At 37.1% G+C, this 72,089-nt stretch overlaps 2 protein-coding genes and 1 non-coding gene across 4 annotated transcripts; all 3 read left to right on the forward strand.

Annotated features, from left to right (window-relative positions):
- Positions 1-17,526: 17,526 nt before the first annotated feature.
- LOC127090226 (small nucleolar RNA R71) lies at positions 17,527-17,633 on the forward strand. The gene has a single exon (XR_007791752.1). It is a non-coding gene; the product is annotated as a small nucleolar RNA R71 (small nucleolar RNA).
- An 11,774-nt stretch (positions 17,634-29,407) lies between these two features.
- Positions 29,408-31,481, forward strand: LOC127087784 (protein POLAR LOCALIZATION DURING ASYMMETRIC DIVISION AND REDISTRIBUTION). The gene is made up of 3 exons (XM_051028713.1): positions 29,408-29,877; positions 30,084-30,538; positions 30,928-31,481. The coding sequence occupies exons 1-3, from the start codon at positions 29,577-29,579 to the stop codon at positions 31,264-31,266; spliced, it is 1,095 nt and encodes a 364-aa protein (XP_050884670.1). The 5' UTR covers positions 29,408-29,576; the 3' UTR covers positions 31,267-31,481.
- A 980-nt stretch (positions 31,482-32,461) lies between these two features.
- LOC127087785 (chorismate mutase 2) lies at positions 32,462-43,361 on the forward strand. Of its 2 annotated transcripts, XM_051028714.1 has the most exons (5): positions 32,462-32,887; positions 36,349-36,432; positions 36,537-36,680; positions 36,856-36,948; positions 43,044-43,361. In XM_051028714.1, exons 1-5 carry the CDS (start codon positions 32,618-32,620, stop codon positions 43,269-43,271), a joined length of 819 nt encoding a protein of 272 aa, XP_050884671.1. In that variant the 5' UTR covers positions 32,462-32,617; the 3' UTR covers positions 43,272-43,361. The 2 variants fall into 2 exon arrangements, with proteins under 2 accessions (XP_050884671.1, XP_050884672.1); XM_051028715.1 differs by lacking the exon at positions 36,856-36,948.
- The last annotated feature ends 28,728 nt before the right edge of the window (positions 43,362-72,089 follow it).

Here is a 72,089-nt window from a genome sequence, read left to right on the forward strand (position 1 = left end):
GTTATACAACCAAGTCAACAGAATATTCGCATAAACAGAGTACAAAGAAAAGAATCCCATCCAACAGGCCTGGAGGTGATTCTCAACAACAAAAATTCAAAATAAACGGGGTACAAACAAATGAATCCCATCCAACAAGTCTGGAGGTGATTCTCAAAACAATCAAAGGTACAGACTAAGACAGATGGTCTTCCGGAATGAGGGTCTTCAGGTAATGGCACTGGTCTATCAACAGTGTGCATTCTGAACATTCTGGTAGAGGAGTGATCTTCTCTTTCAACTGCCTTCTAAGCTCTAAGACTTCTCCTCCAAGATAATCCTCTGATTTCTGTCTCAACTCCATCTCTTTCTTCAACTGAGTGTCTTTTCTTGGAGTTGCTTCTCCAAGTCTCTGATCTTCTTCTGATAGTTGACTTCCGCTCTCTGTAGTCTCAGACACTCCCTATGCTCTGCATCCAACATGGACTCTATCTCATCATATGATCTCTTCTTACCCCTTGCTCTGCTAGCATCCTCTCCTTGCACTTCCCTGAGTTGATGGGCCAGGTGCAACCTATCAGCTTTAGCTTTGTACAACTCCATCTGAGTGTCTTGCTCCTTCTCTCTCAGACGACGACTCTCCAACAAGGCTTGCTTATAGTGCTCAGCAGGCACACTATCAGCAAGAACCAAGGGTGGTTGCTCCTGCAACGGCTCCATCCTATCATAGGGTAGCAGCAAAGTTTCCACTCTCTTCTTTACCCAATCAGTGTAATCGGGCATTGCAATGGCAAACTTTTTCCCTAAGACGGATCCATCCTTCACTCCAACAGATTTCCAGGCTCTCCCTATCTGCTCCAACCTAACAGGGTCATCCTTCTTCTCAAAATACACACTCTCAGCTACTTCAGCTTCAAGCGGTCTTCTACTCATAACAAACCCTAATTGGCGAAGAGAAAGAACTGGATTATAATTGATACAGCCTTTGGTCCCCACAAGTGGCACGTTCCGGAATTCACCACAACTCATGATAACATTCTTCACGTCCATCCGGTACGACTGCCATCTGATATCGTAAGAAGTAAGTGACATGACCCTCTGAGTCCACTTAAGAGTGCTCTGGGTATCCACAAAGGGTCCACTGACGGGCAGGAGTGACATAAACCATCTGAACAGGAGAGGTAGACAGCACCTGATGGCCCCACCCTTACCATGCCTACTGTGGATGGCATAGTAAGTGTCAGCTAAAAGAGTGGGGATTGGATTCCCTCTGATGAATATAGTGATAGCAGCATGGTCAATGAAATTGGGCATGCTTGGGAATAAGACTATCCCATAGATCATGGCAGCAAGTTGTGCGTGAAAAACTTCCCAATTCCCCTTCTCTGCTTCATCTCTGGCTAACCTCAGAAGAAACTTCAATGGCAGACCCACTACTTCCCCACAGGGCTTCCAATTCTCACCAACTTCCTTGACACTCAACCGGAGAGCTCTGGCAATCAATCTGAAGTCAACCTCCTTTGGGACGTCCAAAAAAGGAATCTGATGCTGAATCAGGATATTCATCAGAATAGAGTACTCCTCGAGAGTAGGCGCCAACTGATAGTCTTGAAATGTAAAGCATCTGAGCTCTGGATCATAGAACTGAAGAAGTGTCTGCAGAGGCACCGGATCCACTACTGTCTTCAGCACTGTCAGAATATCTCCATACCGCCCAACGAAACTCTTCAGACGATCATCTGTCACAAAGCTACCCAACTCAATCAGTGAAGTCAACGGCTCACGATGAAAGCTGTAGGAACAGGTCTTCCGCTTCGGCTCGGGGGCTGTTGCCATCTCTATCAGTAGTTAAGCTCTGGAATGTACCTGAGAAGTGATATGCATGCAGAGATTTAGTTTTTTTTCTTTTTTTTTCTTTTCTTCTCTTTTTTTTTGATTTTTTTCAATTTTTTTTACTGCGTTTCTTTTGAAAAAATAAATATGCTATGATGCACATGATGCAGACTGGACTGGCTGGTTGTGCAATCTCCGATCACTAGGTCGAAGCTTCAGTCAAAATCAGAACCCAAATCCAACTTAAGGTCAACTGAAAACACTGTCTGAACCCAAAGTCACCAACAGAACCATAAGTCACCAACAGTACCTGTAATGATCAACCCTTCCCCACTCACGGGTGTAGTCTAGGCCAGGGTAAGGCTGAGAGAAACGCAACATAAATAACCTTTCGCAGAATACCATCATATACACACCCGAAGTATGTAACGACGATACCCCACCAGGGTCTGAACTGCTCGTGATATCAATGTTCCGCTAAGTGGCGCAATACCACCCGCTTCCCATGAATCACTTTATTCCTAATCATCCTAGATTTCACTCATGGTCTGGGTATTGGACCTTTTACCTCAACTGACTCCCCACCCCACAAAGGAAAACAGACAACCAGCCAGGCAGAATGAATTATGAATATAAATGCAAACATTAATGCACACAATCAATGCAATCAATAAATGAAATGAACAAATAATGAAAGCAATAAATACACACAGCACGAAGCAACCAAAACCCTAATCCTAGAGAGCGCTAGGAGAGACTCGCTCAGGGAAGATGGACCAGCATAGGTCAACTTCTCTAAATCCCCAGCAGAGTCGCCAGCTGTCGCATTACGCGAAAAAACCGGCGGGAAAACAAGAACAACAGAGCCGCCACCGTGCGTTATTTATCCCAAAAGAGGGAAAGGAAACGCTCGAAGTAAACCTAGGAAAGAACATGGTCTCGCGACCAAAGAGAATGAGTTCGGGAGTCGGTTATGCGAAGGGAAGGTATTAGCACCCCTACGCATCCGTAGTACTCTACGGGATCCACGCACAAAAGGAAAGAAAATTGGTTGCTAAACACTGCTCAAACTCACACACACTGGCTGAAAGAGACAAAAGAAACTGACTGAAACTGACTCGGCAGGATGTCGCATCCTGGGCCTACTTAGTCTATCAGGCATAGACATCAGAGTCGAAGTAGTTCGGACTGGGGAGACGACACATGCTCGCTAAGATATCGCATCCTATGCATATGTATCTTCTCGGACGAGAGAAGAATCAGAGCATTCGTAGCTCAGCTGACACGCACACAAACAAACCTAGGCAAAGGCAAACGTGGAGCCTGAATGCCAATCACTGGACTTACGTCAGCATCCGAACCAAAACACACCCACACTGGAACCCGAATGCCACTCGATGGACTTACATCAGCTTCCAAGCACACAACAACATAACAAGTTAATAGGGAGTCGGGGACTCGAGCCTATAACTGTCAAACACACACTCAAACAAACAGACAACAAATTGCTAAGGAGTCAGGCACTCGAGCCTAGCAATTGTCAAACAACCCACACAAAAGAGAAAAAAGGGCGCCCGAAGAGATCGGCTCAATCTCCTGCCTACATACTTCATCTGGTATGAAGATCAGGGCGATGTAGTTCCCCTACGCAGGGATAAAGAACTTAGCCTAACCAGATAATAGAGGGAGACACAACTAGGGAGACTACGACTCGAGCCTAGATGTTATCATGCAAGATTGTCCCTAAGTTAAGGTTTCTAGCTAACCGACACAGGAAAAAAAAAAGGGTCTCGATTGCAACTAGGGCAAGAGAAAGGGGAGATCTCAATCACAGCAAGGGTGAGAGAAAAGAATTAGTGTTAGTTGTTAGTCAAACTCGACAAGACATCGCATCTCGTGTCTACGTATCTCATCTAAACATGAGAATCAGAGTTGCCGTAGTTCGGCTAAACTATTACTGTTGGTTTGTGTTTTTTAAGTGGACAACGTCACTACACAATCTACCTGATGCTCGACCTTTGGAGACTTACTCACCTGTAGTAGAAGGAGTTAACGTATCCTTAAGAAGGGATGATGTTTGTTTGTGTTTTAGGAAAGCTCAAGCAAGAAAGGAAGTCCTATACGAAGGAACCGTGCTACCTTAATTGACATGCAAACAAGACTACGCGGAGTCTAACAATCCCCGGGGATACAATCACACCACACAAGCACATACAGCATAAAATAAACACACCAACAAGGGGGCTCAAACATCAAGGCTAGGTTTTAGTCGAGGGGTCATATCAACCTCAACAAACAAACCTCTGGAATTGGGTAGATGTTGCTCTTAACCTTGCCATTGAGGGGCTAAGGTGAAGCAGATGAAAGGAGATGAGGGGTGTGCCTCATTGCTCTTATCCCTGGTCAGGGAGAGCTCAAGACAAGAATGTGTGGGTTCAGAAAGTGGGAACCCTTCTACACATTTGATACTGACTCAACTGTACAATTGTACAAGATCTTGGGTTTGTATCTGCAATGCATCAACACAGTGGTGTGAGCAAAGCAGATGACACACAGAGTAGCAGGGGATAGGTTGCATATCCCTTGGGTTCTGCCAATTGCCTCTTCACTTAGGAGGTCTTTGACTATGTACAGGGACAAAATTTAAACATACACAAACATTGCCTCTTAAGGAGGACTTCAGACAGTTGCCTGGCCAAGTAACAGGCCAGGTCTTCCAGACTACATGAAGAAGAAGGGATTATACCTCAAAGCAAGTTGCTATTAAAGCAAATCAAAGCAAGTTCAAAGAACTAGGCAACTAATGGTACCTGAAATAGTCAAACAGATCAGTACACAATTCAAAAGCTAAAGCAAAGGAGGTAGGAATCAACAGTCAATACAATTAACAAATGTGCAAAGCACAATGCTCAAGGCATGTGAGCCAAGCCACCTACAAAACACACAAGTTAGTCAATGATATTTAAGCAAGCTCAATCAAAAAGAAATGGTCTCATTGGTCATTTGTTGGTCAACCTGAAAACATGAACTCAAAGGTGAGTAACAGGACCACTAGGGCAAGCCTAGGGTCAAAAATGAATGAGAAAGGCAAAACAGCAAGCAATGTCCAATCAAAATCAAATTCAAACATTTAGGAAGCAAACCCAATTGGTTTCATGTTCATATCATGCATCATCATCATTTCATAAGCACAAGAAGTCAAAGCATGGCAAATGAGAGCTCATAGGGGTCAACAGAAAGACTTAACTCAAAACCAAACATAATCAATTCCAAAAATCATCAAATAAATCATGATCAATCCTAACACATAGCATGGTAAGCATGTCAAATTTCATCTCATTTGGACAAGTGGAAGGCAGTCAATGAAAATCAGAAAGTCAAAGCAATTTTGGACATGCTCAAAGAAGTCAACCAAACATGCATCAACTTGAAAAATTCATAAATCAGAGATGGTGTATGATAAATGAATGGGACTAAAACCATGTTAAAGGTTAGGATGTCTAGTTATCTCATGTAAAATTTCATGTCCATCTAATAAAGTATGAGCATTTCACAAAACAAATGGGCACATGCATCACATAAGGTCAACATTTTGGTCAAACAGGGGAGAAAATCTCAAACAAATGGAAAATGGCACAAATAATTCCAAGAAAAATCATGTGCAAACTAGACATATCCAAGCTCAATCATACAAAAAATCAACCCATTTGGAGGTCAATAGGCATGGTATCAAAAATCATCAAGTTGCACATCAATGGTGTGACACAAATTGTCACACCCTACTTCAAAACCAGATAAGATAAATTCATGAACTCTACATCAAAATAAACATGAATGTGTCTAGTTTGTGCTCAAAAAGTTTCAAGTCCATAGGATAAGTCATGACCATTTCACAAAGGATTTGGCAAGATGTACAAAAATTGAGCACATGAGCAAGACCCTAGCACCATTTAAAATCTACTCATCCAAAAATTCTGGAAAAAATATGATAATAAACTAGAGATCCATATGAACACAATGCAACAAGTCCCATGAATTCTGGATTTAAAATGAAGATGTTATGATTTTTGCAAGTAAGCCATGCCAAATGAAATAAAAATAAGAAAATAAATGAATTAAATGGAATTTAAAAACCGGGAATGGCATATTTGTAATTCTGGGATTCACTAAACTAAACGCTGCCGTTTTGGGCCATGAAACGGAATGTTCCTATTGGTTCATGGAGAAACAGTGGCATGCAACACGTGAGAAATATTTTCTGGGCAAGGCAATTGAAAAACCTAGGGTTTATGCATGAACAGCAACATGACATTCATCCCCAAATTCGACTCAGCAAAATTTTTTCCAGAAATCTCAATTGGATACACAGAAATGATCAGCACAGCATGACAAACATGAATCCATCATCAATTTTCATTAAAACACAACATAACTCATGAATCGAGCAAGAATAAAAATCATCATCAAACTTTAGAACATCATATCTCCTAAACTACTCAACCAAATCATGTAATTCGAAGCTCAATGTGCTCAGGGACAAGAGATCTACACAGTACATATCATGGTTTTGAGAAATTAGAGATTCGTGTTCTTACTTGTTTTTGAAGAAAGTAGTGGAACAGTGGTTGTTTTGATGTTTGCTGGTGAAACAGATGCACTAACAGCTCCCCAAAGTTGAATGGTGAAGTTGGTTTGGCTTGGAACAACTTGAAACAGCTTCAATCAAACTTTGCCATTAATGGAACTTTGAAAAACAGTCGAGCAAAGGTTGGTTACAGTTGGTGAAACCATGTTGGAAAGAGCTCACAATGCTGTTTAGATGGTGAAGCAACAAAGGCAAGGTCCAGTTCTTTGAAGTTTTTTGGCAGAAATTGAAAATGGCAAGAAATGAGGTTTTTGAGAGAGTGAGTCGATTCTCTTCTTTCTGTGGCTGCTAGGGTTGTATACTGACCAGAAAATGAGTTTTTATTGTCTGTTTAAGGTTCCCTTAATGAAAGGCTAAGCACACTTAACTTAATGAAGCAAATTGCTAATTGGTCATTTTGGTGCACATGGTGAGGTGTGGTGGTAGGAGCACGAATTTTGGGCCTTCCACAAGTCACAAATAGCATTTTAAATCATTCCCAATTGGCCATTCTGATGGAAAGTGCTTAATTCAAAAATTCAATTTTGTACCACACTTGAAATTTAAACATGATAGTGAAAAAATGCCATTTTGATCCATAGGGTTTTGGTACATGAAAGTTAAATTTTTGGAAAGAGGAGGTTAAATATGACTTGTTGGAAAAAACCTCACCAAATTTGGCCAAATGGTTTGAGAGATATGGCCTTTTGAAGTTCAAGAATTTGTGAAAATGATTTGATCATATCTTGCCAACCATACATGGGAATTGAGAGTTCTTGGACTTTTTGGAAATGGGAGAACAAGATCTTCAACTTTCATGTTGGGCAAAAATTCATTTGAAGCTTGTATCATGATGTAAGTTTGGGATCAAGAAGTTTCCATTTTTGGCAGTTAAAATTACAGGTCCAGTTTCTATTTTTGGAAATTTCTGATTTTGCTTCAAATTCTTCAATGATGATGTTTGCCATGATATATGAGGCCTATTGGGACATGAATAAGCTCTCTCAAACCAAATCCATCCATCAAAACCATAAAATCAACCACAGTTGACCAAGTTTGACTTTTTAGGGTTTCTGACTGATTGTGCATGGACTGATGACCTCTGAGCCTCCAATCTTTGACCTAAACACTTCAAATGGATCCTCAAGTCATGTGAACATGTTGGACCAACCCTAGGGCCTTGGCTCAATGAAAAACACACTTGCTTGCTTGGTTGACTGATCTCCTGATCAGTTTGACCTAATTTCTTGACTGGCTTGCACTTGAGGCAAATGGGACAATGCAATGCTATGCAGTGGACCATGTTATGCTATGACCTAATATGAGAATGTATGTACAATGATAGGTGCAAATTTGAGGTGCTACACCCCCCCACACACACTTAAATGAAACATTGTCCCCAATGTTTCAAAGAAAACAAAAGAAATACAAAAAAGAAAAGGAAACTAAAGTCAATGTTGCCTTCCGCCTCTTGTTCTTGGACCTGGTGATCGTTGACGTACTTCTAAGTTGTCAAACCTGTTGAACAACTCAGTGAACCGCTGGTCGGTTATTGCATTCCTCGCTTCCTGTTGTTGTTGCATCTGGCGCATCATCTGCATCACTTTGAGATTCTGCGCTTGCATACCATCGATAGCATCCATGATGTCGTCGTTGGTTGCTGGCCTTCTTCGTCGACGACGTCGTGAGGATGGACCAGCTGCATTATCGGAAGGGTTGAGCGGGACTGATTGTTGGGCAGGAACCTGATCACCTTGCTCCATTTCTGCAAACTCGTCTGAAGGCGGGTTTGCTTGCGTAGGTTCGGTAGCTTCGGGAGCATTCAGATCATAGATGTGGCGGTTGGGATTGGTGACATCTGTTAGGGCAATGTTGGGTAAAACAACACTTGGGACTTCCTGGTTGTTCACCATAAGGTAATAACCTCCGCCTACCCTGTTTTTGATTAGGCGGCTGGACCGACAGTAGCTTATATCCATCAATAGGGGTGGGAGAGATTGTAAATTCTGAAGTCGATCCCCAAGATTTAAGCCAAGTGCTATGGTGGTGATTAATCCACCAATTACAAAAGGTTGACGGCCTCTAGCACATAGGGTGCGGATATGATGAAATAGGAAGGAGGCAGCGTTTACCTGTGTATCTGCTGCAAAGACGCAGTGGAGGAAAAATAATTCCTTGGCGTTGACTTTGCTGTTGTTCGGTCGACCAAAAATAGTGTTTTGCAGGATGCGGATGAAGTACCGGATGGTTAGGTTATGTATATGCAAAGCAAGTAATACATCCCAGTTGTTGGTTTCCACACCGGAAATTTTTCTAAAGAGGTCGAAGGCGTTTATATGCCACTGGGAGTTCGGGGGTATCCTAGGGTGGACTTGGCCTTCTACAGGAAATTGTAGCATGGTGCTCAATTGGTTTTGGGATAGGGAGTACTCGGTGTTGAACATGCGGAAGGTTGCGGTACCGGTTAAGTACTCGTCTTCACCGGTAGGAGTGTTGTACGAATAAGAACTTAAAAATTCTAAGGTGAGAGCGGGGTAGGTAGGTTGATTATGAGTGCAAAGAAAGGTTAAATCAGCAAGGCGGAGCATCCATTCTATACCTTGAAGTAATCCTAATTCTTGTAAACAATGTAAATCAGGATACCTGGTGGATTGGACGCCTCGCTGTTGGAAACGCTCAAACTGCTCCCTTTGATAATTTTCATCTTCGGATCGGAAAATGATATTTCCGAAATCTTGGTTTCCCGCCATACCGATAAGTGGTTTGAAAGAGGTAATAAGGGGAGAAGGGGAATGAAATTGATTTTATAGAATGGTTTGTGGTGTATGAAGAAAAGTATGGTGGGTATTTATAGGGAAAGATTTGGAAGTTGGAAAGGGAGTGGTTGAAAAGTAAATAAATATGGGTAAATGTGAATAAATGGGGAAGGTAAAAAGTGGGTGGTGTAACGGTCGTGTCTCCAACGGTTAACAACGTTCACCTAGTCTGAAGGTGTTACGCTCGTGACAGGGGTGTGACGGGCGTAACAGGCACTTGGTGTGACGGCCGTAATGGATTGTGTGACGCTCGTCACACAGTCATTCTTGCAACGTACCTTGTTTTTATCATTATACTTTATTGTAGTTATTTTGTTATGCATATGTTTATTTTATTTTGCTATTGTGATATTTTTAATTTGCCTTGCATGCTACTCTACTTTCATACTATATATATATATATATATATATATATATATATATATATATATATATATCTTTAATAAGTTATGTAGGTAGCAACAGTAGAGAGCATTATTGATAGATAATTGCATACGTCATAATAAAGTAAAATAAATCAATAGCTTCATAAAATAATCATAATGTAACATTGGAAGACAAAAGCAAACATGCGAAAGAAAAACAAATACTAAAATAATTTGAAACAAAATTAATGAATAACCTAAACTAAAACTAAGTAACTAAGAAAAACAACTTCTATCCATCTGCATGATCTCTGGCCGGAGGAGCAAAGGAGTTAACACGGTTTAGCAACTCGTGGAACTGATTTGTCATACTGTTCATGTATCCCAGAAATTCTTGTCCCATATTAACTAACTCTTCTCTGAGGGCGTCCTATTCTGACATCAAAGCCTGAATGGTGGTGTTATAATTTGCTCCGGGCATATGATGTCTAAGATCGGGTATTGCCGATTCCTCGGTCGGGATAGGTTGAGGAGGAGGGTCAATATCATAATAACCAGATGGTGTCTGAGGGTCAGACTCAGCATAAGGGATCTGGTCGTCACAAATCTCATAGTCCTGGATGGATTCAGTAGATCTAGCAGGAGAGGGTATTCCGTTTAGGTTGTAGAGCCAGTTATCGCGGTTATGAACACTAGTCCTCGGGCTAGGCAAGGTGAATAGGCAAAGAACTTGGTTGTTAATTATAAGCTCAAACTCTTCAGACCCTAGGTTTGCTATAAACATAGTGTTGAAGAGGAAAGGTATACTCATAGTCGCAATGCCACAAAAGGGGCTTAAGTCAAGCATAGGTTGACGTAATCCGATAGCATTACCAATCATGGTTATCAAGCCGCCTATTTGAATTGGTGCTCGTTCATCTTGGATAAGGCGGTCAAAATTTGCCAACATAAAAGTGGCACCGTTTACTGGACGGTTCTGGGAAGCACAAAATATGATGAAGAGTTCATCACGTGAAACTGAGGTACTGTTTGACTTCTTCCCAAATAAGGTGTGGGCCAGGATCTTATGGAAATAACGAAAGGTCGGGTTATGTATGTTTCCAAAAAGAAACTCATGTTCCTCGGGATCGTCATTTCCAGTCAAGCCTCCCCAAAAGTGTTCAAGTTCTCTATATTCAAAAAGTTCTTCTTGGCTTACTGTGAATGTATCAAAAGAGGTAGGGAAACCTAAAAGGTTGGTAAAGTCTTGAATGTTAAATTGATACTCCATGTTGAACATTCTGAACTGGATGAAACCTCTGCTTATTCCTTTTCCATGGCTGGGTAGATAGATCAGAGAACTAAGGAATTCTAGAGTCAGTCTCTGGTAAGTGACGAATTGTCTACGGATAGGAGTGGTTTCCCACCCTATTTGACTCAGCAAATACAAGACACTCTCTCTTAGTCCAAGGGCAGTCATTGCCCAATCGTCAGCATACAAACTAGGTAGCATCTCTCTCTCTGCTAGTTCCTCAAACTTTTGTTTCTGAGCTTTCCCTCTGAATTTGATACCCATACGATCAATTTGTCCCATCAGGTTAGTGTTAGCTAGAGAAAAGAAAAATAAGAGTTTTAGTCAGGATTTGGCCAAATGCCGAAAGAAGAAAAGAATAAAAATTTATAAGTTAAAATAAATTAAGAATGAATACTAAATAGAATTTAGAAGAATAATTAAAGAAGAAATAAAAATAAAGATAAAGAAAATTTGTGGGTTGTCTCCCACTAAGCGCTTTGTTTAATGTCGCAAGCTCGACATAAACACTATAAAATATAATCTATAAAATTTGGGGGCACTACGTCTAAGTGCAGGACTTGTGAATCTTCAATGTTCTCTGCATGATGATAATGTTTTAGACGCTGCCCGTTTACGATAAACGGTTCAATGGATTTTCCTTTAATTTCCACCGCTCCACTGGGAAAAACATTGGTGATTTGGAAAGGACCTGACCATCTAGATCGTAGTTTTCCCGGGAATAACTTTAGCCTAGAGTTGAATAACAGGACTGTATCGCCTTGTTTGAAGATTTTCCTTGATATGCGCTTGTCATGCCATTGTTTTGTTCTTTCTTTGTAGATTCTGGCATTCTCGTAAGCGTCTCGTCTGAGTTCCTCTAATTCGTTTATATCAAGGATTCGCTTTTCACCGGCGGCCTTATAGTTTAAATTTAGATTTTTAATAGCCCAGTAGGCCTTATGTTCTAATTCTACCGGGAGGTGGCAGGATTTTCCATAAATAAGCTTAAATGGGGTTGTCCCTATGGGAGTTTTGTAAGCGGTTCGATATGCCCATAAAGCTTCGGGTAATTTCAATGACCAGTCTTTCCTTGAGGTGGCGACTGTTTTTTCTAATATTCGTTTGATTTCTCTGTTAGACACTTCCACTTGCCCACTGGTTTGAGGGTGGTAAGGTGTCGCTACTCTATGCCTTACGCCATACTTAAACAGTAGTTTTTCGAGTACCTTGGATATGAAATGCGACCCACCATCACTGACTACTATTCTTGGGACACCAAATCTTGGAAATATTATATTCTTAAAGAGTCTAGTTACTACTCGCGTGTCGTTTGTTGGAGAAGCTATAGCTTCAATCCATTTTGATACGTAGTCAACCGCTACGAGTATGTACTTGTTACCGAAAGAAGGTGGAAAAGGTCCCATGAAATCTATCCCCCACACGTCGAAAATCTCTACTTCCAAAATGCCCTTTTATGGCATTTCGTCACGTCTAGATATGTTTCCTGTGCGTTGACATCTATCACATTTCTTGATAGCCGCATGCACATCCTTCCATATGTTTGGCCAATAAAGACCGGCTTGTAGGATTTTGGAGCAGATCTTGGATGTACTTGCATGTCCACCATAAGGAGCAGAGTGACAGTGTTGGATTATATTTTCTACCTCTTCTTCAGGTATACACCGACGGAAAATACCATCGGGGCCTCTTTTGAAAAGTAAAGGGTCATCCCAATAATAGTGTTTTATGTCATGGAAGAATCGTTTCTTTTGCTGGTAGGATAAAGTAGGTGGAACTATTCCGGCAGCTAAATAATTGACGAGATCAGCGTACCATGGTGTAGCACATATAGCTAAGGTGGTTTCTACCTGTTTATCAGCTTTATTTTCTTCCAAAGTAGCTATAAGTTTATCGTACGAGAAATCATCATTGATCGATGTTGTTTCCGGTTCAAGGTTTTCAAGTCTAGAGAGGTGATCTGCTACTACGTTTTCAGTTCCTTTTTTATCTTTGATTTCCAGATCGAACTCTTGTAGCAACAGGATCCACCTTAGGAGACTAGGTTTAGCATCCTTTTTTGTTAAGAGGTACTTGATAGCAGTGTGGTCGGTGTAAACGATTATTTTAGCTCCGACCAAGTAAGAACGAAACTTATCTAGTGCAAACACTACTGCTAAGAGTTCTTTCTCGGTTGTGGCGTAATTCATTTGTGCTTCATCTAGAGTTCTACTTGCGTAGTATATGACGTGAAGCTTTTTATCCTTTCGTTGTCCTAAAACAGCGCCCACGGCGTAATCAGTGGCATCACACATTATTTCGAATGGTTCATTCCAATCTGGTGTCTGCATTATGGGTGCGGAGATCAATGCTTGTTTAAGCGTTTGGAATGCTTCTAAACATTTATTGTCGAAGACGAATTCAGCATCCTTCATCAATAGTCCGGTCAAAGGTTTAGTTATTTTAGAGAAGTCTTTAATGAATCGTCGGTAAAAACTGGCATGTCCTAAGAAGCTTCGTACTTCTCTCACAGTTTTCGGAGGTTGAAGGTTTTCGATTACCTCTATTTTGGCTTTGTCTACTTCAATTCCTCTATTTGAGATGATGTGTCCTAAAACAATTCCTTCTTGTACCATAAAGTGACATTTTTCCCAATTATGTACTAGGTTTACTTTTACACATCGTTCTAGAACTCTTTCTAGGTTTTCAAGACACTCTTCAAAGCTTTGTCCGCATACGGAAAAATCGTCCATAAATACTTCCATGATATTTTCGAGAAAATCGGCAAATATCGCCATCATGCACCTTTGGAAGGTTGCAGGAGCATTGCACAAACCAAACGACATTCGTCTATAAGCGAAGGTGCCAAAAGGACACGTGAATGTTGTCTTTTCTTGGTCATCAGGATGAATTGGTATTTGAAAGAAGCCTGAGTAACCGTCTAGATAGCAGAAATGAGACTGTTTTGCTAATCGTTCTAACATCTGGTCAATGAATGGTAAAGGGAAATGATCTTTTCGGGTTGCTTTGTTTAGTTTCCTATAGTCAATGCACATTCTCCATCCCGATTCGATTCGTTTGGTTATAGTTTCTCCTTTTTCATTTTTGATAACTGTTATACCTCCTTTCTTTGGTACTACGTGTACAGGACTAACCCATTTGCTATCAGATATAGGATATATGATACCTGCCTCTAATAACTTGGTTACTTCCTTCTTCACTACCTCACTCAGGATCGGGTTTAGTCTCCTCTGATGTTCCCTAGAAGTTTTAAAGTCTTCTTCTAGCATGATGCGATGCATACAAATAGAAGGACTTATTCCTTTAAGATCGGTGATGTTGTACCCTAGTGCGGTTGGATATTTTCTTAAGATATGTAGGAGTTTTTCGGTTTCGAGCTTTCCTAGGTCTGCATTAACTATCACTGGTCGTTCAAGTTCTAAGTCTAGGAATTCATATCTCAGATTTTTGGGAAGTGTTTTCAGGTCTAGGGTTGGTTTCTTAAGGCATTGCGTAGGGTCCGGTGTTATTGCTAAACATTGGTTGAGTTTGTCTTCTACAAGATAGTCAGACGATTTGTCATTTTCTAGCTCTGTTTCTTTTATGCATTCATCGATGATATATATGAAGTAACATGTATCTTCTATTGCAGGTGCTTTCAAAAATTGGGAAAGAATGAACTCGATTTTCTCTTCTCCTACTTCGAAAGTGAGTCGTCCTCGTTTTACGTCTATGATTGCACCGGCGGTTGCTAAGAATGGTCTTCCCAATATAATGGGTGTAACTTCATCTTCTCTAATGTCCATAATTATAAAATCGGTTGGAATGTAAAATTGACCTATGCGTACGGGAACGTTTTCAAGAATCCCTACAGGATATCTAACAGAACAATCTGCTAGTTGCACAGACATTTTAGTTGGTCTTAATTCTCCCATTTCAAGTCTCTTGCATATGGATAAAGGCATAACACTAATACCGGCTCCTAAATCGCATAAGGCTTTATCTATGACAAATTTTCCTATGTGACAGGGTATAGAGAAACTACCTGGATCTTTAAGTTTAGGAGGCATATTCTGGATTATAGCGCTACATTCAGCAGTGAGTGTAACAGTTTCGCTATCTTCAAGTTTCCTTTTATTAGAAAGAATTTCTTTTAAGAACTTAGCATATGAGGGCATCTGCGTAATAGCTTCTGTAAACGGAATTGTGACGTTTAATTGTTTTAGTAGGTCAACAAATTTTTTAAATTGGCCCGCATCTTTGGTTTTAATAAGCCTTTGAGGGTAAGGGATAGGTGGTTTATAAGGTGGTGGAGGTACATAAGGTTCTTTCTTTTCTACGGTTTCCTTATTACTCTCTTCCTTTTCCTTAGGTGTACTTTCTTCCTCAGTTGACTTTTTAGAGTTTTGGTTTTCAGTTCTTGGATCTACTGGTCCTTCCACTTCCGTTCCACTTTTTAGTATGATTGCATGAGCGTGGCTTTTCGGGTTAGGTTGGGGCTGTCCAGGAAATGTACCAGTTGGGGCAGCAGTAGGCGTTTGTTGTTGAGCTACTTGTGATATTTGTGTTTCCAGCATTTTGTTATGGGTAGCCAAGGCATCTACTTTACTTACTAGTTGTTTGATTTGTTCGCTAGTGTGTATATTCTGGTTTAAGAAATCTTTATTGGTTTGCTGTTGAGAAGCTATGAAGTTCTCCATCATTATTTCCAAGTTGGATTTCCTAGGAACATTATTGTTAGGTGTATATGGGGTCAGCTTTTGATATCCAGGAGGTATAGCTGGGGCTTGATTTGGAGCTTGTCTTGGTGCGTATAGAGCATTATTATTCTTATATGAAAAATTAGGATGATTCTTCCAGTTTGAGTTATAGGTGTGCGAGTAGGGATTTCCTTGAGCATAATTCACTTGCTCTGCTTGGATTCCTGTTAGGAGTTGACAATCTGCAGGAGTGTGACCTTGGATTCCACAGACTTCGCAATTCTGAATTGCGGCAACTACGGTGGTTGGAGGTGATACATTCAAACTTTCAATTTTCTGGTGTCGCACCCCAAAATTTGACTTTGGCTTTGTTGACCACATCTTGATTAATCTCGTTGTCTCGTATTCATCTCAATTTCTTAAACTTCGCGTGACAACTGGTTTGATTAGGTTTTGTGTGTTTTCGTTGCTTACCGTGTTGTATTTCGTTGTTTTAGCAAAACCTGGCCGATATCGTTGCCTCGTATTTATCTCGCTTATCTCTTTTGTGCGTGGCATCGCTTCGATTAGGTTTTGTGCATTTTTATCTATTTAATTGTTTGTTTGTCGGTATTTTGACTGTATTTCGAATATATTAGAGTTTTCGTATTGTCCGATTATTTGTGATTGTGTTTGTCAGCGTTTTCGTGATGTCGTGTTGATTTTATTATTGCCTAGGGTTGTTTATTTAATTACGTGTTGTGCCGTGTGATTTAATCGAGTCTGTTTGAGTCGTGTTGTTGATTTTACTGGTTTACCGGTTTACTGGTTTATTGGTTTTATCAATTTGTCTGTTTTGCTGTGCAAATTGTCATCGTTTTTATCGCGTTCGTGTCGCTCGATTTTATCGTATTTTAATCGTGTGCCGTTTAATATTATTTGTGCTTAATATTAATTGTGTTTAGTTGTTAATTAGTTTATTTAATTAGGATTAATATTATATTAGTTTATTATTATTATTATTATATAATATATAAATATATATTATTAATTTATGTTAGATATTTTTTAGGTTTCTTATTGTTTAAGTAATCTAAATATATATTATTAATTTATGTTAGATATTTTTTAGGTTTCTTATTGTTTAAGTAATCTAAATATATATTATTAATTTATGTTAGATATTTTTTAGGTTTCTTATTGTTTAAGTAATCTAAATATATATTATTAATTTATGTTAGATATTTTTTAGGTTTCTTATTGTTTAAGTAATCTAAATATATATATATATATATATATAGATGTGGTTAGTAAGAAAAAGAAGAAGAAGAAAGAGGGGATCAGTAAGGAAAAAACGTGTGGTGAGAGAAACAGAGAATTGAAAAGAAATATTTTTCCAAAAGCAATAAAAATCAAGTTCTTTTCTCATCTCCCCAATCAAACGATCAAAGCGAAAAAAGCAAAGCATTCACATAAACATAAGCAAAAAGGTTCCTGTGGAGTACCACAGATGTAGAGGGTGCTAATACCTTCCCTTTGCATAACCAACCCCCGAACCCGTAACTCTAAAGGGATTTATCGTTATTTTTCCCTTCCTCTTTTTGGATAAAATAAAAGACGGTGGCGACTCTTGCATTTAAAATATTTTTCAAACGGGTTAAGTTCAATCAATACTTAATCTCGTGAAAAATCCCGCCGCGACATCTGGGCAAGGGCTTCCACTTTTGCATTAACATGATCAAGGCTGCTTATCTCGTACATGCCACTTTTTGTTTGAGGTTTCTCTACCATTGCTCGGTCGCTTCCCCACTGATAATGGTTTTGGGCCATGCTTTCGATAAGTTGATAAGCATCGGCATAAGGTTTATCCATAAGTGCACCACCTGCTGCGGCGTCTATTGTTAACCTTGTGTTGTACAAGAGACCATTATAGAAGGTATGAATCATTAACCAGTCCTCTAAACCATGGTGTGGACAAAGTCTCATCATGTCTTTGTATCTTTCCCATGCTTCGAAAAGAGACTCGTTATCTTTCTGTTTAAATCCATTTATCTGGGTTCTCAACATAGCTGTTTTGCTTAGAGGAAAATATCGGGCAAGGAAGACTTTCTTCAACTCATTCCATGTTGTGACTGAGTTGGAAGGAAGAGACTGAAGCCATCTTCTAGCTTTATCTCTTAACGAGAAAGGAAAAAGACGAAGTCGAATTGCCTCTGAAGTGACACCATTAGCTTTAACAGTATCAACGTATTGGACAAATACGGATAAATGAAGGTTTGGATCCTCGGTAGAATTTCCAGAGAATTGATTCTGTTGCACTGCCTGTAGCAGCGAAGGTTTAAGTTCGAAGTTGTTTGCTTCGATTGCGGGTGGAGCAATACTCGAATGCGGCTCATCTTGCGATAGAGCGGCGTAATCTCGAAGAGCACGAGCTGGTTCTGCCATCTCGGGTATTGGTGAAGGAAAAAGATTTTTGAGATCAGGAATTTCGATAGGAGGGAGATTGTTTGCAGCACGATATTCCCGAATTCGTCGTAAGACTCGGAGATATAGTTCGATGTCGTTGATTCGTAAGTAAAACGGCTCGCCTTGTGAGCGAGTGTGTGGCATACAAATCAACGGAAAAAAAAGAAATAAAAATTGCCTTAGTCTCTACAGCGTAACAGAAGAGTTACGATATCGACTAAATAAAAGTCCCCGGCAACGGCGCCAAAAACTTGATCGCGACTTTATGAGTCGAATTGGGGTACAAACTGCAAGTGCACAGTTCTATCGCGTAGTTTTAAAAGATATCGATCCCACAGGGACTTATGAATCGATATACCGTTTTCTAAGGTTACTTCGTAAAGCTAAGGCGGATGATACTTTGATTGTTTGGGGAAAAGTTAAAACTAAAATGAGATCTAGGTTAAATATCAATTAAGCGGATATCGGTATGTAGTTTGTCGTAATTAGGGAATCAAATCTTCGTTGGTTTCTTGGTTTTAAAATAAATCTTTTCAGTGGACACCATTGATTAAAAGTCTTCTCTCAAACTCTCGCTCTGTTGAATAGACCATGACTTTAAATTAACGTAGCTGTCACTTATTAGTTAAGTCCAAAATCACTTTTTGAAAACAATAGAATCTATAGAAACTCTTTTTAAGAAAATACTAATCGTTTAAACACCCTCGTCTCAAACTCTCGCTCTGTTGACTTAGATTATATAATTAAATTCAAATGCTTAACTCTCGTTCTCACATTTAACTTTTAAAAATACTTTTTGAAAAAGGTTAGAATTTAATTAACTCTAAAAATTGCTTTCGCCCTGATCTAGAATTAATGTCCAATTTACACTGTCCAGTTAAAAACTCAAACTTTCGTTCTATTGATTTTAACTTCTTTAGTCTTTTACTTTCGTACAAAAACCTTGGTATTAAACCTGTAAATTGAGACCATAAAAAGAGTGATTTTATTTTTAAACGTAATTAAGCCAACTTAGTTTTGATTCCTTCATTCCGCTTACTTTACATACCGATACCTAAATAAATTAGTCGGACATGCTAAACAGATCTAAACAATCATCATGCTTAAATAAATCCATCTCAGGCAAACAATATAAATAAATAATAATGCAGGGCATATATAAATTCAAACAATAATTAAAGAACCTGAATAATTAATGGCAATCTTGAACACTCCACCATATACCGGTTGGATTTGTTCTTGAATTCTTCAATCGGACAGGAAAATAAAAGTGAAGGAATAAAAATCTAGAGTCTAACGTAAGGTTAGATCCAGTAAAAGATACACAATAGTTTCCGGTGTAGAAACTATTGTGTGAAAAATTAATTAAGTGCTAAAAGATTTGCTGGAAAAGGAAATAAAAATTGCAAATAAAGTAAAAACTGTAAAAAGGTAATGCTGTAAAGTATGCTTGCACGGCCGAAAGAGAAAAAGGGACGAAGAAGAGAGAGCTTTAGGGTTGGAAGGAAGTGACTATTTATACTAGTCTACTTGTAACGGTTTCCACAGCTTTCAAGTTCCAAGAGTCAAGCGTAAGAATAGGCTTCAACGTGCCTCTGTTGCGCTTCTGAAGCCAAAAATATAGGAGAATGGTGTGACGTCCGTCACACCATGTGTTACGCTCGTAACACAAGGCAGCAGGGCGTGACGCTCGTCACACCTTGCGTGGCGCTCGTCACAGGTCTAGCGCTCCTGGCTTGTGATTGTGGGCTGGGCTTTTGTGGATTTTGCTTTTCATTGTCTTTTTGCACCCCCCTTTTCTTCCTTTTTCACTTATGCTTCAAATAAATTACCTGAGACAAATAAAAGGAAAAATACCGAGTAATATCGAATAAAATGAAATAAATCGAAACAAATAATAATACAATTTAATTAAATCGAGTCCAAAAATGTGATATTATTTCATGTTATCAATGTGCCCCCTATCTTGAGAGTGGTGCTCATAGTCAGAAACCTTTGTAAATGCTTATTTGCATCTTCGTTGATTTTTTTCGAAAAATATTTCCTCTAAAGTTGATTAATAATGCTAGGATGCAGCTGAAAATTTGGCACATTCACCGGTTGGCTCACAATAGTTAGCCTACCGCCCGATGCATTTGTCATCCCATAGTTATCTAACAAACTTTCCGGTGGTGGTGGATTTTCACCTATCATTTCGGCCTCTCTTTCTAGCTCTTTTTATGGCTCTGAATCTAGATTTGAATGAACGATTGGTTGTTCTTTGTCTGATTTCAATTTTGCTAATCAACCTTGTCTGAGTCTTGTCCACAAAGTTCTTTCGATTTTTGCATTAAAAGGAAACTCAGCTGAGGTCTTACCTCGCAAAAAATATCAGGGACAAATTAATTGATAAAGGTCGAAATAAATTAAATGACAGCAATAAAATTTTAGTTGCAGAGCAACACAATTTTAATTGAACTAAATTTAAACTCTGTATTTTGGCAGCCCCCGGCAACAGCGCCAAAAACTTGATCGAAAAAAAAGCAAGTGTACTATTTTGCCTTTATAGTAGTAATGAGGAAAGTTCCATGAATGTCGATCTCAGGGACTGCTCGTAAGTATTGAGTTTTAATTTTTGTTCTATTAAACAAAAACTTGTGTTGGGGGGTTTAGATTCAAATGTATAAAGATAATTGCAAATAAAATAAATAATGTTGAAAAGGGTTTTCAAGATAGAGTAATATGCTAGGGAAGGTGTGTGATATGTCCCTGTAACAACTCTGAGGCACTATTGCATCAATAAATATCAATTAATTACTATCAACTCTCAATGGTGTTTTCTCCCAAGGCCTTAGTGAGAAAACCTTTTAATCATTCAGCCATAATTCCTATTCCCATTGAAAATTTCCTGTGAAATTAAGCCTTATTATATCGAGAACAATGTGATTCCTAGAGAGTATCCCTAGTCCTAGGTAATATCTATTGTAGAATAATCTCACGAAAGCATTATCAACAATTGTCCAACCTAATTGATAATCATATAACAATCTCAATTGTTCCAAAAGAGAAAGCATTAAGCACATCACCAAAATTAAAGTAATTATGAAAAATAATATTGTCATTGCAAAAATAAACTCAAAGTCATTACAGATTTAAATCAGGGACACCCCCTAGCATCGTTGGGTTTAGCTACTCATAATATTCAAGCAAATCAAAATATAAAACGGAGATATTACAAGTATTCAGATGAACTTTGATCTTCAATTGCTTCCTGTAAGACCCCAATTTTGACCCTAAGATCCCTCATGTTATCTCATCATATGCATTAGCATGGGGATCACACCTTGGCATCCTCCTTACCCCTATTTCATTGGGTTTGTTTGGGAGAGATCACCAAGCACCATTTGATTGTACCATACTTGTATATTATCATTTTACTAACCAAAATACCAAAAACATGTCTTTGTATTTGCCTAACTTTTTTGTAGGTAGGGCATGATCACCATTGATCTATCAAGTTCATATCTAGGGTTTAAGACCCTCATGGAAAAGAGCACAATCAAATATTGATCCACAATGTCTCAAAGCATCATATATGAGTCCCAATGATCTTTACATGTGATATTGATCAAGTATTGTTCAAGAGTTTGGAGGTGATTTGCCTTGGAAACCCTAGTTTGACTAGGTATCTTAAGTAACTTCTCCAACAAGCTATCTCACCAATTGATCAATTTTCTCAAGGGACACTTAAAGTTTCATCATCTTATGCATATATGATCTACCATGAGCCTATAAAGTCAAGAGAATTGAAGGTTAACAAGTTGGTTGATGGTGGTTGGCCAGATGAATTCATCTGATCAAAATTAGGTCCCCCTAGACCCTATCTCCTACAATTTTCACCATATGAAAATGATTACAAGATCAACTTTACTCTAAATGACATTCCAAACAACTTTCATGTTGATACCTAGAGCTATTTTTGCTTGGAAAATCATTTTATATGTCAAAACATTATAGGTCATTTTGTTTAAACCCTAATTTGAAAGTCAACTTCCCAAAGCCATAATTTGCTCAATTTTTATGAGATTAAATATTTCCAAGTTGTACAATCAAATTCAAGATGTCCACTTCAACTTTGATGTTTGGAGTAGGAGCTAAATCCACTTTTATGAGCATGTGACATGAGGATACATTATAGGTCATTCTTGACCTATACCATTGAACAAGTGATTTTCCTCAACTTCAAAAATGCATAACTTTATCATTATAAATCCAAATGACACGAAATTGGTGACCATTTTGAAGGTATTTGAAAGAGTTACAACTTTTATGAAGACACGTTTCTTATTTGAAGCTCACATAAAAAGTTAAGCAAGGTGGAATATTGGGATATATGGCTTGACACTTCAAAAAAATTTCAACATGTTAAAATTTCCAAACTTCTACCTCAAAATTCACCATGATCCAAGTTCCAAATTAAAAAGTGTCCAACATCAAAGTTGTTCCCCTTGATCTAAGCTTTCCAAATAACCCAATTTCATGCATTTTAGATGAGATTTTCTAGGGCTGCACATGGTCTTAACAGGGTTGCATCATTGGAGAAAATTAAATGCCAAAAACTCCACATATCATTGCCTTGCCACTCAAGCCTCATTTGAACTTCAGAACAGTTGGATATGGATCATAATGGATTTCTTCATGAGCTTGTACACGCCCATGCAAGCTTGTGCATCACCATGTCCAAATTTAGCAATTTTTCAAGTGTGCAAATATCACTCTTAAATGCTATAAATACAATGCCTTGGAGCTCATTTCAAACACCCCTTGCACGCCAGCTTTGCCCCCCAATCCAAACCCTCACCATTCAAAGGAAAACCTGAGAATTTTCAACTTGAAAATTGAGTTTGAATCTCACTGTTTAGAGATTCAAAAACTCCAGGATCCAAAGTTTTGTACCATTGCCAAACCACTTCTGCAAGCTTCTCAAGTGTGATCAAATCAAGTTTGAAGCAAGCAAGATCCATTTCTGCACAGCATTGAAGGTAATTTTCAGAAAACTTCTTCTCTTTGATTCTCACTCAATTCTCATCAATTCTCTTGGATCTTTGGTTGTCTGAAGTCCTACCGATGTAGGCAAGAAGATTGAGTTGCTTTGAGGTCAAATCGAAGCAACTCAGTTGACATACCTCAAAATTCAACTCCTCATATCTTCCTATATATTTGGAGTTAGTTGAAATTGAGGTCAGATTCGTGCTCTACGTCATTTTTTCTTTCAGGTCATGTCCTCTTTTTTCATTTTGGTGATGGTTGAGAGTGGACCAGTCCAGTGAGGTCCACCGGAGAAGAAGACCGGAGCTCTGGCTCCGGCGATGCGTTGTCATGTCTCCAAACCACGGGATCCTTTTATTTTGTTTTAATCTTGGGCATTAGTTGTGATTACCACGCGTGTGGCGCACTGACTAAGTTCCACCATGGAACGCGTGTTTCCATCCACTTGATCTGCCACCTCAATTAATGAGGGAGATCAAGTGGTCCACGTTTTTTTGATTTTTTGATTTTCCTTTTATTTCATTTGATTTTCATTACTTCATATTAATTTTAATATTGATCCAAAAAATATGAGAGTTTCACCAAAAAAATTTAAATAAATTCCTCTTCTATATTTTGAATTAAAATTATTTTTTGGATCATTACTAATATTTTTCATGATTTAATTGATTTTGTGAATGTTTTTAATTGTTTAAAAATACTTTTAAGTCTTTAAAATTTCTGAAATTTTTTCTCCAAGGTCCTTTGACCTTGTTTGATCTATGATAAATCTCATGGCCATTTCTTTGGTGTTTTGATGAGGTTTTAGGAATTTGATAAACCATATTTAATTTAATGCACTATTTTTAGTATTTTTAATTTGAATAAATGTCATATAATTGTGTTGAGCTATTTTGATGGTTTGTATAAGTTTGACTTGTGTTGTTGGGCCTTGGTCAAGGTTGATTTGACTTTGCTAGGTTAAGATCATTGGATTTAGGGGATTGATGGAATGTACATTCCATCTCCCAAAATGAATGAGTGATCTTAATTTGGTAAAAGTCCTCCTTTGACCAATTTGAGTTTTGATTCATTCCCCTCCCTCTTCATCTAATTCCCCTTCTTTATGCATCCATTTCATTTGGTCTATGATATCTCCAAATCCTAAGGCTAGTTTATTGCAAAATCAACATAAGTATGGATGAGATTAGGCCACCTCTTTTGCATATTCTTTTTGTGTGTGGTATGTTTCATGAGCATAGTCCATTATACTATGTCTCTAACATGCATTAACACCAAAATTCTATTGCCCGACCTCAAATAGTTGTGACTTCTACATAAGTCCAATTACGATTGCTTAACATAGCGCTAAATTTTTGACACAAAAGGCATAACATTCTAGTTGGTGAGATTGTAAGTCTCCCCTCTTTCATGGTATTGTGTGGAAACTTTGCCTTTTTTCCTTCCTTTGGAAGATGTCTTGGTTCAAGGATTCATGCTTGTGATAAGTGGGTTGAGTGTTCTCCAAAGAATGACTTAAAATGAAAAGCAAAAGCAAAAATAATACTAACTTCTAACTCATTAACAACTAACATTTAATTTCAATCCATTTACATTAATGCAATTTAATTTCAAGTCTTTATTCATTTGTCATTATTCATATCATTCTAATTGTTTATGTTAATGTCATTTTCACTTTGTCCACTTGGACCATATTGTGTGATATATCTTGCTTGTGTATATTTTGTTTGTTTGTGTGGCCTTTGACCATTAATATACATAACAAAAACAAAAATCCTAAAAAACTTTTGTGTGGACTGTTGGTTTGATCTTGGACAATTGGACTTAGAATTTAGGCAACTTTCCTATGCAAAAGGACTTGACCAATGCCAACTTTCATGAAACCAAGTGCTTGCAATTTGAAAATTCATCTGATACATCATTTAAGATCTCTTTGAGTTCATCTGCAACATGATCATTGTGAAGCTGTTATTTTGAACTTGTGACTTGTGGAATTCATCTGCTACATGGGTAAATTTGAAGAAGATCATGGAGTTTATAAGCTTGGATATGGCTATCTTTATTTGATGCCTTGCTTTTCAAGTTGATATTGTGTATTGTGTGTTGCTTGATTCTAATGTCCAAGGGAATTGGGGTTTCTATATGACATTCTTGTCTATTGGATTGCTACCCATTGGTCAGATCTTTTCAACTCTGAACTTTTAATTTTGTGCTTAGGATAAGTCTCTTCATATCCTTCCCACTTCTTTAATTTCAAAATCTCCCCCTCTCTTTTAAAAATCTTCTTTGCTTGTACTAGTGTTTTTCTAAACTTAGACCTTTGCAAAGTAGAAACTTTGGCCTTATGCCATTGCATTTTTAAACTCCTTTTCTTAATCAAACTTGTAAATAGATTTAATTATACTTGACTTAAACTTTCAAAATGCCAAAAAGAACTAACTCATTCAAACCATTTTAGGCCTTTGTGCCTTTCAAACTTAATTTTTGTTTAAAAAGCAATGCATCCACTTTGAAATTTATACCACAAACTACGAGGTTTTGATCCCTCATTTTTATGTTGGTACGTAGGCATAAGTCAGAAGGTCTTGTCAAACACAAAAATATAATTAATGAATTTTTTTCTCATCCCCCATTCTATTTGTTTGTATACATCAATTTGCACAAAATACATATGCACATAAAAAAGGGCTCCCTAGGAGTACCTAGGACACTTTGGGTGCTAACACATTCCCTCTGTGTAACCAACCCCCTTACCTGTAATCTCTGACATTTTATTAGTTTTGATTTGAAAACTTCTTACTTTTGGGTTTTGTTCGTACTTTTCCCTTTTCCTTGGAAACAATAAAAGCGCGGTGTCGACTCTTGTTATTTGATGTCTTGCTTATCCATAGCTTGACGATCATGAATTTACCGCTACACTTCCACTCATGAAAAATCTCGTTTCTCCCTAAACCTTGATTTCTCCAATTCTTAATTGTGTGAATTCTTGCTCTCCAAAAAGTTGTCCCTTTATCTTGTCTGAAGACTCCCCTTTTTATAGCAAAGTCTTCTCTCTCCTCAAATAGATCCACAAAAATTCATCATATCTGCCTCACAATTTACCAAAAATGCCCCTCAATTAGGAATGACAACAAAAAAGTCAAAATTGGACTTTTTACACGCATGCCTGCTCGACCCATAGCCGGTGCTACAGGTGGCCGTAGCAGGCCACTATTTTTATGGTCTTGTCCCAGGTCCCCTGCTACGGGTGGCCGTAACAGGCCATTATTTTGGTGAATGTTTGCTTTTGTGTCAGACTCCCCTACTACGGCTCGTAGCCGGTGCTATGGGTGGTCGTAATATGTCCATGTTTGGATTGTTTTCTTCTGTGCATTCAGGGCTTCCTGCTACGACATGTAGCAAGTGTTACGGGTGGTCATAGCAAGCCTACTAGATCATGAAAACCTCTTTCTGATTTTGTTTGCTTCTCCTTGGCTTCTACTTTTGATCGTGCTTGAGTACCTGTTTGAACCTGAAACGCAGAAAAGACACATACCCAAAGCGTAAAATGCGACAAAAAATATAAATGACACAAAAAATGATGAAACAATAAAATTAACTATTGGTGAAAGAAATAGACTCAACAGAACATTAATTAAGACAAAGTAATACAAGTTACTTGGATTTTCGCCGAATAAGTGACAAAACACATAGAAAAAATAATGATTGATCTGTAACATACGTATGATATCCAAAAATATTTGTACCACATGCATTTGAGTAGAGGAGATGAATACATTACATACATAACCATATTTATGATTGATTATTATTGTGGATGATTTATGTTATTGCCGAGTGATATTATGTATACCATCCCTTGTTGTTTTATGCACCATTAACATATATGAATGTATTTTCACCATGTTTGTCTGTATGTATTGTTCTTACGCCTATGGTGCAGATACTCAGGTAGATGAGCCTTAATTATTGTTGTATATTAGAGGATGACATAATAGCCTTCTTCGTCATTTATCGCTTTCGATTTTATTTTAGTTTCCATGTGTCGCTCTGATAGTATAACACTGAGACGAGTTACCTTTCTATCTTGTGTTCTGAGAGTTATTAATCTAATTATTTTATAATTTGAAGTTGATTTTTATTTACGAGACCATAAAGTTGAGTTATAATTATTTATTTCTGCTACTATAATATGATGCTTGAGAAATATATTTATGCTGAGAAAATGTGACACCCTATTTGTGAGTAAATTATCCGCATGTTTTTATAAATTAAGTGTTTGGGTTTAGGGTGTTACAAAAGTGAGCACCCATCATAAACCTAAACTCATATATCACCCTTTGCTCATTAACCCCCAAGTATTGTACAACTCTCATATGTGCGGTCTCCTGACTTATGATAGGAGTGGTGAAGAAACTACCTGCCAGCGAAATATGGAAAAGCGATGAGACATCATCCAATGTAATCATCATCTCACCAAATGGAAGATGGAAGGAAGATGTCTCCTTGTGCCATTGTTTAACCAAATGAAAGATGGAAGGAAGATGTCTCCTTAAGAGGATTACATTCCTATAACAAACAAAGTAAAAAGAATCAATTAATTTCAAAGTATTATTATTAAATAAAGTCACATCATCGACATATATACACACACACCTCCCTATCATAATTCAAATGCCATATGATCTGCATATCCTATGAGAATAGACCAGTCACTAGGCCCACCAAGGAACCATCCATCAGTGTTTACAGATGGGTCTACCGAATCAGGAGCAGTGACATATGTCTCATGAGGAGCAGTGACATTTATATCAATATGAGGAGTGACCTCCATATCATTAGTGTTTGACACCTCAGTAGTCATATGCAGAGTAGGCACCTCAATAGCTATCTGCGGAGTAACCCCTATGGTAGTTATTGCCTTTGTCTTAGAAGGATGGGGCACCTTTGTCATCTCAGAAGTATGAGGCACCTCTGACTCTGCCACCATCTATATGTCATCCTGAACCGGTGCCTGAACATCACATGGCTCATCCTCATCATCTCTCGTCCATCCAGAAGCAGATTTAGATCCTTTACGTCTGATATTACAGGGTGCATGAAATCGGCCAGCCGCCTCCTGTGAGAACTGGTTGGTACCACTCTTCCCGCCTAGAGATGTGAGTCATCAACATCACCTCCCCTCACTCAAGCCCTCGCAGCAGCAACTCTATCATGCTTTTGACCAACAATCTTACCATTTTGCGCCTTTGGTCTACATTGCAAAAAAGAAAGAAATAATTTTTTTAAAATTACCGGATTTTACAAAAAATCAGAACTTATGGAGTTACTGCATGTTTGGAAATATTTGGTAAAGATGTAGTTTTTTAGATTTTTTAAAATATGCGATTGGTTGAACGTATGAATTTTATTCAAATTTTTTTAAAATGCGCAAAAAACATTGTATTTTTACTGAATTTATTGAAAAATCAGAAAATATTTTTGCATTTTTGTCGTATTTAAAAAAAATAGAAAAATATATGCATTTTTATTAGATTTTAAAAAAATATGAAAAAAACATTGTATATTTATCTGATATTTTCAAACATTCGATAGCAATAAAAAAAATGCTAAAAATATTGTAAAAACATAAACTTATTTATTTGTCATCAAATGAAAATATCCACGGGTGTCTATGAAATGTAAAAATTGTACTGCTTTTCAAAAAATTCAAAATGTTTTATTTTTATTTTTTGTGAGTGAAGCTATATTTGTGCAAAACTAATACGATAAAAATAGATTTAAATAGTTTTTTGATTTCTTTAAATTTAACAAGTTTTTAATTTTGATCATTGTATTTTTTATTTTTTTTGAGTCAATATAATTTATTTTTATGTTGATTTTAATCTCTAAAGATAAAATCGACAGATAAATCAATAAAAAAATCTGGAAAAAAATCCAGATAAATCTAAGAATTTTTCTACACTAAAACTAACACAAAAAAAATAAGATATAAGAATTCAGATAAAAAATACAAATACCAAAATAAAAAACTTTTTAAGTCATAGGAACTAACGAATTATTTTTATCTATAAAAATATAAGAGATCCAGGTCTGAGACAAAAATAAATATATAGAAATCAAAAAGTCAAATCAAATTGTTATATGTTCGTGTTATACTGTGGGCGAGTACAAAATAAAATTATCAATCTCCATACTATTGTATTACTTAATTCTTTCACCGAAGTTTTTTATTAAAAAGAATCAAGTAACCCTTAAATCATGTTTACTGTGTGCTTTTAAGTCATAATCCTTTAATTTTAGTCAAACAAACAAAAAATAAGGAAAAATATATTTATCCAAGAAAGAGGAAAGAACCATAAAGTTCCCTCCAAAAACAAAAAGTTCCTCTCCTACACACAACCTTTTGAAGTTGAACCGAATCGATCACTTTCATCATAATCATCATCATAATCATAATTCAATAAGATTTAATACTCTCTGTTCCTTCAATCTTTCAATATTTCCGTACCATCTATGAATTGCCTCTTCTTTAAATCCCCCAATTCCAATCACGCTCACTTCCCTCCTTTACGCCTTGCGGACATTCTCGCCAACGACGACGCCGCCGCCGCCGCCGTTAACCCCATGGACGAAGTTCATAAAAAACCGCCATATTCTTTTCATCGTTCGACCAAATGCTTTTCGCCTCGGCGGCTTCTTGCTTCTTTTCTGGCGGCGCTGAGGCCAACTAAAGAACGACGGATTCTAAAAAGCCGGGAGAAGATGCCGTCCACGCCGATAACTATAGAATTAAAAGGCAGCGAAGCGGAGTCAAGTGAGAAATTTTGTCTATTTGAATTTTGATCGATTAATTTGATAATTTCAACTTTAATTTTTAATTTGATTCATTTGTGATTATTACTGATGCTATTAATTTGATAATCTTTAATTCAATTGATAGCGATGATTATTCATGTTGTTTTCCCAAATTTATTTCGAGATAATTTCCCTATGAATAAGTTATTTGTTTGTGTTCTACAGGTCATTTAGATTGGAATGATACATCTTTTAAGCTAGGAGTTGGTTGTGGGTTGTTATATGTGATTGCAGCAACTAAAAATGAGCTTAGCAAGATGGTTGAGCTGCGGAAAGAAATGGGAATAATCCTTCAAAACATGAAAGGCGAAGTTCAAAGTAAAGACGCACTTCTTAACCGATTGAAACAATGTGATGATGCTCTTGCAGAGGTTTCAGTCGCCGATTTTCAAGAAGTTTCCTGCTCTAATAGTCAACTTTCGGTTTGTTCACAAAAATCATATGGTCAGGCAGAATTGAAAAGCAACATGGGGTGTGATGGTTTTCTAGATTATGATATTCGTGAACAAGGTGAATGTGCCGAAGAAATTAATGAGCTACAAGCGGAATTTGAATATGAGTTACAACGGTTGCAGCTGTATTTGGATGGAGAAGATGCACAACAACAAGAAAGAGTTGAGGTAAATTGTTTGAAGTTTGATTCTCATGATTATATTCAGCTGTTTATAATTTTGTCAAATGCTATCAGTTACATAAACCTTTCAACTATTGATTCAGAAATAGTCTCTTGAATCGGTTGAAAGGCAATATCCAAATGGAGTTTGATGATAATGCCCTTTTGGTATCAAGAGGACGCTACTTCTAGAAAAGGGGCACTCTAGAATTTTGAGCTACTCAAGTTATGAAAATTGTATTATAAATTTGCTGCTATATGCTGTTTTTCTTTAGACTTTGGCTTTAAGATGTCCTTTTGTAAGTTGTTAGGAACTTAGCTGATTAAATTTTTGAATTTTATTTGAGTTGTTGGTTTTTGTTACATTCTAGAATGGCTAAAAGTATGAATTGGCAGGTTGTTGTTAAAGACTCTAGTTCAAAAGGCGAGAGTTCGAGTTTTGGTGAAGTAATAATGGAACATCAAGAAGCAAGTTGTGATATTTCAGTTGGAGTCTCTCCGGTTGAACTGGAGAGAAAGTTGCATGAACTGCTTGAAGCAAGACTTCAAGATCGGATAATAGAGCTGGAGTCTGCGTTAGAGTACGCCACACAAAAGCTCAATGAGAATGAGATTAGGAGTATTTGGTGGGAAGACACGGCAAGACATATGCCATACCTTATTCCTGAAACTTGTCAATTTACTTTTCCACTTGATCCTGAGGCTGCTTTGAAGTTTAATCAAGTTGTAGGATAGCATTTGAAAATGTGAATTTAACTAAGGAATCACAATATTGTTACTGCCTCTGCCTATGTGGTTTAATGACATTGCTTTATCATATAGATTCAAATTTCTGGTTAGTCTTTGGAGTAAATGGTTTGATTTGGGTTGGTTAGGATGAAGTTATTACTAGGCTACAGTGTGAAATTTCTCTGGATATAGCAATGAACACAAATTAAAGTTTTGATTCATTGCAAGACATAAATGTGGTGACGGTGACTGTTATATTTCAAATTTTCAATTCTAGTTATTAACCAAATGCTTGAAATTCACGTGAACCCTTCACCAAGAAAATTCATAACCATCATGGCCACATGTGGAGAGAGACTGATGGTTTGTTCCTTGAGTGTGGGGTCTACACGGTACACGCGCTGCGTTCGGCATTAAGCTTCTTTCTGTCCATTTTCATTTATTTTTGCCTTTTCAAATTTCTGGAGACACTAATTAGACTTAAGAACATTCAAATGGCCATAATTAAATTCTATTATTTCTCCAATCACAATTGTAACTAAAATTGTTTTCTTTAATTTATCGAAAAATTAATGTAACTAGTTTATATTTTTGACAGTTATATTTAAACTAGCTATACTTGTTTTCTAATAAATCAAGAAAATCAATTTTACTTATAATAATAATATAACCTCAATTTCAATTTGATATCGGTAAGTTTGAGAGATTTTTAATTTAGTTCCTCAATCTTTTTTTGGAATATTAACTTTTTTTATTTTAATCCTTAAAATTAAATATTTTTGCAGATTTTTCTTTAAAATTTTCTAAGGATTTAAAAACAAAATGACTATTTAAGTCATAAATTTATTATTTTCACTTTTTATTATTAAAATAATTATTATTTTATCAATTGTGTTTATTAATTACTTCTATATATCACTTCTAATACATTTATCGTCATACGGGTTTAATTCACCATAATTTGGTTGGGATTAATTACTATATATTGTCATATATTGTAAGTGTAAAAAAATTTATACTGTTGATTCATCACCATCATTCGTTTGTATTATTTTATAGGTTTTTAAAATAAAAGTCAAATTTATTTCAATATCCAACGGATAGGATTAACAGACGTTGGATAGGATTAACTGACGATGTAAAATCCCTTTTTTACGGTGTGTCAGATGTATATCAATTAAATTCAATTTGGTTTGAACATAATCTAAGTTTTGCATCTTCTTAAAAAAGCACACACGTGATTTATTTCCTTCGTACTCCAGACATTACTTTCCATCCATTTCAATATCAGCTGGCGAGCATTATAACCTGTTCTTTCCCATCCCTATGTTCCATTTGTGCTAACAGCAACACCACCATGTTTCGATTTCTAGTTGTTGTGGCTGTAATAATAATGTTGGTGAGTTTTGCGGATGCACACAGAATGGTGAAAGCAGATGAATACACACTTGAATCGGTGAGAGAGTCTTTAATCAGACAAGAAGATACGATAATATTTAGTTTGATCGAGAGAGCAAGGTTTCCTCTCAATTCTCCTACTTATGAACGAAATTACTCTTCCATTCCCAACTTTTCTGGTTCCTTGTTTGATTTCATTCTACACCAAACAGAGGACATTCAAGCCAAGGTATAATTGCTTCTCCCTATTGTGCTTATTTGTAAAAATTCACATCTGTGTTTGTGTGTTTAGATCCTTAACAATTTGATCCACATGTATCAGCTTACCTGTTTTTTTTCTGCATAATGTGTTTTTTGAGATGAGTTGAATTAGTAGTTTAATCCTTTTAAGTGAATTACAAAATTAGCAATATTTATAAATTGAACCAAAAAGACTTATATGAAAATATAAATTCCACAAATAGTCTTAGGATAAGAATAATGTTGGATTAGTTTTTCACTATTTTTCAAGAGCAAAAGAGACTCACCACATATTCATCTAAAATATTAAAGTGATAGGTGAATGAATTTTCTCATTTATAAATTCTAAAGTCTTCATATTTCCAACCAATGTGAGACTATTATCCACACTACTCACACTTGATATATTCTCAACAAATAATAGGTCACAATTGATTATAAATATAGAGATTTGAATATTTATAAATAGGAGAATCCACACACCTATCACCTTAATAGTTTAGGTGAATATGTGATGTCTCTCTCACTTGTATGTTGTCTTTGACCAAATGTTGATGCTATTTCTCGTGACCCAACAAATTGTATCATGAGTCTTTGATTCGAATAAAGAGTTTGACTTACATGTATCAAAATGTTTAGAAAATGTGTCTAGTTGAAATCGAAATACTCAGGAAGAAGTGTATCGAAATATTTAGGAAAATGTGTCAACGGTGGTACAAGGGTAGATGGACAAAACAATTTCTATTCGAGGGGAAGTCTTGTGTACTCACACTTGAGAGAGAATCTTAAGAATAAGAAGACAATAGTGACTTGGAGTCTCATATTGATTATAAATGTGAAAACTCGAACATTTATAAATTAGAGAACTCATACATTTATCACCTTAAGATTTTAAATTGATATGTGATGTTTTTCTCACTTGTGTGTTGTTCTTGACTCAATATTGATATTCTCTTAATAACGATCCAACAAAATTAAGACTTAATTGAATATTTAGACTAAAATTTTAGTTTAGGAATTGAATGTTGACTAGGATGAGATTACTTAAGCCGGTCTAAAGAATTTTATAATTTATTTAAGTTATGATCAAACCTAATCTATTTAATAAAAAAGTTAGGTTTTATTTTTTTAAATATCTATTTAATTAAATAGGTCAGATATATTTAAAAAATTCTATAAAATCTCATAAAGTGGCTTATACATTTATAATATTAAAAAATAAACTAAATAGGTCACTCCTATATATGTATGTATAGGCTGATTTATAAAATTTTATATATAAAATAAATAATTTAAAAGCTTTAATATGAAACAAATTTTTAAATGGTCTTTCATTTTCATATTAGTAGATCAAAAAATAAAATTTATAATAAGTTATAGGTCAAAACCATATTTATTGTAGGTTTTATAAGACCTGGTTTAACTTGTCATATTTCCACCACTAATGGTGTTTAATGTGGATGATTTTTTTTGACAATTGACTTGAATTATTTATTACATTTGAGATATTATTAAAATATAAAATAAATAATTGTTAAATAGTTTATTAATTGATATTTATCATTTAAAAGTAAATAAATTGGATCTTTTAAATTCACATTTTTATTTATAGATAGATAGATATTTACTGATTTAATAAGATTCATTTATATTTTATTTTAGAGAATAAATAAATAATATACGAAAACAATTATGGATAAAAACATAATACCAGCCAAAAGTATAATAAATCAAATAACTTTTTATTGAAATTAAATGAATAACCATTAATACGTATGCATGATCAACCTATTATAACACATATTTTAATGCGTAAATAAAATTGTCATACAAGCATAGTATGTAAAGTTAAGGAAGGACAAAATTGATATTTAGAAATAACTAGAATCTTCGTAAAAATATCTTTTAACTTTAATTATTAAAAATTAATGTTTAAAGACGGACAACATACACTCATTCTTTCTCAATCGATACTTTTAGTGTTTTTATGAATTGTTTCTGAACAGAAGAATGGATTATTTGTTTATGTACAATATTTGTGATCATAATCTATATATTGGAATTCTTATTATTTTAAAATAGATCATTCACTCATATTTTGAGTCAACATCCAACTAATTAATTAATTAATATATTTTAAACAGATTTAATTAAATTTTTTAATTTTATTTAATCATTCAATTAATTAAAAATACTAATTAAATAATTAATTAATATAAATAAATATATATTTATATAGTTAGTTATTAAAATATAATAATTAAATAATTTAAATACAAAATATTTTAATATTTTGTATTCATCAAATTACTTCATGATATTTTTATCGATAGAGATAACAATTAGATTTATCTTCAGTGAATACTCACAAAAATTACTAAGATAAAAATTCACAAAATTAATATATACATCTACACGAGTAATTGTCTAATAAAATCATCGGGTATGAGCGCGAGTACGGATATCTTATTGCTCCCCCCTACTTATATCCGCATGATATATATATATATATATATATATATATATATATATATATATATATATATATATATATATATATATATATATATATATATATATATATATATATTTATATAATACATCATTATTTGGTATGTATTTTAGTATAAGTGTTATTTCTTAACTCAATCATAATATTTTTGAATTTTTTTAATATTGTTAAAAATTAAAATAACATAATAAATTATAATTGATCGATAATTTTTTATTAAAAATATAGATAAACGAATATAAGAATGAGTATTTAGATATCCATAAGATATCAGTACAATTATAAATATTGGTGTCTACACTCTATCCATTGTCTTCCTTATCAACCTTAACTATATTTACTTTTAACTATAAGAAAAATCAATTGTAAAATTTATTTGTTAACATATCATGTGCATTTGTAATATTTAATTTAATGATCGATTTTTTTAATAAGAATAAAGAATGTGAAGGAGTCATTTTTTATAAAAAAAATAATGAAAAGAAATACATAAAAGTAAAATGTTTTGTGGTCATTAGTTTGATTATGAAATTCACCTCTTTTCCATATTGATAATATATAAATTCAATTACTAAATTACTTGATAAAATGGTCAAAATATTTGTTTTAGTCAAGTCAAAAGAGCAGTGTTGAATTCACCATATTAAGTTTTAATAAAATTTATATTTGGTCTCTTCAACAAAATCATGTATGATTATAAAATACTAATATCTATTATTTCTTTATTAATAATTCGACGGGCAGACATATATTTGATTCAACTTTTTATTAAAATAATTTTTATAGTATTATTTTTTTTAAAGAATTTTAAAAAAAAAAATTTAATAAAAAATATGTTACCTTTGAGATTAACAACATAAACCTAAATTAGTAGTAATAGATTGTTGCATTTTTCCACTTTATATATCTATACAAAATGACGATCTATTATGTGTTAGACAGGAAGATACATGAACCCCGAAGAAAATCCTTATGAAGAAAAATTATCACCTTCAATTGTGTCACATTACAATTTCTCACAGGTAATTAAGCAAAGCTCTTATTTCATGAAAGTGAAAATAACCTTTCTATTTAGTTTTTGTATAAGTTTAGAAAAATATATATATCTCTTAAACTTTCTATTTAGTTTTTGTATCCTGCAGCGGCTTCAATTAACATAAACAAGAAAATAAGGAAAGTGTATTTCAACAATATACTTCCACTTTTTATTGCTTTTGGAAATGATGGCAATTATGCACAAACTGCAGCCAATGATCTTTCAATATTACAGGTAAAATTTATTGTCTAATTTCAGGTAGAATGTATTTAAAAGAATTATTTTTATAAGAGTGGAAGATTTTTATTTTCTAAATTAATTAAGCTATAAATATTTTTAAATATGATTTACAAGTGATTTAAATGATTACATGAGACAAGTTTATTCTTATTCTTTAAAATATACACAGGCTATCTCTAAAAGGATTTATTATGGAAAGTTTGTAGCTGAAACGAAGTTCAGAAAATCTCAGTGTGAGTATGAGCCTTTAATTCGTGCCAAGGTACATATAATGTTCTCATCCTTAACGACAATTTTTTTTTAATAAACAAAGCGAGTACAATGAGTACTCGAAATCCTTAAAAAGGGAACAACTTCGAACATGTTACTTGAAATAACAAAGGGAGACATTAAACTAATCAAAGAAACGGCAAGAAGATTTAAAGTTAGAAACTACCCTTAACCACTCCCAAACTTTAGTTTTAATATTCAACTTACATTCCTCAAAATCTGGAATATCTCCTTTAAATATAACTATGTTACACGTCAACCAAATGATCGATATAGTCGCCAACCAAATAACGCTTATGATTCTACGAACCTTCACATTCTTCATCTTTAAGTGGTTTAATGTAAACATAGAGAACTCCTCCGCCAATAAATTTATCTCTGCACCTAACCACTTAACCAAATCAACCCATAGTCTTCTACTGAAATCACAACTACAAAATAAATGATCCCTCGATTCGTCTTCCTTAAAACAAAGGATGCAACACTTATCTCTTTCATTAACAATAATCCCCCTTATCAGCAATCGGTCTCTAGTGGGAAGTCTATCAAGATTTCATCGTCATCCGAACAACAACACATTCGACGGTGCCAGGATTTTTCACACGAAAATGACAGATTTTCTCGCATTATCCGAAATTGTTGTTGTAGAACTAAAATTTAACACATCATGACCCGATTTGACAGAAAAATTTGCGTGCTTCTATGGTAACCACTCAACAGTATCCACTTCGTCCTTCACAATCGTGACATCCGCAATGAGCTCTTGAATATCATCCCCTAACCAAATGACATTCTCGTTCCTCCCCCCCCCCCCCCCCCCCCCTCCACACCCATCCAATTCCACTTCCAGACATCATCAATCCAAAATCCTACATTAGCAACACTGTAGGCCGGAACTGCTGCCAAGATAAAAGCTCTTGAAACGCATCCTTTAGCGGTTGATTTCCAACCCATTTACTGAACCAAAAAGATGTGTTCATACCGTCTTTAACCCTACAAAAGGTATTGATAGAAAAAATTATTATTCCCATCCACTAATGAGTCTATCAATATCAAATATCCCCGCCAAATTGAATCGCCTCAATTTATCGCACAATCATCACTAATAAACATATTTACTTCCGAATTCTTGTATCTATGCTTAATCAGACCTCTCCAAATAGTGCCCCTATCATTGACGATCCTCCACTTCAATTTCATAAGGAGACCTTTATTAAAAATCTCTAAGTTAATTATACCAAGACCACCGTAATCCTTAGATTTGCAGACTTACTCTCATCTGACCTAATGTATATGTCTTTTATCCTCAATACCACGCCACAAGAATTTTCTCAAAATGCTATGAATCTCTTTCAAGACTTTAGACAGAGCCTTATAAAAAGATAAAGTGTAAATGGAAAGAGAATTCATAACCGAATTAATTAACATAGTTTTTCCTCCCAATGAGAGGAATCTCCCCGTCCAAGATGACAGTCCAGTCCTAATGTTGCTTATCAATTCTTTCCATAACATTAATCTCCTGGGACTGATCCCCATCCAAATTCCCAAGAATTTGAAAGGAAATGTGTATGCCCTGCACGAAAGTTTTTTTAATGATGCAACCTCTAAACTCCAGTTACTAACGTTGATACCATAAATATTGCTTTTATATAAGTTCACACGCAAGCCATAGATCATCTCGAATCCTCTTAGAATGGCCTTAATACTCCAAATAGTATAACTACTACCATCCCCAATAATAATGGTGTCGTCGTTAAATTGCAAGATATCAATTGAAACATCCTCGTTGATCTTGAAAATGTTGTACTCCCCTAATTCCACTACTGAATCCATCAAAGTAGTTAACCTTTCCATAACCATAACAAAAAGAAAAGGAGTCAACAAATCTCCTTGTCGAAGCCCTCTTTCCACCTTAAAATCCTGTGTGACGTTATCGTTCACCAACACCGACATATAACTAACTGTTAAACACGCAAGCCTCCATCCACTTAATACACCTCACACCAAAACCCATATTACAGAATAAAAACCTCAAATAATTCCAACTCACATTGTCGTAAGCTTTTTCATAATCAACCTTAAGGACAAGACAACTCATCTTTTCTCTCTTTGCCAAATCCAAAGCTTTTGCTTACCATCAACACCCTATCCAGAATATTTCTACCCAGGATAAATGCAGATTGTTTGATCGAAATTAACTTCCCAATAACTTATTTCAACCTAGCAACAAGAATTTTCGCCAAAATATTATACAAACACCTAACTAGTCATATGGGTCTATATTCGTACAGACTTTGAGGGTTATTCACTTTGGTAATGAGGGCCAAAAAAGAAGTCGTAGATGCCTTAGTTAATATAGACTTACAATGGAAATCCTTAACAAACAGTAAAACATCCTCTTTTAAGAATTCCCAACAATTCATTAAAAACTTGAAACTGTATCCATCAGGACCTGCACTTTTATCACCATCGCAGCTCCAAATAGTATCTCTTATTTCTTCCTCAGAGAACTCCTTCTCAAGATGTTGTATATCTGAATCATTAAGGCCTTTAAATTTTAGATCGTCAGGAACAAGTCTATTATAACAAGCCTCCTTGAAGAAAGCTTCAAAATGACCCTTCACTGCATTCTTGACCTCCTTCACTCCCTCCATTCTACCCCCTGCCGCATCCACCATATTTATAAAGTTTCTTTTATACCTTTCTTTCAGATAGTTATGAAAAAAACAAGAATTCTTGTCCCATTCTTTCAACCACAACTGCCTTGATTTATTCCTTAACACGCTCTCCTTCAAATCCAAATTGATCCAAATATTTTCATAACTCTTTGATCTTTCATCCACCATCTTGACTATATCACCCCCATGATTTTACACTAATAAATTGTCCAAAGCTTTTAGCTCTCCCACGTGCTCCTCCACTTTAAGATCAATCCACCCAAAGACATTACGATTCCTCCATCTCAATTTAGCCTTCAAACTTTTCAGTTTTTCACATAACCTATAATCCCCTCTTCCTTTCACTTATATCTTCAATCATTCATCCTTTACGAACTTAACAAAATCAACATTCTTAAACCAATAATTGTTGAAACGAAAAGGTTTGGGACCCTAGTTGCTAGAACACGATTTCAACCAAATAGGATAGTGGTATGAGATATCTCTCTGATCAAACCATTGAGCTGTAATCTTCCATATGCCAATCAAATTATCAAACATCAGAAATATGTCTAATATGCTCATCCCAATTCCTCTACCGTTGAACCACGTAAACCTCCCACCAATGCAAGACATGTCAGTTAGCTTCATGTCGTTAATGAAACCACGAAACTCCTCCATCTCACTCTCCATGTCATTCACCCTCGAGCCTAATCTCTCATATTTATCAATTATAACATTGAAGTCTCCTCCTAAACACCATTCCTCCAAATTATTCTTACTCTTCTCCTTAATCAGATATATCCACATTGATCTTCTAATAAGCACGTTACAAGAAGCATAAATGTTATCAAAGTTGTAATTAATCCCCCTTCACTCCACATTGATCCCCACAAAACCTTCACCCTTGAAGCTGTAATTAAGCGTGAAAAAATACTTTTTCCAAAGAATAACCATACCTCCTGATGCTCCCAGAGAGTCACACGAAGACCATTCAACCTCTTTATTTCCCCATAAATCAACTTACTTGCAGTCGAACTTTTTAGTTTCCGTTTTCTGAAGAAAACAACTTACCTGATTGAATAAGATAGCTAACTCTCTTCCTCTTAATTCTGCTATCACCCGCTCTGATGTTAAGTGATAAAATATTCATAACAACCTTTTCGAGTTCGCCTCTAAATTGTCTTTCCCTTCTTTATCTCTCATTTCCATCTTCTCAAAATCGTCCACATTCTCGTCTTGCTTTCTAATACTAGAAATTTCCAATTTTGAGATAGTGTCCCACACAACTCTACTCACCTCCGAATCGAAGTTCTTTTTCATTCGATGTTGCAACAAAGAACATCTGAATCCGTCAAAGATTCACAACAAAGAACTGAGCCTCCTAAAAATCTATATTCTCCACCATTCGATTCCTCCACCGAGTCTGCTAATTTTATCGAAGTAACACCTTTCTTAGAGTTGAAACAAGCGAAAATAAGAGGGATTAATGACACCCAATTCACCCAAATCTTTCACAACCTTCACTATTTTCTTCTTGGGAATTGGTCTTCTCACCGCCTTGCAAGCTCCATCAAAAGAAATTAGGCCCAAACTAGGAAGGTCCAACAAAGTAGGCCCATTCATAATATTCTCCCCTCCTAGCTCCAAAAGTGCCCCTTCAAAATCCACCAAATCTTTCGCTACAAAAACCTCGTCAGACTTCTCCTGAAACTCCACCATCTAAAAACATGTGCCCTTGTTGACCTCCAAAATGTTGTCCTTATTCGTGACTCTCCCAGCATTGAGCATTTCCTCTCTAATAATAGTCTCAGAAATCACCTTTTTGTTGATAATTCCCAACGAAACAACAATTGGTGTAACATTCTGAACATTCTGAACCGCCTTTTCCCTATCAAACATAGCCACCTCCTTTACGCCTAGGATCTGATCACCCATCACATCAGCAACAAGAACCCTGTCTCTCTTCTCTAATGGCAAAACCTCGATAACTATGTCATCTTCTTCTTCCATGACCGAATCTCGGATACACCTTTCCAATTCAGAGTGACTACTCTCCGAATCTCTTTCATCCTTCAGATTTCTCAAAGAAAAAATATCCACTGGGCCCTGAGCTTCCTCCATCATTCTGATTCTGAACATCTTGTCGTTGATCAAAATGTTCAACACCTCATTAATCACCGAAGCACACCTTGTTCTAATCATAATTCTTGCAACATCCATTCTAACTCCCCTACTTATATTATCATCACTACAAACATAAATACCCAAAGTAGCAGATAAAAATTCAAAAAACCTCACGTTCCACACATGATAAGGCAATCCATAGCATCTTAACCAGGTAACTCTTTCTGGATCAACATCTTCTGATTTCCACTTCCTCACTTCTTTAAACCATTGCCCTAACCAAATCCCCATATCCTTTACTAAAGCTTTCACTTCACCTTCCACTAAATCTTCAAGTAAGCACAAATTGGCACCCAAAGGGGTAACTTTGACAAAAAAAATAGCCCTCTGAATGAAACATTTCCTGCATAGTGTAAGATTGACCTGGATTTTCCATCACCCCTATGTAAGCTTTTGCAAATATGGACATCTCTTCAACATTTGACTGAAACTTCATATGAGCCTTAGGCTGAACACTAGGCTCATCAGAATGAAAGCGAGTTCTTTTCCCCTTATCACCTCCGCAAAAGTTCGAAAGTTGGATCTTGTTGAGTTTCTATCGAACACATCGCTCCGCTTTCCCCCCTCTTGTCCTCCTTGTTGATTCACCTTTTTCACCTACACTTGTCTATCCATACCAAACTCTACCTTATGCTTCAAAACCTTCTGCTTTAAGTTGATCTCCTTCCTTTGAAAGCGAGGAATATTGGCAAATATCTTCCTTCCATCCAAGAAAATGTTATCCAATTTTGTAGCTAACAATCTATTGTTCTTCATGTTGAAGAATCTAATAAAACCATACATATTTCTTCTTGCATTTCTTTTGGGAGGGATGATCACTTCATCAATGTCTCTCATACTCATAAAAGCTTGGTACAGACCTTTAGCATCATTAGCATCAGTTTTATCTCCAAACTCAATAATATAAAAAGTTGTAGTCTTGTTTTCCTTATCTCTATCGCCAGAAGTTATTGCGTCCCATTTAACTCCTTTCCTCTTCCTGAAGTTATTGTCGGAAGAAACCCGCCACCGATGAGCCTCACTACTCATCTTCCCTGGTAGTTGTTAAAACACCTTAACCATAATTAAATGTGCATGGTCACTAAATTGAAGAAAATACTAGGTCTAAATCTTTTCTTTTAAGTCATGGTTATTTTTGTTTATATACTAATCATTTTCGATACTCGTTTTTAAAAGTTTTACTTGATTTTCTACGTTGTTACTTTTGTGTGAAAATAAAATTGTAAGTGATTTGGTTTTGTAGGACAGAAAAGCATTGATGAATTTGTTGGTAGATAAAAGAGTAGAAGAGATAGTTCTAAAGAGAGTTGAAAAGAAGGCAATGGTGTTTGGTGAAGAAGTGAGCATTGATTCTAAGATCAAAGGAAAATACAAGGTTGATCCATCAATAGTTTATAATTTGTATAATAAATGGATAATACCCATGACAAAAGATATTGAAGTCGAGTATATATTACGTCGTCTCGATTGAAGCTTTTTAATAACAAATATATTAATTACATTTGTAGAATTAATATGGATTGTTATCATTTTACATATAAAATGTTTGTGATAAAAGTAATTGATGTACTTAATAGTTTACATTTGAATGATTTATTAATAAATATTATATCTAATAATAACTGTATAAATTATTTAAATTTTTGTTAACAGAAGCACAAGTTAAAAAATGGAAAGAAAGAATAATAAAAGCAACAAATAATATAAATCTTTTAATCCACTCTCTTTCACACGTCAATTTTTAATAATATTTTTACTAAAAAATATATTTTGTGATGCTTTAAAGTATACAAAATAAATATGATAAAAAATTATCACACAACAATAAAATTAGGAAGAGAAAAAAATAGAAATAAAAAATAAAAGCAAGACGCGATAATAATGTATTAAACGCAACTTTTTGTTTACTATTAAATTTATGCATAGTAGCATGAAAAATATCTTTTTTAAAAATTTATTTTGCGATTCCTTAAATATGTACCTAAAAATAACTCAATAATTAGTAAACAAAAAAAATTAAAAATGAATAAAGATATAAAGTGAATAATATGTTTATAAAGGTACTTTGTATTTCTTCTATGTAAAAAAAACATAACTAATTAATAAATAACAAATGAAGTGAAAAACAAAAGGCAAAACATAGTACATTTAGTAACTTTCTTTATTAATTAATAATATTGGAACCACTTATTTTGAATAGTTATTCTAGGTTACTATAAATATTAATATTTGCTGGAAGTTTTTATAAGAGCTAATCTAACTTATGCAAGGAGAATTGGTGGGATTAGTGGATTAGTTATTCATAATTAATACCATTAATAATTAATATTAAATGAAATTAATTATAATAAATAATAGTTTATGAGTATTCTTATATAAGCTAGTGTGAGGAGAGTCAATGGAGTTAGTGGGTTCCATTAATTCTTCTATTAATTTATTAATGCAATAATGTAAAAGGGATTAAGAGATTTGCATAAATAAAAAATACTTTTATTTCTTATGCAATTTCTTCATCCATGGCATGCTAATCGTATATATTTTGTGATGCAAAGAAAAGATTTAGAAAGTGTTCCACGTTCTATCATAAATAAATAAATAAATAAATAAAGTAGAGTACAATATACTAAAAAAATGAAAGATACACCAAAAATTACAATTTATAAAAAAAGAAGCACATAAAAGAGGGATTAAGGGTATTCCTATCATCATTATTATTATTATTTAGAATAATATTCATATTTAAGTATTTGACAAAAACTAAATTTTCTAAAATTTTTATAATATTTATCTAATTTAAAAATTATAAAAAATAAAATAAATAAATAAATGTGAGTAGTAGTGCGGAGTTATAGTTAGTTGAACTTTATTCTCATGGAAATGTTGGATTTCCACCCTTTAAACCTTGGAATAAAAATAAAAGAATCATATAGAAATAAAATTCCTGAGAATAAAATATGCATTGGAATAATTTTTAAAAATTGAATCAAACATAGGAATGTTGCATTCCCATGACAATATTTCCAGAAATATTTTTTAAAACCTTGAAACAAACACACCCTAAGAAATTTGCATAAATCAAAAATACTTTAAATTCTTATATAGTTCCTTCATCCATGGCATGATAATCGCGAGTATACTTTATGGATGCAAAGAAAAGAGTTACAATATGTTTTATGATCTATCATAAATAAATAAATAAAATATATAGTATAATATATTACAAGAAATTAGAGACACGTCAAGAGTAATTACAATTTATGTTATTGTTAATTGTAATTCTTTCGGTTGAAACAGATTATTCGACAAAATAAGGAAGTGTTGAAACAGATCATTCTTTGGGTTTTTATAGTTTCGAGTTTTGGTTTTGACCAATAAGGAAGTGTTGAAACAGATCATTCTTTGGGTTTTTATAGTTTTGAGTTTTGGTTTAGGTCAAAGTTAACATAAATCTATAAATAGAGGGAGTAACATTTATTCTTGTAATAAAGTGAATAGAGTATTCACAATATTATATTCACAGTATTTTGCAGTTGCAAAGTGAATAAGAAGTTTTTTATAGTTTGTGGGCATAGAAAAACTCTGCAGAATTTGATTTTTCTTCTCCTTCATCGTTCTTTACTTTCTTTATTTCTCCATTGTTCTTTTCTGTTATAGTTATTGTGTGGGTAATAACAATTTTGCTCATCAAGATTAATTGAAATTCTCTATAGATTAAGGTGGATTTTCAACCGTTATTGCAACTTAGTCTGAAAAGGAGCACATAAATGAGGGTTTATGGTATGAACAAATAAAAAATTGCAAGCCAAATATTATTTGGAATTTTTTACAAAAATAACCTATTTTTTAAGGAAATTCCCAAAATACCCTTGGTTTCAAAAAAAAATCCTAAACTATCTCACTTTTAGGAGGAGGCGCCAATTCAATTGGCGAGTCCTCTTAAAAATTGAATGGAGGCGCCAATTGGATTGGCTAGAGAATGTGCCCTAGCCAATCCAATTGGCGCCCATGTGTATTACTTGAGAGGAGGCGCCAATTGAATTGACGCCTCAGTGTAAAATGCAATTTTTTTGTTATAAATAGATGTGTTGTGTGAGTCATTATTCCACATCTCAATTAATCATTTGACAATCATGTTTGGTGTTCGACACTGATACGGAAAGGTGATTTATGCGAGAGATAAACCTCAGATGTTGATGTTGTTTTGGAACATCACTATGTTTGATCAACTGAAGAGGGAGCTGGTTCGTTGGTTAGATGGGAAAATACCAGAAGGGAAAAAAATTAGAAGTATTGAGAGACTCGACAGTATCTTTGGTTGGAAGCGAATGAAGACTGATAAGGATGCTAGGGAAATGATGTTTGATCGAGATGACATCAATTTGATTGTTGTAATCAATTAGAAATATTTCAGTTTTCAGTATTTTTATTTTGTACTGATGTTTGTTGTGAACCTCGTTGTAACAAAAACTTAATGATATATAATGATTGAAGGTTACAAAAATACAATGTTACAAAAAGCTTAAGACTCAGATGATGCTCCTCGATTGGGACAATGTTCTTGTTGTGTCCTGGTTGACGACAAATACTACTGTCATACGGTGAACTGACTTGGGGTATTTTGCTTTTTATCGCAATGTCGCGGATAGCAAGAGTCGCCACCGACTTTTCTTTTATCCAATAAGGAAAGGTGGAAAAGAACAGGAAAGACCTCAATAGATTTTGGGTTCGGGAGGTACATTATACAAAGGGAAGGTGTTAGCACCCTTTGTATCCATGGTTATCCATGGGCTCTTAATTACTGGATCACTTATATTTTTGTCTGAAAAGTGTCGGTGAATTGCTTAAAAATGTTTTGAAAAGAGAGTTTAACTTTGTAATGATTCTCGTATGAATGTATACAAAGTGGTTATCTCGTTTAGTTTTGAAAGCTGTTTGAAAATATAACTCGGTAATGATTCTAGTATGAATGTATACCAAGTGGTGATTTTTCAAAAGAGATTTTGAAAGGTGTGAGGTGTTGAAAATATTTTAGGTTATGATCCAGTAATTGAGAGTTATACCTTCCTAAGGTCGTTATGAACGTTTCCTATCCTTATGAGGGTAAAACTGTCCTTACTATTGAGAAGTAAGTAGTTTTATCCTTTGGATGTAAAAGGGTCATCGTAGGGTCATCGATAGGTCATTGAAGGCCACAGTTGTAAGGATACCTTAGCATTCGAAGGGACAATCATCATTTAACCGTAGGCTACACCGAAGGGTCATCGAGGGACAAAATCGTATTTTCGAAGGCAACATCCGAGGGACCATGATTTATTTTATGATGATTTAACCGAAGGGTCTTTGCTAAGTGTATCCCTACATTCGCGGGACATGACCGTTATACCGTAATGTCGTAAGGCAAAAGAGAGGTCCAAGATCACATATTTAAAGGCCATATTTTAAAGTTAAGTAGGTAATTAGGATGAGCCTCCACATTAAAATCAATACATTAAAATTACATTAAAATTAACTATTAAAATTAACACATTAAAATTAATTATTAAAATTAACACATTAAAATTAATTAGGCAATTTAGGGTGAGCCTCCGCAATGGTATCCCACAAATAAAGTGGAAGACCTAACGGCAATCTTTTCCTGGGCCATATGAACCTTTGCAAAATTCAACAAACGCGTTAGCATACCAAAGCAGGGTGTAATCGAGGAGTTGCACCAAAGCAGTAATAGTATCAGGTAAACAAAGCATGGTTATAATAAAACAGGTCAGAAGGGCAAAGATCAAAACAGAACGAAAAACAGCGGCATCCATCACAACAATTCAAGGTATCCAGGCATACTTAAGTCTACATACAGAACCTCAAATATATTTATGAATTCAATTATAATATCACATGGGAATTCGGAACGTAAAGCGGCGATAGTAACGCAAACCTGTTTGCAATTGAATTGTAACCTTGAATTGGCACTCTTAGGGTTGATGCCGGATTGAGTTGAGCGGTGCCGTCGGCTTTTCCTTCAGGGTTTCCTTTAAACAACAAATTAAAACGAAGGAAATAAACTAGATCCTAACGTAAGGTTAGATTCGGTAAAAAGGTGCACAATAGTTTCCGTTGCAGAAACTATTGTGCGAAAAGAATTAACTAAATGCTAAAAAGGAAATGGGAAATTGCAAGGGGAGCAGTGTAGAACTCGTAATAAACAATGACTAAGCTACTGGAAAAGAAACTATGCAAAAGCAAAAACGGCAAAAGGAAAAAAAATATGGAAAAGCCCCCCCCCCCCCCCCTCTCTAGGTTTTCTTCGTGGCTATTTATATATGCTTCAGTAACCCGTTGCCAAAAGGTCTTCAACGTGCGCGTGGATATAGGGCCCAACATTCCTCAAGTCTCTTCAAGTCTCTGAGGCGTTACTGGCGCCCAAAAAGTAGGGGAATGGTGTGACGTTCGTCACACCATGCGTGACGTCCGTCACAGGGATGCGCAAGGCGTGACGCTCGTCACAGCCTCTGTGACGCTCGTCACAGGTGCAATACCTGAGTTCTTGTATTTTGGGTTGGGCCTTGCTATTTGGTTCGTTTTTCCTCCTTTTTGCACCTCTTTTCCTCCAATTCTACTTGTGTTTCCAAATAAGCCACCTGAGACAAATAGGAAGAAAATACCGCGTAATATCCAATAATATAAAGTGACCTGAAATAAATGATGATAAAATTTAATTGAATTAAGCCTTAAGATATGATATAATTTCATGTTATCACTAGGCGAGCGTGTAGCGAACAGGCCAGTTTGGACCATTTTCATTCGTGAGCTGAGCCTTCGTTCCTTTAAGATCAGTGCCGTAAAAATGGGTTGGGGTGCCCTGAAAAACGTCTTGAAATATTAATGGGCAAATTTTGGGGTATGACAGCTGCCCCTGTTCAATATTCTTGAACCGAGAGAGTAGAATGGTATGTGCACCATTCGTGGTCTGGAGGTGGAAGATTATTGAACACTAGAATGCCCCGAAAATTTGCGCTTGTCAATTGGTCTTGATGGAGATGGGCTTAAAGATGCCATCCAGGAAGTTTGATGATGGGAGCTTCAGACTGTGTCGTACGTTAGACGATATCTGAAGACATGGGTGTCATACCGGGTCATACACTAGACCGTATAGTGAATCCCCCGTCATGCTGTTGACTTCGCTGGGGAGTCAGAGTATGCTGTATACTGCTGGGGATAAGGGATCAGAATGGATCATACACTGGACCGTATCTGAATACCAGAGTGAGCTGTTCGTTAGGCAGATGACTTTGATGGGGATGAAAGATCAGAACGGATCGCACGCTAGATCGTTTCTGAGTTGCAGAATGAGCCGTCCGTTAGGCCGAATCTGCTTGAAGAGGGAGTAGCCGTATACTAGACTACCATTCAGAAATGTACCTGTCCGAAGGTAGCATCTGAGTAAGGGAGTAGTCGTATACCAGACTACCATTCAGGAATGTACCTGTCCGAAGGTAGCACCTGAGCAAGGGGAGTAGCCGTATACCAGACTACCCTTCAGGAATGTACCTGTCCGAAGGTAGCACCTGAGCAAGGGAGTAGCCGTATACCAGACTACCATTCAGGAATGTACCTGTCCGAAGGTAGCACCTGAGCAAGGGAGTAGCCGTATACCAGACTACCATTCAGGAATGTACCTGTCCGAAGGTAGCACCTGAGCAAGGGAGTAGCCGTATACCAGACTACCATTCAGGAATGTACCTGTCCGAAGGTAGCACCTGAGCAAGGGAGTAGCCGTATACCAGACTACCATTCAGGAATGTACCTGTCCGAAGGTAGCACCTGAGCAAGGGAGTAGCCGTATACCAGACTACCATTCAGGAATGTACCTGTCTGAAGGTAGCACCTGAGCAAGGGAGTAGTCGTATACTAGACCACCATTCAGAAATGTACTTGTCCGAAGGTAGCATCTGAGTAAGGGAGTAGTCGTATACTAGACTACCATTCAGAAATGTACCTGTCCGAAGGTAGCATCTGAGTAAGGGAGTAGTCGTATACTAGACTACCATTCAGAAATGTACCTGTCCGAAGGTAGCATCTGAGGAGATAAAGGTCTAACTTGGTCGTACATTAAACCTTATCTGAGTTGTCCGAGGACTTGACGGTCTAACTTGGTCGTACATTAGACTGTATTTGCAGAATCTGACTTGAAGGTCTAACTTGGTCGTACATTAGACGGTATTTGCAGAATCTGACTTGAAGGTCTAACTTGGTCGTACATTAGACTGTATTTGCAGAATCTGACTTGAAGGTCTAACTTGGTCATACATTAGACAGTATTTGAGTGGTATTTGAAGATTTGAAGGTCTAACTTGGTCGTACATTAGACTGTCTTTGAGTTATTGGAGGTCAGAATGGATCATACGCTAGATCGTATCTGAGTTGAAGGAGTCATGTGTTGAGATGAATCAGGATGGACCGTATGCTAGGCAGTACCTGAGAAGTGAAGGTCCAACTGGGTCGTACATTAGACCGTGTTGGAGTAGTTGAAGATCAGAATGGATCGTCCGTTAGATCGTATCTGAGTGGAAGGAGTTATATGTTGAGCTGAATCAGAATGAACCGAATGCTAGGCTATATCTGATAGTATTTGTATATGTTGTATTTGCGATAAATGTCTGGGATGAGCTTATAAATGCCATCGTTAGGAGGATGTCAGAATGAATGTTAAAATGGAGTATATCTGAAAGATGTATCTGAAGAAGAAAGTAGTCGTACGCTAGACTACACCTCGGAATGTACCATATGCTAGGCAGTATCTGAGGGATATAGTTGAATCTTGAATGTAATTGATAAAGATGTCTGTCTGAATGGGCCTTTGTTTTGACCGTATCAAGAGGATGATTAACCTGAAAAATAAAGTTAGCTTCATGCCATGTCATGATGCATGAGATGCAAATGTTGTATGCATGCGTGTGCTGTGAAATGATGTAATGAGTGAATTATGCGTCTGGAATAAATGAGAGCATTGTATACATGTATATGTTATGAAATGACGTAATGTATATGATGCGGAATGAAAATTGTATGTAGGTATGTGATGTGAAATGATGTAATGAATGCACTATGTGTCTGAAACGTTCTTCCAGGGGACTCTACTGGGGAAATAAATCTCAGTCTTCTGGTCGGAGATATTTGTATTGATGACCCTTCCTTAGCTAGGGGTATTTGACTTTTATCTGATGGCAGAGATATTCAACAGAGCCTGGCTGGGGATGGATGAGATGATCAATCTGTCTGGTGACGCCGACCTCTGTTGGGGAGTAATTGGCTGTGCCTGGGGATACTGCCATTTCTTCTGGGAAAAATAGGCTTGCTGGGGAAGAGAATTGGTAGCGGATTCATTGGAAGCATGGTTAGACCTTATCCTCGATCCTGAAGTCTTGTAGTAATTTCTATTGCTATTCTATGCATGTATTTTGGTAAACATTGGTCATATTCAAATGCATATATTAATTCAAATTAAATCAATGGACGTTTACGCAAACAAAACAGAAAAAGAAAAAACAAAAGCATCTTTTGAAAGAAGGTTGTATTGATTTTGAAAGAAGGCCTATAAACAGGCAATTTGTGTACAAGGAGACAGAAATCCTAGTAAGAGGAAATTGTCGAAAACAAAGAGAAAGCTATGTGGAAGAAGTCCTATTGATTTTAAGTCTACTACTGTCATTATGTCTTCAAGCATCTCATCCCCTGCTGTCGGATGGAAGTGATTGGCTTGTTCAGTCCCTTGAACTTGGATGAAGTTGACTGAGAACGGGACATAGTCATACGCTTTAATCCCTAATTTTTGCCTGGACCGCCTTTTCAGGTTTTCAGTCCACCAGGATACCCTTTTTGCCCAAGCCGCCTTTTCAGGTTTTCGACTTGCCGGGTGTACGTTTTTATATGTTTATCCCTAATTTTTGCCCGAACCCTTTTGGTTCGCCGGGATGCCCTTACTTTTGCCTAGATACGTCGACCTAGCGGGTCTCTTTTATGCGTAGTATTTTTTAACTATGTCCGCGTTCACAGGGTGCGGGAAATCTTCGTCGTCCATTGTAGCAAGTACCATGGCTCCACCAGAGAATATCTTCTTAACCATAAATGGCCCTTCGTATGTGGGAGTCCATTTGCCCCTGGGATCACCTTGTGGTAGAATGATACGCTTTATTACCAAGTCGCCAATTTGATACACCTGTCTCTTGACTCTTTTGTTAAATGCCTGGGTCATGCGTTTCTGATATATCTGACTATGACAACCAGCCGCGAGTCTCTTCAATCAAATTTATCTGATCGAGTCGAGTCTGAATCCGTTCCTCTTCATCTAAGCCCGCCCCTTTCATGATTCTTAGAGAGGGAATCTGAACTTCCACTGGTAAGATGGCTTCCCTTCCATAGACTAAAGAGAACGGAGTTGCCCCTGTCGAAGTGCGGTAACCATGAAGAGCAAAAGGTAACATCTCATGCCAGTCTCTGTACGTTATGTCGTTTTTTTGTATGATCTTCTTGATATTCTTATTAGCAGTCTCCACGGCGCCGTTCGTCTTTGGCCGGTACGGAGAAGAGTCATGGTGCCTTATTTTGAACTGCGTGTAGAGTTCAGTTTAGTACCATTATCAGTGATAACTCTCTCAGGAGACAGCAGGTTTCTCAGATGTATATTTGATGTAATCCATCTTAGAAATCAATAAAGTGGTATGATTCAACATATACTGTCTTAGTCGGCGAGCAGCCCAAGCCAAAGCACAACAAGCTTTCTCGAGCTGTGAGTATCTTGTTTCACAGTCGGTACCTTTTGCTAAGGCAGTATATGGCATGCTCTTTTCGACCAGACTCGTCATGTTGCCCCAACACACACCTCATTGAATTTTCTAACACGGTCAAATACATGATGAGAGGTCTTTCTTCAACTGGTGGTATCAGAATTGGAGGTTCTTGGAGATACTTCTTGATTTTGCCAAAAGCTTCTTGGCATTCATCATTCCATACCATCTCTTGATTTTTTCTCAGTAATTTGAAGATGGGTTTGCAGGTAGCAGTCAAGTGTGGAATGAATTGGGCAATGTAATTCGAGTGCCCCAAGAAACCTCTGACTTCTTTCTTGTTTATTTCAGTACCCAGATTTACAATTTCAATTAATTCCTCATGCGGCTGTATATTCTTTTCTTCTTGCAGTAGTCGGGCAAGTTCTCCAGGGACTTCACAATCTTCCTCGCTTCCATCCTCGGCTTGGTAGATCGGATTTTCAAAGTCATAATGAACAGTAGCAGAGTCATTACCAACAGGATCCAGAGTGGATATGGATCGGCAAATTGTTGCGTGAGTGTATGCAAGAAAACATAGCTTGTTTGAAAAAAATGACAGGAAAGATAAAGAGCGCAATATTTGACTGCAAAAAGTCCATTGATTTATTGAATATGAATATGCTTATGAAAATGACAAACCCTTAAAATTAGCTATTATGCCCCGGGTATAGACACAATGCTTTGAACCACAAAAATAACAATAACAATTACTCCTGACTAAAGAAAATCGGGATAATGTCTTCAGCCTTCCAATTATTGAGTCCGTCACCAATTGTTGGGAAAATCCAGCTATCCAGGTCGCAATCGCTGTCGGCATCCTCTATAGCATTAAGAGTTTTGTCATGATTAGGCAGAGGAGCAGTGATGACATTAGGAATCTCCGGAGGCTCGAACTCAATTTCCCCAGCGTCGATCATATCCTGAATTTTGTTCTTCAACAACCAACAATCGTTTGTATCGTGCCCGGGGCTATCGGAGTGATATGCACACCTGGCATTAGGATTATAACGAGGCGAAGCAGTGTTGACATTTGCAGGAGGACCTCTGAGAGTGATTAAGTTTACCTTTAGCATACTTTGCAGTGCTTGTGCTAAAGTCATATTGAGCTTGGTAAACTGCCTTCTTGGTCTGTCTGGTCTTTGTTGGAAGTTTTGAGCTGGCGGGGCTGCGATCGTCACTGCTCCAATGGCATGGTCACCATTTTTCTTGTTATGATTCTTTTGACCATACACAGCATTCGATTCATTCTTCCCATGATAGGACCTTTTACTGCTTGTAGGAGTAGCTGCCTGTAACTTTCCACTTCGAATGCCGCTCTCCACCCGTTCACCTGTCAGTATAAGTTCAGTGAAACCGGATGAAGAACTCCCCAGTAGGTGACTGTAGAATGGGCCAGTCAAGGTACCCATGAACAGGTCTACTAATTCTCGGTCAGTCATAGGGGGTTTGACCCTGCCGGCCAAATCTCTCCATTTCTGAGCATACTCTTTGAAGCTTTCTTTAGATCCCATAGCCATATTCTGCAACTGTAACCGAGTAGGTGCTAGCTCAGAATTATACTGGTACTGTTTATAAAAAGCTGTTGCTAAATCAGTCCAGGTGCGGATGTCAGAACTCTCGAGCTGATAATACCACTCTAACTGTGTGCCAGACAGACTCTCTTGGAAGAAATGGATCCAGAGCTTCTTATTAGTGGTATACGGCTGAATCTTTCTCACGTAAGCTCTCAGATGCGTCTGAGGACAAGATGCCCCATCATACTGAGTGAAAGCGGGGACCTTGAATTTGCGAGGAATGATCACATCGGAGACTAGACCCAAACTTTCAAAATCCAGACCGGGCGCCTTCTGACCTTCCATAGCTAGCATGCGTTCTTCCAGCAACTTGTACTTGCCATCTTTTGGAGAGTACTGTTCATTCTCGTAATCTTCATCGTCATCCTCAGGGTTGAAAGGATCAGCATTCTCATCTTCTGAATCTGTCTCTGTTTCCTCTTCTTGATCCTTCGGAATTCTGATTTTGATTCCCGCAGCCTGTCCTTTAAGCCTTCTTCCCGGGTTAATGTAACTCACAGCTTTCTTGTCTTTCTTTTTCTCGAGCAAGAGAGCTTTCAGTTCCTCCTGCCCCCTGGATAAGTTCAAGATCATCTCCTGGAGTTGAGCATTCTGAGCATGGAGATCCTTGACAGTTTGTTCGAGGTCCATTTTTCTGTTTGGAGGAAAACCGTGAGAACGTTGATCCCTTTAGAGTACCTGTTATGCAATGTTATGTCATGCTATGCAATGTATGAAATGTTTTCAAGGCCTTTTGGAATTTAAATTTGTATAGACTACCAAAAAAAGAAACTTTTTTTTTTGTTTTTTTTTTGTTTTTTTTTTTTTTGTTTTTTTTTTGTTTTTTTTTTTTTTTTTTTTTTTTTACAAAATAGAGCAAAGTTAAATCCCTAAGTCCTTGAAATGGTTAGTACAATGTTATGATGTCATGATGTTATGATGTTAAGTAAACAACAAGCACAAACAAGTCACACAACCATCATTCCTAGGTTTTAAGGCTTGCATGAGTTCCATAGGTAAGTACCCTCCCCACTGAAGTTTGGTTGGTTCAACCTGTCTTAGAATAGTAACCGGGTTCTAGAAGGATCTCAAATCATTGACCTTTCCTTAAGTCCACTTCAGTGCAACACCAAGTGGTTGACCGAAGCTTCCCTAAAGTCCAATCTCAAAGAGTGTAGTATCGAGTCTCAACCAACTCCAGTCGGAACCGAAGCCAGTTATCTCACTACTTTCTAATGGCCAGGATGAGTCAATTAGGGTTCTAAAGGTCTGGTTAATGCTTTTATGACACCACGCGAATGCCAAATATTTCCTCAACTAACATGAGGAACATCAGGACATCCAAAGTGCCACATTAACCGTAGCCATCATTTTGACCATTCCAGTATACGCCGGACAGTCGCGATGATCTCTTGCTACTTACCTAAGGTACACTAGATCCGGGTGTAGGATCTTTCACTCAAGCATAACATACCCAAGCAATCCCTTAAAAATAAATCAGACAAATTGAATAAGTGATCTTGTTTTTAAGGTAACCTCTCTTTTTTAAATATTTAGGGTCCCCAGCAGAGTCGCCAGTTCTGTCATACGGTGAACTGACTTGGGGTATTTTGCTTTTTATCACAATGTCGCGGATAGCAAGAGTCGCCACCGACTTTTCTTTTATCCAATAAGGAAAGGTGGAAAAGAACAGGAAAGACCTCAATAGATTTTGGGTTCGGGAGGTACATTATACAAAGGGAAGGTGTTAGCACCCTTTGTATCCATGGTTATCCATGGGCTCTTAATTACTGGATCACTTATATTTTTGTCTGAAAAGTGTCGGTGAATTGCTTAAAAATGTTTTGAAAAGAGAGTTTAACTTTGTAATGATTCTCGTATGAATGTATACAAAGTGGTTATCTCGTTTAGTTTTGAAAGCTGTTTGAAAATATAACTCGGTAATGATTCTAGTATGAATGTATACCAAGTGGTGATTTTTCAAAAGAGATTTTGAAAGGTGTGAGGTGTTGAAAATATTTTAGGTTATGATCCAGTAATTGAGAGTTATACCTTCCTAAGGTCGTTATGAACGTTTCCTATCCTTATGAGGGTAAAACTGTCCTTACTATTGAGAAGTAAGTAGTTTTATCCTTTGGATGTAAAAGGGTCATCGTAGGGTCATCGATAGGTCATTGAAGGCCACAGTTGTAAGGATACCTTAGCATTCGAAGGGACAATCATCATTTAACCGTAGGCTACACCGAAGGGTCATCGAGGGACAAAATCGTATTTTCGAAGGCAACATCCGAGGGACCATGATTTATTTTATGATGATTTAACCGAAGGGTCTTTGCTAAGTGTATCCCTACATTCGCGGGACATGACCGTTATACCGTAATGTCGTAAGGCAAAAGAGAGGTCCAAGATCACATATTTAAAGGCCATATTTTAAAGTTAAGTAGGTAATTAGGATGAGCCTCCACATTAAAATCAATACATTAAAATTACATTAAAATTAACTATTAAAATTAACACATTAAAATTAATTATTAAAATTAACACATTAAAATTAATTAGGCAATTTAGGGTGAGCCTCCGCAATGGTATCCCACAAATAAAGTGGAAGACCTAACGGCAATCTTTTCCTGGGCCATATGAACCTTTGCAAAATTCAACAAACGCGTTAGCATACCAAAGCAGGGTGTAATCGAGGAGTTGCACCAAAGCAGTAATAGTATCAGGTAAACAAAGCATGGTTATAATAAAACAGGTCAGAAGGGCAAAGATCAAAACAGAACGAAAAACAGCGGCATCCATCACAACAATTCAAGGTATCCAGGCATACTTAAGTCTACATACAGAACCTCAAATATATTTATGAATTCAATTATAATATCACATGGGAATTCGGAACGTAAAGCGGCGATAGTAACGCAAACCTGTTTGCAATTGAATTGTAACCTTGAATTGGCACTCTTAGGGTTGATGCCGGATTGAGTTGAGCGGTGCCGCCGACTTTTCCTTCAGGGTTTCCTTTAAACAACAAATTAAAACGAAGGAAATAAACTAGATCCTAACGTAAGGTTAGATTCGGTAAAAAGGTGCACAATAGTTTCCGTTGCAGAAACTATTGTGCGAAAAGAATTAACTAAATGCTAAAAAGGAAATGGGAAATTGCAAGGGGAGCAGTGTAGAACTCGTAATAAACAATGACTAAGCTACTGGAAAAGAAACTATGCAAAAGCAAAAACGGCAAAAGGAAAAAAAATATGGAAAAGCCCCCCCTCTCTAGGTTTTCTTCGTGGCTATTTATATATGCTTCAGTAACCCGTTGCCAAAAGGTCTTCAACGTGCGCGTGGATATAGGGCCCAACATTCCTCAAGTCTCTTCAAGTCTCTGAGGCGTTACTGGCGCCCAAAAAGTAGGGGAATAGTGTGACGTTCGTCACACCATGCGTGACGTCCGTCACAGGGATGCGCAAGGCGTGACGCTCGTCACAGCCTCTGTGACGCTCGTCACAGGTGCAATACCTGAGTTCTTGTATTTTGGGCTGGGCCTTGCTATTTGGTTCGTTTTTCCTCCTTTTTGCACCTCTTTTCCTCCAATTCTACTTGTGTTTCCAAATAAGCCACCTGAGACAAATAGGAAGAAAATACCGCGTAATATCCAATAATATAAAGTGACCTGAAATAAATGATGATAAAATTTAATTGAATTAAGCCTTAAGATATGATATAATTTCATGTTATCACTAGGCGAGCGTGTAGCGAACAGGCCAGTTTGGGCCATTTTCATTCGTGAGCTGAGCCTTCGTTCCTTTAAGATCAGTGCCGTAAAAATGGGTTGGGGTGCCCTGAAAAACGTCTTGAAATACTAATGGGCAAATTTTGGGGTATGACAACTACATAATATTATCATTTTATTTGTGGAATCCATTTCTGTCCTGATACGTGTGTTGTTTGGTCTTCCTTTTTTCTTTCTACGCATCTCGTCGTTGTACCAAACTATATCACCTTTATATGGAGGCCAGTATTCCTCCATTGGTAGTACCGAGAAGCTTTGATTATATACATTCATGACGGTGGCGGCCTTGTACACATCAGATAAATGGTTGTAAGCGTCTTGACGAGTATATGCGCATGCTGCAATGACATGGGAGCAAGGAATGCGGAAGACTTGAAATTTTCCACAGTCGCACCAACTTCTATTTAGTCTAACAGCATAGGCTAAATTTGGTCTCCCTGTTGGTGTAAGCCCTAGAGGCCAATACTTTTGGTACTTGTATCGAATTATTTATTAATAATAAAAGGCTTTTTCTTTATTACGTTTGTTTAATAAAGTCCCTAGAATAGCTAGTCTGTTTAATGTATCAAGTATGACTTAATCATGAGATCACATTAAACGTAAGGACACTATTCTTAAAGTATCTGTAGTCGAGCTTTAGTGTGAAGTGGGATAACATTAAAGCATTAAGACTATTATGTTTGTAGACTGATGATCACATCTCATGGATCATGGATAAAGAGTTATCAAGTCTTAAACGTAGGTATGAATATTAGGAGTAATATTTATACCGGATTGACCCGCTATGAGAGTACTATATAGAAAGTTATGCAAAGTGTCATAAGTTATTCTCATGGTGATAATGGTGTATACCACTCTTCGACCTGAAACCACTATGGACCCTAGATGTAGAGTCGAGTGCTTTATTGTTGATCCAACATTGTCCGTAACTGGATAACCATAAAGACAGTTGATGGGTACTCCACGAAGCATGCTGAGGGACATGAGTGACCTAGATGGAATTTGCCCATCCTGCATAACAGGATAAATGTTTATGGGCCCAATATTGAACTGGACAAGGATGACACGGTTTATGCCTTGTGTTCAATATAGACATAAGGGCAAAAGGGTAATTATACACATAAGTATTATCACAGAAGGAATTGTCAGATCACATGACATTTTCGTGACTTGGGTAGCAGTGATGTGTTGCTAGATACCGCTCACTGTTTATTATGTTAAATGCGTGATTTAATATAATTGCCAACGTCATGAAAACCTACAGGGTCACACACAAAGGACGGATTGATGAGAGATAGAGTAACTAAGGAATACCGTAAGGTACGGTGCCCTTAAGTGAATTATAGAACATCGTAAGGTACGGTGTACTTGAGTAGAATACGAAATATGGTAAGGTACCATGGGCTTAAGTGATTTTGGGCATATTATAATATATGGGCCAAAATACACTTAAGTGGGCCTTTTAGCTTGAAGCCCGCACAAGTGGTTCTATAAATAGAACTCTTGTGCAGAAGCATTCATTGCGGTTGCATTATTTTTCGTTTCCTCTCACTCTCTCTCTCTCACTCAAAGCCTTCATTCGTACCAGCTAGCACTGAGATTGAAGGAACTCGTTCGTGTGGACTGAGTAGAGACGTTGTCATCATTCAACGTTCGTGATCGCTTAGTGGATCTGCATCAAAGGTTTTGATCGTCACAAGAGATCTGCACCAAAGGTTTCGATCATCACAAGAGGTAAATATTCTATCACTGATCATGACCATTCGTAAGGATCTTTGAAGGAGAAAATTTTAATTTCCGCTGCGTTTTGGACCGCAATTCTCCCTTCAGTGGTATCAGAGCCACTTACGAAACCATGAATCGGATAGCTGTTTATTTTCTGTATTAATATGATTAAAAGACAGAAAGAATCAATTAATTAAACGAGTAATTAAATTTGGCATCATGAGTGTACGAGTTGGATGATTGATGTTGACTATGCTTCGGAACCGACATTAGTATGGTGAAGCAGCGATACATCGATCGTCCATAGGTTACGCAATTGAGACCGATCAACTTATATATGATATAAGTAATCCTAATGCAAAGTACAGTATATGTGATATACTGTTTCTGTTTCGTTCATTCAAACACTAAGTGGTTGTTTTCCTTTGAGCGATCAATGGTCATTTGCTTCGGAATCCGACATTAGTATGGTGAAGCAATGACCTGTTGATCAATCATACTGAATCAACAATCGAGGTGTGTTTGACGGTCTGAAATTGGCGCATTAGGGTTGGTGACGGCGCAAGGGTTGTGCTGTCAAGGAGTTGTGAATTTAGGGCTTTTTGGAAGAGGTCCGTAGACTGTTTCAAAGTTCTGTTAGTTTGGCCGCGTGAAGCTCGTGACGAGCGTAACAAACTGGATGCGTGACGTTCGTAACAGACCCATGACGGTCGTAACAAGGACGTGACGGTCGTCACGTGCTTTGTGACGGTCGTCACACTCACAGATCCAAAATTGTAGGCGTTTCTGTTTTGGCCCCGTGACGGTCGTAACATATGCCTGTGACGGTCGTAACATGCTTGGGACCTGTGACGGTCGTAACATGCTTGTGACGGTCGTCACACTCACAAGATCAGAATTCTTGGGGTTTCTGTTTTGTGACTACGCAAGGGTTGTGTTCATGCAAAACAATGTCCATTTCAAATGAATTGTTCATTAAAATTTTGGACAGGGGCGCTGCCCCTCCAACCCCGCAAGGGCGCTGCCCCTTGACCCCGTCCGCTGATCGGTCAGCGGAACCACCGCCCGCTGACCGGGCAGCGGAACCCCCGGCTAACTCTGCGTAGTGTGATTGGTCGCCGAAATTTAGTTTGGTTTTAATTAATTAAAGGAATTAAAAATTAATAGTAATAATGTGATTTTTTATTATTGCCTTGTTGTGATCAGTTATGGCCTTAGTCTTCCTTCATTTTGTTTTGGTTTTTTAAATACGACCTGCGTGTCGTGCCTCTCCTTTTGATCTCTTAATGTAACTTCTTTTCTCATCTCAAACCCTCGTATGTAAAACGAGTTTCTTCTAGAATGTAATGTTATGAAGAAAGAGAAGAAGACAATGTTATGAAGAAAGAGAAGATTTCAATATCAAAGGAGGACAACCTTGAAGATCAAATGAGGACAACCTTGAAGATCTTGCTTGGAGAAGCTTAGAGAAGAATTCAATATTAAAGGAGGACAACCTTGAAGATCTTGCTTGGAGAAGCTTAGATCGTTATTAGGTTAGCTTAGGTTCTCTCATTGGCTTGGGAGAAGAATTGCGCTAGGGGCCATAACTGTTTCATTGTGTATGTATGTTGATGCATGTGTATGTATGTTGATGCATGTGAATATATGTTGATGCATGTGAGAGACGCTTTATATGATAAATAAGCCGGTGAGATCAGAACAATTGCAATTCCCTCAAACTAAAATATTAAGTTTATGCTTTCCAAGTCTTAGCACTCATCAAGACTAGTATCGGATAATGTAGGTTTCGCCAACGCGAGGTGCATGTTCTATATTAGTAAGGTGCGATGGGATAATTGTAATATCCAATTGCTAAAACAATGGGTCAAACTTAACTAAATAAATATATAATAAGATTATATATGTTTAGAAGCAAGAGTTGGGAATGATCCATATGATGGATTGGAATAAGGAGTTATTCACCCAACTGAAATTTTCGAGAGTTGTATGAGATACAACTGGAAGGAGTTCCTACCTAAATAACCTAGTTTTGTGTAATCCGCCTACGCGGACTTAGAACGAAGTGAAATATGGATCTCGACCCACTAGAAAATCTTCCAACGGGATTTTTCGAATCAAATGATGAGGGTCATTTGTTTTGAGTAAAATAGTGGAAGCATATTTGATTAAAGGCCTAATTAAATATGTCAATGATACTTATATTTTCATTAATTCTTATGTAGATTACCATGACAACAAACACCTCTAACAACATCTTGCGATCAATACTTGACAAGGAAAAATTGTCTGGGACAAATTTCCTGGATTGGCACCGAAACCTGAGGATTGTCCTCAAACATGATAAAAAGCTGTATGTCTTGGAGACTCCTGTTCCTGAAGAGGAACCTCCTAGTTCTGCACCTAAGGCAGAAAGAGATGCTTATAAGAAGCATGTCGATGATGCCAATGAAACTGCTTGTCTCATGCTAGCTACCATGAACTCAGAATTGCAAAAGCAACATGAGAACATGTCAGCGTTTGATATGATCGAACACCTGAAGTTGCTCTATCAAGAGCAAGCAAGGCATGAGAGGTTTGAGGTTTCAAAAGCCCTTTTTCAAAGCAAGTTAGCTGAGGGAGCCCCTGTAAGTCCCCATGTGCTCAAGATGATTGGGTATGTGGAAAACCTTGAAAGGTTGGGTTTTCCCCTCGGAAAGGAACTTGCGACTGATTTGATCTTGCAATCGTTGCCAGAAAGATTCAGTCAATTTGTCCTAAATTTCAACATGAATGATATGGATAAATCTCTTCCTAAACTGCTAGGCATGTTGAGAACAGCTGAGCAGAATCTGAAGACAAAAGGGAAGTCCATTCTGATGATCAGAAATGGAAAGAGACATAACAAAAGGCCTACCAAGCAGGGTGATAAAGGGAAAGGCAAGGAAGTTGCCAAACCCAGACCCATTGTTGCTGCTTTGAAGCCTAGAGGAGGCATAGCAAAGGCAGGCACCTGCTTCCATTGCGGTAAGACCGGACACTGGAAGAGAAACTGCCCAAAGTACCTAGAAGATACGAAGAATGGAGTAGAGACTTCAACTTCAGGTATTTTTGTTATTGAAATAAATTTATCTACTTCTGCATCATGGGTATTAGATACTGGATGTGGTTCTCACATTTGTACAAATGTGCAGGGGCTAAAAAGAAGTAGAGATTTGGCAAAAGGTGAAGTTGACCTACGAGTTGGCAATGAAGCAAAGGTTGCTGCTTTAGCCGTAGGAACTTATGTATTAACTTTACCTAGTGGTTTAATAATTCAGTTAGATAACTGTTATTATGTACCTGCAATTAGCAGGAATATTATTTCCATTTCTTGTTTGGACAAATTTGGTTTTTCATTTATAATAAAGAACAATTGTTGCTCAATTTATTTGAATGATATATTCTATGCTACTGCACAAATGAGCAATGGACTGTATGTCCTTGATCTCGAAATGCATATATATAACATTAATACTAAAAGGATGAAACCTAATGAGTTAAATCCAACTTACCTTTGGCATTGTCGATTAGGCCACATAAATGAGAAACGCATTTCCAAACTCCATAAAGATGGACTCTTGGACTCTTTTGATTATGAATCATATGAGACATGCAGATCTTGTTTAATTGGAAAGATGACAAAGTCTCCATTCACAGGAAAAGGTGAAAGAGCGAATGATCTTTTGGGCCTAATACATACTGATGTATGTGGACCACTGACCAGCCAGAGGAGGTTTTCAGTACTTCATCACATTCACTGATGATTTCAGTAGATATGGTTATGTGTATTTAATGAAACACAAATCAGAGTCCTTTGAAAAGTTCAAGGAGTTCAAGAATGAAGTACAAAACCAACTAGGTAAGAATATTAAAACTCTTCGATCAGATCGAGGTGGTGAGTATTTAAGCCTGGAGTTTGATGACCATATGAAAGAGTGTGGGATCCTATCCCAACTTACTCCTCCTGGAACACCCCAATGGAATGGTGTATCTGAGAGAAGAAATCGAACCCTGTTAGACATGGTCCGATCCATGATGAGTCACGCCGATCTTCCAAACTCCTTTTGGGGACATGCACTATTGACAGCAGCTTACACACTTAACCGTGTTCCATCCAAAAAGGTTGAGAAGACACCATATGAGATATGGAGTGGTAAGAAACCACATATGTCTTACATGAAGATTTGGGGTTGCGAGGTTTATGTGAAACGACAAATTTCAACTAAGCTTGAGCCCAAATCTGACAAATGCTTATTTGTGGGGTATCCTAAAGAAACAAAAGGGTATTACTTCTACAATCCTTCTGAGGGCAAAGTGTTTGTCGCTCGAACTGGAGTTTTCCTATAAAAGGATTTTATTTCCAAAGGAACCAGTGGGAGGAAAGTAGAGCTTGGAGAAATTCAAGAATCACAAAGCATAGATACACCTATGGAGGAATTAAAGCAGGAAACACAAGACGTTGTGGAAGATCAACCTGCTCAAGTAGAACAAAACCAGCGTAGGTCAAGCAGGATACGTCAACTACCTGAGAGATATGGATATCTCATAACTGATCAAGGTGATGTATTACTCATGGATCAAGATGAGCCTGTGACCTACCAAGAGGCCATAACTGGTCCCGAGTCTGAGAAGTGGCTAGAAGCCATGAAATCTGAAATGGATTCCATGTACACAAACCAAGTTTGGACCTTGGTAGAGCCTCCTGTAGGAGTTAACCCTATAGGATGCAAGTGGGTCTTTAAAAAGAAGACTGACATGGATGGTAAGGTACATACCTATAAGGCAAGACTGGTTGCAAAAGGATATAAACAAATTCATGGGATTGACTATGATGAAACCTTTTCACCAGTTGCAATGCTTAAATCTGTTCGGATTTTACTTGCTATCGCTGCATATCATGATTATGAAATATGGCAGATGGATGTCAAAACTGCTTTCCTTAATGGAAATCTTCTTGAGGATGTGTACATGACACAGCCTGAAGGATTTGACATACCAGAGGAAGCCCAAAAGATATGTAAGTTACAAAGATCAATCTATGGATTGAAGCAAGCTTCCAGAAGCTGGAATCTTCGTTTTGATGAAACAGTAAAACAATATGGATTCATCAAGAACGAAGATGAGCCTTGTGTCTACAAGAAGGTTAGTGGGAGCATGATCGTTTTCCTGGTATTATATGTAGATGACATATTACTCATTGGAAACGATATCCCTACCCTACAACAAGTAAAGTCTTGGTTGGGGAAATGCTTTTCTATGAAGGACCTAGGTGAAGCAGCTTATATATTAGGAATCAGAATCTATAGAGATAGATCACAAAAACTGCTTGGCCTAAGTCAGAGTACATACATAGACAAAGTGTTGAGACGCTTTAATATGCATGATTCCAAGAAAGGATTCATACCTATGCAACATGGCCTGTGTCTATCAAAAACACAATCCCCTTTAACTAAGGAAGAAAGGGATCGCATGAATAAGATTCCATATGCATCTACAATATGATCTATCATGTATGCCATGTTATGTACTCGACCAGATGTCTCGTATGCTTTAAGTGCAACGAGTAGGTACCAATCTGATCCTGGTGATGCTCACTGGGTAGCTGTCAAGAATATCCTTAAGTATTTGAGAAGGACTAAGGACTCATTCTTGATATATGGAGGTCAGGAAGAGTTGGCTGTAATTGGATACACCGATGCTAGCTTCCAGACAGATAAGGATGACTTTAGATCGCAATCTGGTTATGTGTTTTGCTTAAACGGTGGCGCTGTGAGCTGGAAAAGTTCAAAGCAAGATACAGTTGCTGATTCTACAACCGAGGCCGAGTATATTGCTGCCTCAAGTGCAGCAAAGGAAGCTGTTTGGATCAAAAAGTTCATTAGTGAACTTGGCATAGTTCCTAGCATTGTGGATCCCATTGGTCTCTACTGTGATAACAATGGTGCTATCGCACAAGCCAAGGAGCCTAGATCTCACCAACGATCCAAACACATACTTAGGCGTTATCATCTCATTCGAGAGATAATAGATAGAGGGGATGTGAAAATATGCAGAGTACCTACACTTGACAATATTGCTGACCCACTGACAAAGCCTCTTGCGCAGCAGAAGCATGATGGCCATACTAGATCTATGGGTATTAAGGGTATGCCTGATTGGCTCTAGTGCTAGTGGGAGATTGTTGGTGTAAGCCCTAGAGACCAATACTTTTGGTACTTGTATCGAATTATTTATTAATAATAAAAGGCTTTTTCTTTATTACGTTTGTTTAATAAAGTCCCTAGAATAGCTAGTCTGTTTAATGTATCAAGTATGACTTAATCATGAGATCACATTAAACGTAAGGACACTATTCTTAAAGTATCCGTAGTCGAGCTTTAGTGTGAAGTGGGATAACATTAAAGCATTAAGACTATTATGTTTGTAGACTGATGATCACATCTCATGTATCATGGATAAAGAGTTATCAAGTCTTAAACGTAGGTATGAATATTAGGAGTAATATTTATACCGGATTGACCCGCTATGAGAGTACTATATAGAAAGTTATGCAAAGTGTCATAAGTTATTCTCATGGTGATAATGGTGTATACCACTCTTCGACCTGAAACCACTATGGACCCTAGATGTAGAGTCGAGTGCTTTATTGTTGATCCAACATTGTCCGTAACTGGATAACCATAAAGACAGTTGATGGGTACTCCACGAAGCATGCTGAGGGACATGAGTGACCTAGATGGAATTTGCCCATCCTGCATAACAGGATAAATGTCTATGGGCCCAATATTGAACTGGACAAGGATGACACGGTTTATGCCTTGTGTTCAATATAGACATAAGGGCAAAAGGGTAATTATACACATAAGTATTATCACAGAAGGAATTGTCAGATCACATGACATTTTCGTGACTTGGGTAGTAGTGATGTGTTGCTAGATACCGCTCACTGTTTATTATGTTACATGCGTGATTTAATATAATTGCCAACGTCACGAAAACCTACAGGGTCACACACAAAGGACGGATTGATGAGAGATAGAGTAACTAAGGAATACCGTAAGGTACGGTGCCCTTAAGTGAATTATAGAACATCGTAAGGTACGGTGTACTTGAGTAGAATACGAAATATGGTAAGGTACCATGGGCTTAAGTGATTTTGGGCATATTATAATATATGGGCCAAAATACACTTAAGTGGGCCTTTTAGCTTGAAGCCCACACAAGTGGTTCTATAAATAGAACCCTTGTGCAAAAGCATTCATTGCGGTTGCATTATTTTTCGTTTCCTCTCACTCTCTCTCTCTCTCTCACTCAAAGCCTTCATTCGTACCAGCTAGCACTGAGATTGAAGGAACCCGTTCGTGTGGACTGAGTAGAGATGTTGTCATCATTCAACGTTCGTGATCGCTTCGTGGATCTGCATCAAAGGTTTTGATCGTCACAAGAGATCTGCACCAAAGGTTTCGATCATCACAAGAGGTAAATATTCTATCACTGATCATGACCATTCGTAAGGATCTTTGAAGGAGAAAATTTTAATTTCCGTTGCGTTTTGGACCGCAATTCTCCCTTCACTCCCCTCGTTGTGGTCCATTGTTTCTTGGATGCTAAAATTTTGCCTATGACGGTCAAAGACTGTTACATCGTGTGTGCTAGCTTTGATACTCTCCTCTTTCATGCAACACTCACTGAATACTTGCCCATACATTAACACCGCACTCCATCTTTCACCTCTGGTTGCGAACGTAGAAGCCAACCTATAATAGGTCGATCTTACCAAGGCGGTTATTGGCAGATTTCTAATTCCTTTGAATACCCCATTCATGCATTCCACAAAGTTTGTTGTCATGTGGCCCCATCAACAACCTCTGTCAAATGCCCTTGTCCACTGCTCTACTGGTATGTTATTTAGCCATCTCTAAGCGTCTTCATTAGACAGTCTAATTTCATCACGATAATATTAAAATGACGGCCGAGTTAGAGCATACCCAACATTCACCACCTTCTTGCGAAGATTCTTATCTTTTATTGCACGCATGAAGTTTTGTGCAATATGTCTAATGCAATAGACATGGTAGAAGGAGGATCATGTCATCTGTTGTCATGGTTGTTGTAGGCATTCTCAATGATATCATGTCTATAAAAAATCAAACAGAGATTGTCTTGTGGAGCCACATGCGTTCTGAGATGTCAAAGAAAGAAACCTCATCCACCAGCCGTTTCAGCTTCAACCAGAGCAAAGGCAATGAGAAAGACATTGTTGTTGCCGTCTTGTGCAACCGCCATAAGCAAAGTACCCTTGTATTTGCCGTGTAACCAAGTGCCATCAATTTGAATAATAGGTTTGCAGAATGCGAAACCTTTGATGCATGGGTCAAACGCCCAAAAGAGACAGTGAAAGATTATATTACCTGTAACACAAGTTCCGTCTGGCATCGTTGTTGGCAATGTCTCCATAATTGCCACAGTTTCTGGGACATATGTTTTTAGTGCCCATAAAAACCGTGGCAATTCTATGTATGAATCCTCTCAGTTGTCGAATACCTGTTCAACAGCCTTTGTCCTCGCAATCCAGGCTTTCTTGTAAGATGGAGTATAATTATATGTTGTTCTGATATGGGATATAATTATACCCACCTTCACTGATGGGTCTTTATTAACCAACGACAGAATGTCTTGACATATCAATGCAGCGCTTAGTTTACGGTGATCTTGTTCAACGTTAGTTGCAATGCAACTGTGAGGTAAGTTTATTGAAGCGATCTCCCAAGAGTCGTTTTTTTTGTAAGACGCATCCAACCGAAACTTACAAAGGATGTTACGACATTCGATAACATACCTTCTTGAATCAGTGTGTTTCACTGTAAAATCAACAGAGTTGTTCATGTGGAATTTTTTGATAGCTCGCACACATTCTTCTTTAGTACGAAACATGTCTCCCACCTTTAATTCTCCTTCTGATCGTGGATACAGGTTATAGAAAACACCTTTGGATGTTTCATCGTCGTGCAGATCCATATTTGTCATATGTTGAGGCGGATTGTAGACGTGACTAGGAGGTATTGGTGGTGGTTGATCATCATCTTCAATGTCGTTGTTCAGTATGTGATCAACTTGTATCTCGGTCTCCTCTTCTTCTTCATCAACGACGTCCACTTTTTCTTCTGCTTCTGGGTTGACGTCATCTGACCATTGTGGATCAAATTCACCAGATTCATCCTGACTGGTTATTTGAGACTGTTGAGATGGTATACATGGTTGAAGAGTAATGTACAACTTAATACAGTTGCAGTCTGAATGTTCATGACTAACAAACATGTATTCAACATCTTCATCGTCTCGTACCTTAAGCGGGAAAAACTTGCATTGACTATTCTAAAAAAATATTGGATTTTGATACGTGATCTTTGACACAATACCCGATCTTATACAAGATTGTATTCCTTTTTTCAAATGCAAGAAGGTCGCATTTCTCTTGATCGTAAGTCTAATGGTATCAGTGTTTCGAAAACAAGAACCATATAACTCAGACTCGTATGTTTCACCGTTGCAGTGAACGTTGCAGTGAACGTCACATAGAGGAACAGTTGCAAACATAGCAACTTATGTAAGTGTTTTCTTCTTTTGTTATTTATTTTAATAGAGTCCCTTTTAATAACATACCAACTTAGTCAAGTTTTTTGTTCTTTCTTTTATAGGATGTTTCAAGGTTCTGGGCTCGTGCCCACGAATATGTCCATATGGACCCGATGATTCAACCTTATGTTGAACTCACCGGTTTTTGTCATATAAGCAAGATTTTGTCTTGGTCCGTATATAACAAATTCATTATTGCTTTATGCGAAAGATGGCGTCCAGAGACACAGATATTTTGGTTCCCAACCGGTGAGTGTACCGTGGCGTTAGAAGACGTCTACATGCTTTTGGGACTGCCCATTGAAGGTAAGGTTGTTAATGGTAAAACCAACAATGCAAATTCGATTTGCATGGACCTCTTGGAGACTGATTTGTTAGATGATAACTCAAGAGGTCAATGTATACTCCTTTCACGCCTTAAGTCATACTATAATAGTTTATACTTATATGAGCATTCTACCGAAGATGCTCGAATAATAAAAACTAGGTGTTACATTATGCTTTTAATTGGTTCATTTTTATTTCCCGAAGGTAGTGGTTCTAGCATGCATATTATGTATTTACCTTTACTTAGACATGTAGATAGAATAGGAAGTTACAGTTGGGGATCTGCTCGTCTATCCTATCTCTATAGCTCCTTGTGCAAAAACTCACACTAAGACACATCTACATTTTCTGGATGTGTTGTTTTGCTACAAGCATGAGGTTGGTCAAGACTACCGTCCCTAGCACCCGTCAACAACAACCCTTTCACATTCTCGTATGCACAAAAGTAAGTTGTTTAAATTGCTATATCTTTACTGACTTCTTTAAAGATTATTATCTCTAACTAATATTCTTACCTTTTTGGTGTAGATGGTCTGCACGTGGTATGAGTTATAACAGATGTCCTAGACATTGTATTACTCGGTATCGCAATTTGTTGGATCACCTTCGACCGACAGACGTAAGGATAATAACTTCATTATTTCGTTATAATTTGCTAACTTTTTCTACCTAGATTATAATCCTATCTTCTTTCACATTTCAGTTCATTTGGCATCCATACCTTAATTTGGATCATGATCATGAGGTCAACGCTGAAGACGCGGCCGTATGGACTGCATGCACACCGATAATACGGTTCACAACTGTGGAGATGCACAATAGTGATCGTGTGAAGTTGTAGTTTGATATGCCCCAAAACATCCCAGATCCCCCAGCAAGCCTAGGAGAATGGCATCTGCACAAAGTTAACGACCAATGGAACTTCAATCCATGGCAAAGCTTCGCAAGATCGGAGTGTCGCAAATGGAAGCACCGCCATGACCATGTCTTAACTGACGCAGACATGTAAAATGAAGAAAAACCAAGTCGTACGTATATGGCTTGGTACAGATTGGTTGGTTTTCAGTTCATCGCCGAGGATATGTACCTGTACGACCCACGCCAACAAACTTACACACCTGACACCTCAACATCAAACCCCCAACAACAGTGTCAAACCGAATACACACACACCCCTGTCCGTCAAACATTCCGTTCAACCAACACACAAACATGTCATACACTAAACCCCAATACCAAGAGCATACCCTATACCACCACCAACAAATTGACCATCAACCTGAGACCCAACATCGCTTCGCACCCACCACATCACCCTACCAAAGTCGCCTTAGCCAAAATACCAAACGATCATTCAACACCAACTGTCCCTCCTCCTACCATAGCCAAGAAGCCCAAACCTCACAAAACCAAAACATCCAACAACCTTATCTCTACCAAACACCCCAACAACCTTTACAATCTTTCCTCGACGCATCACTCACACTCATGTCTCCCTTCAACCGTCTCAGTCGCCCACCAATGAGTCAACCACAACCCAACTACTTTGGCATGGATCATGAACTCAGCTACGGCGGTACACCCTCGATGCATACTGAAGACCATGCTGAATTGTCTGACTACCTAAACAGGTCATCTCCTGTAGTTGGCAGTGACGCTCCTGGCCCCTCAGATGCTCAAACACCAGGGGTGAATCATCAACGCGGGTTAGGCCCACGAGTTAGGGTAGCTAGGGGATGTGGGACCAGAGGTTGGTTAGGTGATCCTGGTCATCACCATTAGGCTTTTTTGTGTAAACGGATAATTTTATTAATATCAATTAGTCATATTTCAAATTTATGTATCACGTAGACCATTTAGAGAAAAAAAATTGCATTTTACACTGAGGCGTCAATCCAATTGACGCCTCCTCTCAGGTAATACACATGGGCGCCGATTGGATTGGTTAGGTCTAGCCAATCCAATTGGCGTATCCATTCAATTTTTAAGAGAAGTCGCCAATTGAATTTGCGTCTCCTCTTAAAAGTGGGGTACTTTGGTTTTTTTTTTTAAACCAAGAGTATTTTAGAAATTTTCTTAAAAAAAGATTATTTTTGTAAAAAAAAATATTCTTTATGGATAATATTATTAACTTTAAAGAATAATAATTCAAAGCAAATGCAAATATATGTAATGAAGTATGTAATATAAAGGAGACAATTATTATCAAGAAATTTACATAAATAAAATATTTAAAAAAAAACCTGTTTCATATACAATTTCTTCATTCATATCATAGTGATTGGTAATCACATAAAATTTGTGACTCAAAGCAAAGAGCTACCGCACGTTTCATGCTCTATCATAATAAATAAAAAGACTTTTACTTAATAAGGTAATTTTTTTTAATGGAAAACAATTGTGATAATATTAAACGGTTG

Source organism: Lathyrus oleraceus, chromosome 5 (genome assembly GCF_024323335.1).
Source record: "Lathyrus oleraceus cultivar Zhongwan6 chromosome 5, CAAS_Psat_ZW6_1.0, whole genome shotgun sequence".
NCBI classification, from domain to species: Eukaryota; Viridiplantae; Streptophyta; class Magnoliopsida; order Fabales; family Fabaceae; genus Lathyrus; species Lathyrus oleraceus.

What these genes read in the sequence shown, in the direction of transcription:
- LOC127087784 (XM_051028713.1), top strand. Translation starts at nt 29,577, where the DNA reads ATGAATTGCCTCTTCTTTAAATCCCCCAATTCCAATCACGCTCACTTC. An exon ending in AGGCAGCGAAGCGGAGTCAA is followed by an intron (nt 29,878 to 30,083) that starts GTGAGAAATTTT and finishes TGTGTTCTACAG; the next exon opens with GTCATTTAGATTGGAATGAT. An exon ending in AACAACAAGAAAGAGTTGAG is followed by an intron (nt 30,539 to 30,927) that starts GTAAATTGTTTG and finishes ATGAATTGGCAG; the next exon opens with GTTGTTGTTAAAGACTCTAG.
- LOC127087785 (XM_051028714.1), top strand. Translation starts at nt 32,618, where the DNA reads ATGTTTCGATTTCTAGTTGTTGTGGCTGTAATAATAATGTTGGTGAGT. An exon ending in CACATTACAATTTCTCACAG is followed by an intron (nt 36,433 to 36,536) that starts GTAATTAAGCAA and finishes CTTTCTATTTAG; the next exon opens with TTTTTGTATCCTGCAGCGGC. An exon ending in AGCCTTTAATTCGTGCCAAG is followed by an intron (nt 36,949 to 43,043) that starts GTACATATAATG and finishes TTGGTTTTGTAG; the next exon opens with GACAGAAAAGCATTGATGAA.